The 72089-nt window shown below is 49.3% G+C and overlaps 1 protein-coding gene and 1 long non-coding RNA gene across 2 annotated transcripts; both read right to left on the bottom strand.

The window, feature by feature from the left end:
• Positions 1–40230: 40230 nt before the first annotated feature.
• On the bottom strand, positions 40231–41130 carry LOC103632217 (uncharacterized). The gene is made up of 2 exons (XM_008654038.2): positions 40639–41130; positions 40231–40504 (listed from the first exon to the last, which is right to left on the bottom strand). The coding sequence occupies exons 1-2, from the start codon at positions 40915–40917 to the stop codon at positions 40424–40426; spliced, it is 360 nt and encodes a 119-aa protein (XP_008652260.1). The 5' UTR covers positions 40918–41130; the 3' UTR covers positions 40231–40423.
• Positions 41131–62678: 21548 nt separating this feature from the next.
• On the bottom strand, positions 62679–68077 carry LOC103632216 (uncharacterized). Its single transcript, XR_002748866.1, has 11 exons — positions 67984–68077; positions 67705–67847; positions 67487–67612; positions 67089–67161; positions 66223–66353; positions 65737–65847; positions 63681–63958; positions 63556–63584; positions 63371–63455; positions 63127–63210; positions 62679–63042 (listed from the first exon to the last, which is right to left on the bottom strand). It is a non-coding gene; the product is annotated as an uncharacterized lncRNA (long non-coding RNA).
• Between the last annotated feature and the right edge of the window lie 4012 nt (positions 68078–72089).

Raw genomic sequence — 72089 nt, 5'->3', positions numbered from 1 at the left:
GATTACCCGGTAATAGCTCAATGGAAATGTCCTGCTCGTCGCCCATCGAGGGTAGCATGACGCATTCCCCCTTCCTCCTCGCGAAGAGGCAACGAAGGGGCATATAAACCAAAAGTCGAGACATCCCTCGATCGACCTCTTGTCCCGTGCAAAGGCTCGAGTGCTGTCCTCGCAAACCACCCCAAAAGTTCCAACAGATCGACTAAAGATCAAACAAGACCTATCAAAGAACAAAAGCCCCCAAAGGAGTCAACTACTCCTTCTGGGCCTCGGGGGATACACCCGACGGGTGCACTCGAACGCACCCATTGGAAAAACGAAACATCCTACTCCTCAAAAAGCAGCACGCTTGTGAGCAAGCAAAAGTGCCTCCAAACAAGTACCACAGTACTTCCTTGGAAGGCTTAGGGGCTACTGTCTGGGGTAATAATTAGGGATACCCAAATTATCCCCCGAAGAACGCACTTAGAGAGGTAAGGACGAAACCCCCGAGGGGAAACAGCCGAGGTACCTATTAAACCGAGGCCTCTCCCCGAGAATCTCCCTCCTCAGGCAAAACTCCACCTCGCCCTAGGTCGCCACCGCTCTGCCAGTCTCGCCCAAGCTAATCTCAGGCCGATGAGACAAGAGCGTTCGAAAACAAGAAGGGAACTTGCACATTTAATGCGCATAGATACCCCGCGCCACGACAGCAGAGCACAGTGACGGACAAGACAACAATTACATCTGGGCGCAGCAGCATGATTACGTTTCCACTACAGTGCACGCTCGCCGCCTGCCATCCCCCGATGGGACATCTAATACGACAAGCAGAGCAGACCAGCCCTCGGGCGCAAAATCTCTGCCTCGCCCGAAGTAGAGTCCAGACCACAGGCATAATCTCCGCCTCGCCTGACCCTGGGCCCGGCCTTCGGGCGATTTCTCCGCCTCTCCCGAGCTCAGCCTCGGCCACCCACTCCGCCGCGAATCCCGCGGTGGGCCACTCCGCCGGCTATGGCACACGTCACGGGAGGGCTCGTCCAATGCCTCGGGAAGACTTCCACCTCGCCCGAGCGGAGCTCCAACCTCGATAATCGTAGCAGGGAATCTTGACGTCATCCTGCATAGGAACGCTGACGCATCCCGTAAGTAGGCTTTAGCCCATACCCTGGCACTGTTACAACAACTACGGTATGGGATACACCACCGCTAAGGGCTCGGGTGTATGGCCACCCCCTTAGCCTCGGCCTCGGCTCTCAGCGGGAACCAACGGGCACAAGTCAACAACGCAGTGCTCCGTCACGTCGGCTTGCAAGGCGCCAAGACATCTCTCCTTTGAATACAATGACACTAGGCTTCACTGCGGACGCCCCCCTTCGTGTATAAATAGAGCAGTAGAGTTTCACCAGCTAGGAAACCTAGAGATGACCAAGAGAACACGCAGACAAACACTCAATTCCCCACTCAGCCATAGATATTTGCACTTGCCTCAATCATTTCAAGGGACTTGGGGACTTCCCCTCTCCCGCCGTGCTTGTAACCCCTATTGCAGGCACCTCAGTGCGAGTAATATAAGCCTCATCTCCCTCTACTGGAAGTAGGGCCTGGCATTGCCTGAACCAGGATAAATTGCTTGTGTCTACTCATACACCATCTAGAGTCCAGCCATGTGGCATTATTTACTAGTTGGTTAAGGACCAATAGTCCAAACACAGACAGCACCGCATGCGTGTCCCTCATGTCCTGGACATGTGTCCCGCCAATCCTCAACAGCGCCAACGACACATCCCGCTCCACCACGTCCTCGCATGAGTGCGTGTCCCTGATGTCAGCCACCACAGCTAGTCATCTAGGCATCTGGCAACTCTAGTCCACATTCATGTCCCAGCGCTAGTCCTTTTGTCACACCCGGATTTAAGGGGTAAAGCTGGGTGCGTCTCATATGTGTGCCAAAGAAGAACAACACATATAATGACCAAGTGTATAGAGATAAATGTCACAAATATTATTACATAGCGGAAGTATCTTACAAAAATAAATGATAACAATAAAACGAACTAATAATTATTCCTTGGTGCCATCAAGCTGACTGGGAGACGCCACCTAGATCAACTCGTACTCCTCGTTGTAGACCTCCTCCTATGCTACCTGCTCTTCACCTATGGGGATTTATATATCGAAAGGGTGAGCTCACAAAAGATCATAGTTCAACAAGTTGTGGGGAATAATGTGCATGAACTCACCAAAGGTGGGAGCTCATGTGAAGTGTAAGGCTGATCAACAGATAAGGGTTAAAGATGAGCATTGCTTTTAATAAGTTGGTCAAATTTTATTAGCAGTTACTAAATGTAAGTATATACCAAACCAGAGTAATAATAGATCAAAATTAATAATAAAACCACAATGTGATGTCAATGACAAATTGAGTTTAATTTCATAAGTTAATCATGCGAGAGTCCTAAGCTGCTCATGACCGCGAGCACGGCTAGTATACCGGTTTTACACTCTACAGAGGTTGTACCCTTTACCCCCAAGTCATGTAACCCATTTGCCACGGTGTTGATCAGACCCCATACACCTCTACCAAGGAATCGAGGCAGGGTACCACTACGAGGCCTTTACAAAGTTCCACCAGCTTCAGAAAACCCGCTATAGTTTCTAGGGAGCGCAATGCAGGAATCCCCCGTCTGAAAAGCCATCGCAGCAAAATCAACTCGAGAACCTCCCTACACCGACAACTCCCCCTACTGCCCTTGCCCCTTTCGGGTAAGGTAGACCTCCACTAACTTTCCTAATTAGTCAGCCAAGGGCGTCCCATTCCACCGTTGTGGTGGCACGTGTTTCTCAAGTTAAGCTCCATGTTCCAATTAACATAATAGTCTTATCATGAATAGAATAGAATAACAATAATAAATCATGACCTTGTGTAATAATTATCTTAACACCCAAACCACATATAGCATTAGAAAAGACTACCCAAAAGTTCAGGGGTAAGCAAGGTGTAAAGATGACCAATGTTGGGACTTGTTCTCAAATGCTATGAGTTAAAAACAAGGCAACACAAGATGTTAAATGTTAATGTCCTTCGTCCTTTGAAGCATTATTTCCCTTAGGACAAAATGATCTTCAAACGAAGGTCATGAAGGACATACCTTTATCAACGCGATATATGTTAATAAAAGAAGTATATGAAATATAATAGGCAAGATAAACAATCACATAACATTATTAATACATTGTAATATCCTGGAAAGATAGAAACAATAATGAATTACAAATGTACCTTCGGCTTGATAGAAGGCAAAAAGTACAAGCGTGACGCAAAAGCAAGTACAAGTTAGCGTGAACAGTACGGGGGTACTGTTCATCTATTTATATGCACAGGACGCAGCTTGTGAGAAATTACATTCATGCCCTTTACATTTATTATTAACTTATAGACAATTCTATGAGGACTATATAGCCTTTTCCCCTTTAAGTCGGTTCCTTTTTTCGCCATTTAGCCGAAGCTCCCCTGCACGTAGCTTCAGAGCAACTCCAACCTTCGTCACGATCATGCTTTTAGCCCGAGTCCGAAGGTACCTATTCACATGTCATACTTGGAAGATATTGTTAAATCACATTTTTGAGGACCTTCGGAGGATGAAGGCCCCCAACAGTAGCCCCTCGCAGTATTAATTTATTTAAGATAACGAATTCAGACTGCGACATGGATGAAGGTCTTAAGCCAAAGGTTCGAAAAAACACCTTCCCTTTGCTAGAATAGCAACAGTCAATGACGGACGGGGCCCCCCAATTTGGAGCGTGCCGAGCGTATAAATAAGAACTCGCACCAACCTCATTTGGTACGCTGCTTGTGCCACTTGCTTTATTTTGTCAATTTTCATAGCTCTTGCTCACTAACGCTTGCTAGTTTTTCAAGCTCTCTGAGCTTCGGTTAAAAAGGCGCATCTTCATCATTTCTGGAGGAGAAATGTCTCAAGACAAGAAGGCTGATGCTGAGACGAAGCTGACTAAAGAGGAAAAGCTTTTTGAGGAGAAGAAGGCTGTGAATCCTTACATTGCTGGATTTATCGAATCAATGGCAAAAATGAATACAGAGAAAATTACTAAGGAAATACTAGAGGTCCTGTCTGAAGATACTAGTGACAGTGATGATTATGATGCTGAAAGCGGGGGAGAAGATTCTGAGGATCGGCCGTGGAGACCGAGTCATACAATTTTTGGGAAATCAATGATTAAACAGAGTCATCTTGACAATATGAGAGGAAGGTACTTTCGGGATATGTCTATTGTTAGAGCTGGTGGAGACAATAATGCCCCTGCCCCCGAGGAAGACGAAGTTGTGATTTACCGAAGTTTCTTCAAAGTTGGGCTTCAGTTTCCATTGAGCAGGTTTGTAGTTGAAGTGCTGAAAATTTATCAGATTTACCTTCATCAGATAACCCCCGAAGCTATTATTAGAATGGGGATTTTTGTTTAGGCTGTGAGAAGCCAGGGATTGAAGCCAAGCGCAAAATGCTTTTGCAGTATGCACGAACTTGTATATGAGACGAAGGCCATGGGCAAAGAACAATATCATAACAATTTTGGCTGTTATGGATTTATCGCCCGCCCCAATGCAAGCCACCCGGTGCTAACATTCCGGAAAAGGTGGCCCGGAGCCTGGATGGAGGAATGGTTTTACGTGAAGAATGACTTGAAGGCAAGAGAAGATATTAAGGAAGTTATTATGTGCCCCATTTGGTCCCGCTTCGGCCTCCGAAGGCCGAAGGTTGAAATTGATGATGCTACGGAAGCTTGTCAAAAAGCGTTTGGTACTATCTGCTTCTTCATTGGTACTAGAGATTTAATTCAAGAGCATATAGCCTTGAGAGTATGGCCGCTTGTAGAGAACTGGGAAATGCCAAAGGAGACTGTCACCAAGTCTAGCGAAGGTGACCTGGTCCGGCTGAAGTATACATTCAGATATGGAGATAAATTTGATGAACCAAACGAGGACTGACTGAAATGTATCAAAGCTACAAGTGATGAACTGCTTGGATCATATTCCAAAGCAGAAGATAATGCATTATCCACAGCCTTCGGAGGTCGGGGAAAAAGAGATTGAACAGAGTTTTTGATGCCATTGGCTTTTTTACCCCGACTACCGCTATCCGCTGCGAGGTCAGGGAAAGAAGAGAAAAACTGCTACTTCGGCCACTCCAGACGAGCCTGTGCCGAAGGGCAAAAAGTTAAAGGTTCTTACCCACCGGCCTCGCTATATTGAACCGGCCGTGGTGCCTGAGTTTGGCAGGGAGGCTTCTTCAGCTGCTGAACCAAGAGAACCTGCTCCTCCCACGCAGAAGGCTGAAGAGCCGGCTAAAATGCCGAAGGCACCTTCGGTTGAGCTAGTTGAAATGAAGGTTGACGAAGATAAGGCTGAAAGGTCAAAAACTGAAGAGGTAACAAAGATGCCGGGGATTTTAAGTCCTTCAACAGAAGCAACAGCGCCGAAGGCAGAAAAGAATTCTGCCACAACTCCTAAGAGAAGGGGGATGGTAAATGTGTTAGATATTTTAGAAACAACCGACTCCATAAGTCTCGCTCCCATAGGGAAGGTTGCCGAAGCTGACAAAACGCAACCCAAAGCTGATACTAAGCAAATAGAAGTTGAGACTACAATAACCCAGGCTGAAACAGAGGCAGGGCCCACAGTGCCTGCTGAGACGAAGCCTGTGGAATTTGAAGAAAAGGCAACATAAGAAAAGGCCATAGAGCAAATTTCGTTTGAAAAGGTTGCCACTCCTGCTCCCGAAGCTTTAAAAGAGAGCATTGATTACATCATCTGCCATGCTTCGGGAAAGGGACTTTCTCAGGAACAAGAACGAGAAGCTCAACATTATGCCCAAAAATTGAAATACCCGAAGGGGGCATTAGTGTTCAATGGCAGTGGGGAAGACGATTTTTTGTACTGTCTCCCGGATAACAAAGAGATATCCGTCTGCCGGGAGATAGGTAGAAGCTTCGGATTTCCGAAGCTGGAAGATGGCCTTTCAATATTATCAAAGGATGAACTGGCTGACAGTTTAGCATATAATAGCATAAAGGTATAAAAGTCAATTTTGTATTTGAAAACGAATTATTTCATTTGTTTATACTTAATCTTGTCCTCCTCTTGCAGGGCTTAATCCTTAGCAATGCCCTTAGAGCACAGAAAACATTGAAGATGAAGGGTATACAATGGCTCTGAACAACCTTCGTTCAGAGTTGATCGAATTAAGGAATGAAGGTCTTGAAAAAGACAAAATATTAATTTCATTGGTGTCGGGGACCATAATTAGGGGTACCCTCAAGGCTCCTAAATCTCATATGGTAACCCCCATCAGCACAAAGCTGCAAAGGCCTGATGGGTGCGACTAAGTCAAGGATCGGTCCATTCGAGGGACGCGATCACGCCTCGCCCGAGCCCAGCCTCGGGCAAGGGCAGCCGACCCCGGAGGATCTACGTCTCACACGAGGCCCCCCTCCAGCAACGAGCACACCTTCGGCTCGCCCAAGGCCCAGTCTTCACCAAGAAGCAACCTTGGCCAAATCGCCATGCCAACCGACCAAATCGTAGGGGCATTTAATGCAAAGGTGACCTGACACCTTTATCCTGACGCACGCCCTCCAGTCGACAGAGCCGAAGTGACCGCAGTCACTTCGCCGCTCCACTGACCGGTCTGACAAGAGGACAGCGCCGCCTGCGCCGCTTCGACTGCTGTGCCACTCGACAGAGTGAGGCTGACAGCAGCCAGGCCCGGCCTCAGGCGCCATAGGGAACTCCGCTTCGCCCGACCCCAGGGCTTGGACTTGGGCTCAGCCCCAGAAGACGACGAACTCCGCTTCGCCCGACCCCAGGGCTCGGACTCGGGCTAAGCCCCGGAAGACGACGAACTCCACTTCGCCCGACCCCAGGGCTCGGACTCGGGCTCAGCCCCGGAAGATGACGAACTCCGCTTCGCCTGACCCCAGGGCTCGGACTCGGGCTCAGCCCCGGAAGACGACGAACTCCGCTTCGCCCGACCCCAGGGCTTGGACTCGGGCTCAGCCCCAGAAGACGACAAACTCCGCTTCGCCCGACCCCAGGGCTCGGACTCGGGCTCAGCCCCAGAAGACGACGAACTCCGCTTCGCCCGACCCTAGGGCTCGGACTCGGGCTCAGCCCCGGAAGACGACGAACTCTGCTTCGCCCGACCCCAGGGCTCGGACTTAGCCCTGGCCTCAGCTGACGGTCTCCGCCTCGCCCGACCCGGGGGCTCAGACTCGACCTCGGCCTCGGAAGACAGACTCGACCTCGACCTCGGAGGAGCCTCCACATCGCCCAACCCAGGGCACGGACCGACCACGTCAACAGGAGGTGCCATCATTACCCTACCCCAAGCTGACTCAGGCTACGGGGAACAAGACCGGTGTCCCATCTGGCTCGCTCCGCCAGACAATTAATGATGGCGCCCCGCACGCTCTATGACGACGGCGGCTCTCAGCCCCCTTACGGAAGCAAGAGGACGTCAGCAAGGACTCGACAGCCCCGACAGCTGTCCTTCCGCCAGGCTCCAGCGCTCCTCCGACGGCCACGACACCACACGAACCGGGTGCCAAAACCTCTCTGGCTACCATGATGGCATGTACTTAGGGCATTAGCTCTCCTCCGCTAGACACGTTAGCACACTGCTACACCCCCCATTGTACACCTGGATCCTCTCCTTGCGCCTATAAAAGGAAGGACCAGGGCCCTCTTACAGAGGGTTGGCCGCGCGGGGAAGGACGGGACGGCGCTCGCGTGAGGCCGCTCGCTCCCTCCCACGTGGACGCTTGTAACCCCATACTGCAAGCGCACCCGACCTGGGCGCGGGACAAACACGAAGGCCGCGGGATTTCCACCTCTCACGCTTGTCTCCCTCCGGCTTCCTCCCCCCTTCGCGCTCCATCTCGCGCCGACCCATCTGGGCTGGGGCACGCGACGACAATTTACTCGTCGGTCCAGGGACCCCCCGGTCTCGAAACGCCGACAGTTGGCGTGCCAGGTAGGGGCCTGCTGCGTGTTGACGAACAGCTACCCGTCAAGCTCCAGATGGACAGTCTCCAGCAACCTTTCTAGCCCGGGACGGTGCTCCGTTTCGGGAGTCTTGAGTTCATGTCCCTCGACGGCAACTACGACATGATACTCCTTCCCCCGCCATGCGGCGGCGACGATGGCGGCCGACAGCCCGCCCACCGGCGGCGGAATCGGTGACGTCTTCCCCGCGTGGTGGAAGAACAACATTCGAGCTCGCCCCGTCCCCTCCCCCGCCGACGGAGGAGGAGGCGGGGCAACCAAGGCCAAGCAGGAGGCGGCACCTCGTCGGCTGTCGAGCGAGTCGACGGCGCCGGCGCCCCAACGGGGGGCACGTCGGGCATCGACCGCGCGCCTGAGACGAAGACGAGTGCCATCTCCCCGCAACACCCCAATCCCAAGCAAACGGACGACGCCAGCACGCTCGCGAAAGGCTTGCTAGGCATCACCCTCGTACCTGAGACGACAGTGCAGTCAGCCCCTGACGTGACTTCGTCACCGCCCGTCGACCAAGAGGTACCGACCGATTCCCATCTCACGCCTTTTGGATTCAGCCTCGACCCGCCAAGCGACTTCGCTTTGGTGGACGCTCTTGTCGAGGGGATTCCAAACCCTCTGGGGTATCGTATGCGGTCACCCTGGGACCAACTGATGGACGTCTTGACCTACGAGCCCTCAGGGTCCGAGGAAGATGACGCGCCCGACTTCTGTTGGGATTTCTCCGGACTTGGTAACCCTAGTGCCATGCGGGACTTCATGACCGCATGCGACTACTGCCTTTCCGACTGTTCTGACGGCAGCCGCAGCCTCGGCGACGAGGACTGCGGCCCAAGTCGTGAATGTTTCCACATCGATCTAGGGGGTCCCAACGAAGGCAACCATCTTGGTATGCCGGAGAACGGTGATCTCCCTAGGCCTGTGCCTCGCGTTGACATCCTACGGGAGCTAGTTGTGGTCCCCGTTCCGGCGGGGGGTCATGACCCACAGCTCGAGCAAATCCGCGGGGTGCAGGCCAGGCTCGACGAGGGAGCAGGAACACTTGAGCCGATCCACCGGAACATCGGGCAGGAATGGGCGGGCCAACCTCCGGCCGGAGAAGTGCGTCATCTACCCCAGGGTATCCAGCACTGCATCGCCGACGATGTCAGGGTAAGGCCGCCACCCACCTCCAGCGGAGTCGGCCAGAACCTGGCTGCAGCGGCAATGCTTCTCCGCGCGATGCCGGAGCCATCAACCACCGAGGGGCGGCGAATTCAGGGAGAGCTCAAGAATCTCCTGGAGGACGCCGCGGTCCGACGGGCCGAAAGCTCCGCCTCCCGAAGGCAGGGGTACCCCTCGGAACATCGCGCCGCGACTTCCCGATTCATGAGGGAAGCCTCGATCCACACCGGGCGCACGCGCAACACGGCGCCTGCGGCCCCGGGTCGCCTCGGCAACGAGCACCATCACCACAACCGTCGGTCCCACCTCGACGAGAGGGTACGCCGAGGCTACCACCCCAGGCGTGGGGGACGCTACGACACCGGGGAGGATCGGAGTCCCTCGCCCGAACCACCCGGTCCGCAGGCTTTCAGCCGCGCCATACGACGGGCGCCGTTCCCGACCCAGTTCCGAACCCTGACTACTATCACAAAGTACTCGAGGGAGACGAGACCGGAACTGTGGCTCGCGGACTACCGGCTGGCCTGCCAGCTGGGTGGAACGGACGATGACAACCTCATCATCCGCAACCTCCCCCTGTTCCTCTCCGACACCGCTCGCGCCTGGTTGGAGCACCTGCCTCTGGGGCAGATCTCTATAGGTGTACATTCGGGCCGCCCGGCCCGGCCCGGCCCAAGCCCGAAAAGGCCCGTATTGTTTGAATTTCGGGCCGGCCCGGCCCGTTTGAATTTCGGGCCGTGCCGGGCCGGCCCATGGGCCTAGCCCTCGGCCCACGGCCCGACCCGTAATTGATTAAACGTGCCGGGCTCATTTCGGGCGGCCCGAAATTATAAAAGCCCGAAATTCACTTTTTGGCCCGAAATTCACATTAGGGCCCGAAATTCAATTTTTGGCCCGAAATTCAGTTTTTGGCCCAAAATTCACATTAGACCTCTAAATTCAAAAAAAAACAAATAAAAGATAAGACAAATAAATTTGAACAAAATTAAAATTAATATTTGTATTAATTAAAGTTACCACAGCTATGTAATGACTATCTCGTTTATAAATCATTTTGTTAGAAGGAAAAAGAGTATAACCAGCTCTATACAAAGTTCGTAAGTTCAGTTTATTGTCTAATGTTCATAACAAAAGCAAAATTACATCACACACTCTAATTCAAAGCTACAAAAAACATCTAACTAGCATTATCTCTAGCTTTGTGTTCTTTATCAAGTATATGAAAGTGTGGAATGAAGTGTGGTTTTAATAAATATATGGGCCTTTTCGTGCCTCTATATGGGCCATTTCGTGCCTGCCTTAAACGGGTCGTGCCCGTGCCCGCCCATGGGCCGTGACCTCGGCCCAAACCCGGCCCGATATAACGGGCCGTGCCGGCCCGGCACTAAATTATTTTGGGCCGTGCCGTGCCTGGGCCGTGCTTTTTTTTCCGTGCTTCGGGCCGGCCCATCTGGCCCGGCCCAAATGTACACCTATACAGATCTCCAACTGGGACGACCTGGTCCAAGCCTTCGCCGGCAATTTCCAGGGAACGTACGTGCGCCCTGGAAACTCCTGGGACCTTCGAAGCTGCCGACAGCAGCCGGGAGAGTCTCTCCGGGACTACATCCGGCGATTCTCGAAGCAGCGCACCGAGCTGCCCAACATCATCGATTCAGATGTCATCGGCGCGTTCCTCGCCGGCACCACCTGCCGCGACCTGGTGAGCAAGCTGGGTCGCAAGACCCCCACCAGGGCGAGCGAGCTGATGGACATCGCCACCAAGTTCGCCTCTGGCCAGGAGGCGGTTGAGGCTATCTTCCGGAAGGACAAGCAGCCCCAGGGCCGCCCACCGAAAGATGCCCCGAGGTGTCAACTCAGCGTGGCGCCAAGAAGAAAGGCAAGAAGAAGTCGCAAGCGAAACACGACGCCGCCAACGCGGACCTTGTCGCCGCCGCCGAACAAGAACCCTCGGAAACCCCCTGGAGGTGCCAACCACTTCGACAAGATGCTCAAGGAGTCGTGCCCCTATCATCAGGGGCCCGTCAAGCACACCCTTGAGGAGTGCGCCATGCTTCGTCGCCACTTTCACAAGGCCGGGCCACCCGCGGAGGGTGGCAGGGCTCGCGACGACGATAAGAAGGAAGATCACCAGGCAGGAGAGTTCCCCGAGGTCCGCGACTGCTTCATGATCTATGGTGGGCAAGCGGCAAACGCCTCGGCTCGGCACCGCAAGCAAGAGCGTCGGGAGGTCTGTTCGGTAAAGGTGGCGACGCTAGTCTACCTAGACTGGTCCGACAAGCCCATCACCTTCGACCAAGCCGACCACCCTGACCGCGTGCCGAGCCCGGGGAGATACCCGCTCGTTGTCGACCCCGTCATCGGCGACGTCAGGCTCACCAAGGTCCTCATGGACGGAGGCAGCAGCCTCAACATCATCTACGCCGAGACCCTCGGGCTCCTGCGTGTTGATCTGTCCTCGGTCCGGGCAGGCGCTGCGCCTTTCCACGGGATCATCCCCGGGAAGCGCGTCCAGCCTGTCACACCCGGTTTTAGAAGGCAAACCGAATGCGAACCATGTACGTGACAGGATCAGTTATTCACGTACACAGCAGTTACATAACATGGACATCATCACACAATGCTCAAATAGTATTAAAAGGGGAAATAATAGTCGATTACATCATACGTCTGAGACGTCCATATAGTCCTTACAGTAAATCAAAGTGCGAAAACGAAACGTAGATAACCGCGACCTTCACAGGCAGCCGACTGGGGGTTGCCGCTAACCCACGCCTAGAACTCGTCGTAGTCTTGGAACTCCTGAAAGTCTCCTTCCACAGCTTCATCTTCGCCTGAGCAGTGGTTGCAATGCTGACAACCTGGGGATGGGGGGGGGTTTGGTGTGTAGAGCAAGGGTGAGTACACATCAACATACTCAGCAAGTATCCTATTTGGCTGTAGTGGACAAGCTTTATGTGGGGATAAGTCAAGCAGTTGCTTTTAGTTGGTCAGATTATTATTTACTAATAGAAAGCCAGGTTTTAGCATTAACCCAAGTTATTAGCCCGATGTACCCTTTCCAAACGGAAAGAATACCACTTACCAGCACCATAGTCATAACCAAAACCATCAGTCTCATCGCCACCTGTAACCCAAAATGTCTCTGATCAAGTACCACTAATCACTGGAGCTCCCTTGGCCGCTCATAACCGCGAGCACAGCTGATATATCAGTTTTCAAACACTCTGCAGAGGTTGTGCACTTTACCCACAAGCCGTGATTCCCTTTCTGCCCGGAGAGAGCTACTCCCCATTGACCACTACCTAGGTGGCCTAGCAGGGCATCACTACGTAGCCTTTACAAAGATTCCCCGGGGCTGTAGCCACCCGTTAGGTTTCCTAAATGCACCACACTCCTCCCCAAGGGGCGAACCCAAACTTGGCAGAGCGAGCCGCATACACCGAGCCCCATTGACGGCACGACGGCTAAGTGAACTACACCCCGGATCCTCTAATTATTTAGCTAAGGGCATCCCATTCCACCCTCATGGTTGCACTGTTTTCCCGGGCGGTCATCCATAGAACAGGTCCTTACGGAGAGGCACTCGAGAAACCGCTCGAGCCCCCTTGAAGACCACAAGTATAACATCATCATAAGAGAGGGGAAAACAGCGTATCATAGATAATCTCATCATGTTCATTGATTAGAGTTAAGCAATAGCATAAAGCTAAGCAATAATAATCCAACCCAAATAGGTAAACAAGGACATGGATAACAAAAGCTAGTCAATCCTTAAGTATAAATGTGTAATGCGGGAGGTGAATTAAAGAATGAGTAGGACAGAGATAGGTCAAGGGACACTTGCCTCCACCAACCGACTGCTGCTCAGGGGCTTCTCCTGCGAGTTCTTCCGGCTCCTCGACCGAATCGTTCTCTATGTGATTGCAAACATACATACATCCACATATTTAATACAAAAGAACAGTACACCATACAATAAAATGCAGTAAGTAAACAGACGTTCCACGCGGGCTCGCAACTACGGTTAAGAGAGAAAGAGAAAAAGACAGTCGAGAAACGATCACGTTACATGATTATAAATTAACCACTCGTTTAATAGAAGGAAGCTAATGTAGACACTATGTTTAGCGTAAAGTAAAGTCATGTTTCATGTCTAATCATTATAAGCGAATGAAGATAAATAAAAAGAATCATCGCGCGGCGAGGCGCGCGACATAGCACTCCAAAACGAATTAAGAAATTAACGACTCGTCGCGCGACCGAGCACGCAACGAGGCACTTCGCATTAGTTATAAAGAGACGTTAAGCTTCGCGCGACGAAACGCACGACGGCATACGTCGACTAGACTGAGTCTAAAGTGGAACGTCGCGTGAATACACGTGCGACGTTACACCTTAAACAACCTAAAATTAAAATGGATTGTCGCGCGACGAAGCGCACGACGCAACACCTAAATAGAATCTGAAATTAGACAAATCCGTCGGTTTGCGCACGGGTTTGCGCACGCGGGAACGCGCTAGCGGTAAACGGGGAAGCGCGAGGCCACGCCAAGGCCACGCGAACCACGCCGAGGGCCGGGATGCCGCGCGCAGGGGGCTGGGCGGGGGGCGGGCGGGGGGCCGCCGCGCGCCGGCGAGCAGGGGGACGGGGCGGGGCCGCCGGACGCGAGCAGGGGGCGGGGTCGCGCGCGCGCGAGCAGGGGGCGGGAGGGGGCCGCGCCGACGAGCAGGGGGAGGGGGCGGGGTCGCCGCTGGGCGGGGAGGAGGGGGGCGAGCGCCGCCGTGGGGGGGGGGGGGCGGGGCGGGCGAGCGCCGCCGCGCGCAGGGGAGGGGCGGGGCGAGCCGCGCCGGTGAGCAGGGGAGGGGCAGGGGTGCGCGCGAGTAGGGGAAAGGGAGGGCGCGCGCGGGGGGAGGAAGAAGAGGAGGGAGAGGGAGAGAGAGAGGAGGAGGGGAGGGGAGCTCACCTCGGGGTCCAAATTCCGGTGATCGCCGTCTCCAACTCCTAGGGCACCACGGGGAGAGAGAGGTGGAAGAGGGAGAGGGAAGTTGTTGCGCGGGAGATCCAAATGAGAGAGAGAGAGGAGAGGGGGCGCATGGGGGGTGTGGGCGCCAGGGGCGCGCAGGGCCGGGCCGGTTGGACCGGGCCGGGCTGGGTTGGGTTGGGTCGGGCCACTTCGCGGATCGAAACCCACGACACGCACAACCCAAACAAAGACGCACGACACGGCTCCAATCGCGAACCGAAAACCGAGACAGAACGAGATGAACACGCGATATCAGACAAAGAAATGCGCCTCGGCATGATGCAACACCCATAACACTTAGGTTTTGGTTTATACATGACACGGACACCGTCACTATACGGGTTTGAAATTGGGAGGAAGGAGCGAAACAGGAAAGAGAAAAGAGAGTAACGCCCGAATTTGGTGAGGAAAAAGAAGAAAAAAATCTACCCCCAAATTCAGGGCGTTACAAACCTATCCCCCTTAAAAGAATCTCTCCCTCGAGATTCAGGGTTGGCTAGCAAAGAGCTCGGGGTATTTAGCCATCAGATCATCTTCACGCTCCCAGGTTGCTTCTTCCTCAGAGTGATGATTCCATTTGACTTTGCACATTCTGATGGTCTTCCTTCGGGCGACTCTGTCTGCAACCTCAAGGATTTGCGCTGGCTTCTCTGTGTAGGTCAAGTCCTCCTGGACTTCAAGACCTTCCACTAGCAACTGCTCCTCTGGCACCCGCAGACACTTCTTCAACTGAGACACATGAAAGACATCGTGCACGGCAGACAAATTCTCTGGCAGACTGAGCTGGTAAGCCACTTCTCCACGCCTGGCGAGAATTTGATACGGACCGATGTAGCGGGGTGCTAGCTTGCCTTTGACTCCGAACCTTCTGACTCCTCTGATCGGTGACACTTTCAAATAGACGAAGTCTCCGACTTCGAAACTCAGCTCTCTTCTTCTTGTATCTGCATAGCTTCGCTGCCTTGATTGCGCTATCTTCAAATTTTCTCGGACCATCTTGATGTTCTCTTCGGCTTCAAGCAGTATGTCTGGCCCAAACACTTGCTTCTCTCCAGGCTGATCCCATTGCAACGGAGTTCTACAACTCCTCCCATAGAGCGCCTGAAATGGTGACATCTTCAAACTGGCCTGGTAACTGTTGTTATAGGAAAACTCTGCATAAGGCAATCTCTTGTCCCATCCAGACTGGTCTTGCAACGCACAGGCTCTCAACATATCTTCAAGGATTTGATTGGTTCTTTCGGTCTGACCATCTGTCTGCGAATGATAAGTTGAACTGAAATTCAGATATGTGCCCAAGGCTTCATGCAACTGCTGCCAGAAATGAGAGGTGAACTGCGTTCCTCTGTCTGACACTATTTTCTTTGGCACACCATGAAGACAAACGACCCGAGACATATACAACTCTGCCAATACTGCACTGCTATAGTTGGTCTTGACAGGTATGAAGTGGGCTGACTTGGTTAAACGGTCCACTACTACCCAAATAGAATCGTAGCCGGCTCGAGTGCGAGGCAATCCGACTATGAAATCCATACCGATTTCATCCCATTTCCACTGAGGAATTTGCAACGGTTGCAACAATCCAGCTGGTCTCTGGTGCTCTGCCTTAATTCTTCGACAACTATCGCACATAGCTACATGCTCTGCAATTTCCCTCTTCATTCCGTACCACCAGAACTTCTTCTTCAGATCCTGATACATCTTCTCACTACCAGGGTGAATCGAGTAGGCTGTCTCATGAGCTTCCTTGAGAATCAACTCCCGAATAGACTGGACATTGGGAACGCACAAGCGGTCTTTGAACCATATCACACCTTCTGCATCATTTCGAAAATCTTTGCCTCTGCCATCTAGAATCAGTCGCCGGATCTCACTGATCTTCTCGTCATTCTTCTGCGCTTCTTTGATTTCTCGCTCCAAGGTAGGTTCCAACTCAACTGTGACTCCTCGCGAATTGTTCAGAAACCCAAGACTCAACCTGTCAAACTCTTTGGCCAACTCATAAGGCATCGGACGAGCGACCATCAGATTGACTTGACTCTTCCTGCTCAAAGCATCTACCACTACGTTTGCTTTGCCCGGATGGTAATGAATCTCCAACTCATAGTCTTTGATCAACTCTAACCATCTTCGCTGCCTCATATTCAACTCTGACTGAGTGAATATGTACTTCAGACTCTTGTGGTCTGTGTAAACATCACATTTCTGTCCATACAGGTAGTGGCTCCATGTCTTTAGTGCGTGAACCACTGCTGCCAACTCTAGGTCATGGATTGGGTAATTCTTCTCATGAACCTTCAACTGTCGGGACGAGTAAGCCACAACTCTTCCCTCTTGCATCAACACACATCCCAAACCTGTGTAACAAGCATCACAATACACCGAGAAGGGCTTGTGCACATCAGGCAAGACTAGGACAGGCGCTGTTGTCAACTTCTCTTTCAGCGCTTCGAATGCCTCTTGACATTTCTGGGTCCACTTGAACTCAACCTTTTTGCCTAGCAACACTGTCATTGGTTTCGCAATCTTCGAAAACCCTTCAATGAATCGCCGATAATATCCGGCCATTCCAATGAAACTCTTGATTCCTCGAGCATCTGTTGGCGCTTTCTAGTTCAGAATGTCTGCCACTTTCTTCGGATCCACAGCCAATCCTTCCTTGTTGATTATGTGACCCAAGAACAGGACTTCATTGATCCAGAATTTACACTTGCTCAACTTTGCATACAACTGGTGCTCTCGCAATCTCTGCAATACCATCTTCAAATGATCTGCATGCTCTTCTTCGCTTTGAGAATAAATCAGAACATCATCAATAAATACCACCACAAACTTATCAAGATAGTCCATGAATACACTGTTCATCAGATTCATGAAAAAGGCTGGTGCATTGGTCAAACCAAAAGACATCACAGTGAACTCATACAAACCATACTTGGTAATGAATGCTGTCTTCGGAATGTCCAAAGGTCGGATCCTGAGCTGATGATAACCTGACCTCAGATCAATCTTGGAGAACACACTGGCTCCTCTCAACTGGTCGAACAGATCTTCTATCCTGGGCAAAGGGTACTTGTTCTTGATCGTGACTTCATTCAAAGCTCGGTAATCGATGCACATCCTTTTGGTGCCATCTTTCTTTTCCACGAACAAGACAGGAGCGGCCCAAGGCGAGGTGCTTGGCCGGATGTAACCCTTCTCTGACAGCTCATCAATCTGTTCCTTAAGCTCAACCAACTCTGGTCCAGATATTCTGTAAGCTCTCTTAAAGATAGGGGCGGTTCCAGGAAGAAGCTCTATGGCAAACTCAACTTTCCGCTCTAGTGGCATACCCGGTAAGTCCTTTGGAAACACATCTGGGAACTCGGACACAACCTTGATACTCTCGATTGGGTCTGCTTCACTGCTATCAACAGCTATCTGATAACAACTTCCTTTCTTTGGCTCAGGCGGGACTAACTCAGTCACCACTTCCTCTCCTAGTGGGGACACCAACTTGATTGTCCTTTTATCACAACTGATAACTGCCTGATACTTATCTAGCCAATTCATCCCTAGGATGACATCTATTCCCTGAGTACCCATTACTATAAGGTTAGCGGGAAACGCTATCCCCCTTATTGCCACACTTATATTCAAACAAATGCTATCGGCTCGAATTCTACCACCGGCTGAGTCGATTTGAATGGGGGTTGACATGGTAGTAATCGGAAGATTATGTGCTTCTACCCATGATGCAGTAATGAAAGAATGTGTTGCTCCAGTATCAAATAACACTTCTGCAATATGGGAGTCGACTGGGAACATACCTACTATCATGCCGGGGGTCTCTTGAACTGCTTCAGCCTCCAAGTGGTTCAGTCTCCCATGATTGTAACGTGGCTGAGAGCGGTTGCCTGCTCCAGGCTGAGACACATTCTGCTTTGCTGGGGCATTGGGGCCTGACTGTTGCTGGGCTGCCTTCTTCGGACATTGCATCACCCAGTGGCCTTGCTCTCCACAGTGGAAACATGCCCTGTTTCCAACCTGAGCTGGTGCTGCTTGACTGATCTACTGGGTTGCTGGGGCAGGAAGACGAGGTGCCTGCTGATTCTGCCTCTAAAACTGACCTCCTCCTGACTGATTGCTCTGACGGTTCTGATACTGATGCTGAGGGTACTGCCTTTGGAACTGCTGATGCTGCTGAGGTGGACGCTGGTTCTGCCTGAACTATTGAGGTCGATTGCCTAAGAAACGAGGACGACTGCTACTTCCAGGCTGGGGTCCACTGATCTTGCGCTTATGATCCTCCATCTCTTTACGCTTCCTCTCTATCATGATTGTTCTGTCAATCAGGTGCTGGAATGTCGGGAAGGTATGATTCATCAGTTGGTACTGCAGAGGGTCAACCAAGCCTCTCAGGAAACGGTACTGCCGCTTGGCGTCGGTGTTGACATCTTCAGGAGCATAGCGAGACAACTGCAGAAACCTGTCCCGGTACTCACTGACAAACAATGGCCCTTGCTTGAGAGCCAGGAACTCCTCCTTCTTCACTGTCATCAGACCTGCAGGAACATGGTACTGACGAAAGCTTCCTCTGAACTCTTCCCTGGTGATGGCGTCAGGGTGGGCATGGGTGGCGAGGTAAGACTCCCACCATGACTGAGCTGCTCCTCTCAACAGACGGGGACCAAACAAGACTTTTTCCCTGTCATCACACTGAGCGGTATGCAACTCCCGCTCCACAGTGCGCAGCCAGTCTTCAGCATCCATGGGGTCAGAAGAATGAGGGAACGTTGGTGGATGACCTCTCATGAATTCAGCACGCTTGTCTCTGGGCATCTGAGGCATCTGAGGCTGAGGTGGTGCCTGCTGCTGTTGCTGCTGCTGCTGCTGAATGGCGGCCAAAGTCTGACCGATGGCTTGAACTGCCTGAGTCTGCATCAGAAACATCTGCTCGATCGACATCGGGGGCGGGGGCGGCACGTGCTGTTGCTGGGGTACCTCATCCTGCTGAGCGGCTCGCTCCTGCTGAGCACGCCTTCCTCCTCTGTGTCTGTTCTCTTACATCTACAGAATGCAACCATACATCAGAACTGATCTGGCAAATCTTGCAGCATAAGAAAAGAGTATAGAATTCTTCAACAACACTGAACAGATGAGCATCTTCACTGATCTCCAACATAGACCACACAGCTTCTCAGATAAAGAGGAAAGTGGAATAAAAGGTTTCCCAACTATATAACTAACTCCATTAACATAATAGGTAAACCAAAATGCAGGGGATACCCACACTCTGGTGACAGTCATTACAAAGATCCAAACCAAACATAGTTCATCATGACAAACATAAATGCACAGGATATATCAAACTACCCTGTCTAACTAAGACTTAACTAAGAGCGAGACTAACGCTAAGACTGAAGTTTCTACGTATATATTTTGTATTAATTACAAGATCCAACTCTAACGAGCTATGGTTCTAGATTTATCTTGGTCTTGCAGTCGGGATTGCCATAAGACTGGTGTCCACGCCGAGGTGAGCGGTACGGGTGCTGAGTCCCGACAGGAGCGGGGGAACCATCGTCTAGGTGACGACGCTCCGCGCGCTCAGCCCGCAGCAGGGCGATCTCAGCACGAGCCCTACTCAGCTCGTCTAATGCATGGTCCAGCTCCGTGTTTAGCACGACGGCTAGGTTGACTGTGCTGCTCAACCTAGGATTGTCCTCACCGACAGGTGAAGCAATCACGCCTCCTGTGCTGCCAGATGGACGACGGGGGTAATACTTCAGGTCAAGACCGTCAGCTACCCCACCGAGAACCAAGTAGTAGTGCGAAAGCGCACGTCGTGCAGCATCTTGCATGGCTGCCTCAGCTGAGTCCCGCTCAGAGATAGAATAGTGCTCTGAGCAGGCCTTCGCACCCTGGAGACTGTTCTCTGGACGGCGCACCAAGCAGGTTGCCTCCCAGCGGTCCGGGTAGACCCCGCGACTATGCTGGTAGACCACACAGCGATACTCGATGGACCAAGTACGCCAGTTAAGTGCCCGACGTAGCAGGGTGTCGAGCGCATCATGGAAGGGACACCCGCGAGCAGCGTCGCGAGTGATGGGTCGAGCAACCCATCCTTCCGGCTCCTGGTCAGCAGAAAAGTCGGTGTCGTGGCTCGAGCTGTCGTCGCCACCTCCGTCGTCTGGGTCTCCTCCAGCAGCTACTCCAGAAGCTGGGGCGCCCAGTGGTGATGCAGGGGGCGCCTCCAGAGGAAGCACGGGGGAGCAGCTCCTCACAGACTCTATCTCCTGTTGGAGCGAGAAAGAAGAGCCCTGCTGCTGCTGTCGTCGACGTTCCTGCTCCTCATGCAGGCGGTGGTGCAGTTTCTCCAAGTGGCTGGACTGTCCGGCCACGGGACGGCGAAGCGGACGCTCAGCAAGGCGGGAGGGTAAGAAGGGGATGACGGACTTTCGTGCAGTGTGTCTAAGTCGAGCCATCTACAAAAGACATCGCCAACAAAAGGGTGAGAACAGAATTAAAATGACCAGCAAATATTGAATCATAAATAAATGAAGGATTAGAATAAAACACAATTTTCAGCAAGGTATAATGTATAGTAGAACATAGGTTTGGTCGGTATGACCAACTTTTGAAGGGATATCAAAGTCAAGGCAGGGACAAAGGTCTATAGTCCTTAGAACGACCATTCTACTCTAGGTTAGCGGTCCTACAGTCAGCACGGCTTTGATACCAGCTTATGTCACACCTGGTTTTAGAAGGCAAATCGAATGCGAACCATGTACGTGCCAGGATCAGTTATTCACGTACACAGCAGTTACATAACATGGACATCATCACACAGTGCTCAAATAGTATTAAAAGGGGAAATAATAGTCGATTACATCATACGTCTGAGACGTCCATATAGTCCTTACAATAAATCAAAGTGCGAAAACGAAACGTAGATAACCGCGGCCTTCACAGGCAGCCGACTGGGGGTTGCCGCTAACCCACGCCTAGAACTCGTCGTAGTCTTGGAACTCCTGAAAGTCTCCTTCCACAGCTTCATCCTCACCTGAGCAATGGTTGCAATGCTGACAACTTGGGGATGGGGGGGGGGTTTGGTGTGTAGAGCAAGGGTGAGTACACATCAACATACTCAGCAAGTATCCTGTTTGGTTGTAGTGGACTAGCTTTATGTGGGGATAAGTCAAGCAGTTGCTTTTAGTTGGTCAGATTATTATTTACTAATAGAAAGCCAGGTTTTAGCATTAACCCAAGTTATTAGCCCGATGTACCCTTTCCAAACGGAAAGAATACCACTTACCAGCACCATAGTCATAACCAAAACCATCAGTCTCATCGCCACCTGTAACCCAAAATGTCTCTGATCAGGTACCACTAATCACTGGAGCTCCCTTGGCCGCTCATAACCGCGAGCACGGCTGATATATCAGTTTTCAAACACTCTGCAGAGGTTGTGCACTTTACCCACAAGCCGTGATTCCCTTTCTGCCCGGAGAGAGCTACTCCCCATTGACCACTACCTAGGTGGCCTAGCAGGGCATCACTACGTAGCCTTTACAAAGATTCCCCGGGGCTGTAGCCACCCGTTAGGTTTCCTAAATGCACCACACTCCTCCCCAAGGGGCGAACCCAAACTTGGCAGAGCGAGCCGCATACACCGAGCCCCATTGACGGCACGACGGCTAAGTGAACTACACCCCGGATCCTCTAATTATTTAGCTAAGGGCATCCCATTCCACCCTCATGGTTGCACTGTTTTCCCGGGCGGTCATCCATAGAACAGGTCCTTACGGAGAGGCACTCGAGAAACCGCTCGAGCCCCCTTGAAGACCACAAGTATAACATCATCATAAGAGAGGGGAAAACAGCGTATCATAGATAATCTCATCATGTTCATTGATTAGAGTTAAGCAATAGCATAAAGCTAAGCAATAATAATCCAACCCAAATAGGTAAAGAAGGACATGGATAATAAAAGCTAGTCAATCCTTAAGTATAAATGTGTAATGCGGGAGGTGAATTAAAGAATGAGTAGGACAGAGATAGGTCAAGGGACACTTGCCTCCACCAACCGACTGCTGCTCAGGGGCTTCTCCTGCGAGTTCTTCCGGCTCCTCGACCGAATCGTTCTCTATGTGATTGCAAACATACATACATCCACATATTTAATACAAAAGAACAGTACACCATACAATAGAATGCAGTAAGTAAACAGACGTTCCACGCGGGCTCGCAACTACGGTTAAGAGAGAAAGAGAAAAAGACAGTCGAGAAACGATCACGTTACATGATTATAAATTAACCACTCGTTTAATAGAAGGAAGCTAATGTAGACACTATGTTTAGCGTAAAGTAAAGTCATGTTTCATGTCTAATCATTATAAGCGAATGAAGATAAATAAAAAGAATCGTCGCGCGGCGAGGCGCGCGACATAGCACTCTAAAACGAATTAAGAAATTAACGACTCGTCGCGCGACCGAGCACGCAACGAGGCACTTCGCATTAGTTATAAAGAGACGTTAAGCTTCGCGCGACGAAACGCACGACGGCATACGTCGACTAGACTGAGTCTAAAGTGGAACGTCGCGTGAATACACGCGCGACGTTACACCTTAAACAACCTGAAATTAAAATGGATTGTCGTGCGACGAAGCGCACGACGCAACACCTAAATAGAATCTGAAATTAGACAAATTCGTCGCGCGACGAAGCGCACGACGCAACACACTAACTAACGGAGCTTGACATTGTCTACCGACCAAAAATAATCACCGCGAGCGCGGGTTTGCGCACGCGGGAACGCGCTAGCGGTAAACGGGGAAGCGCGAGGCCATGCCAAGGCCACGTGAACCACGCAGAGGGCCGAGATGCCACGCGCAGGGGGCTGGGGCTGCGCCGGGGCCAAGCCGCCGGGGCCGAGCCGCCGGGGGGGGCCGTGCCGGGGGCCGAGCCGGTCGAGCAGGGGGTGGGGCCGGGGCGCCGCCGCGCGGGCAGGGGGCGGGCGGGGGGCCGCCGCGCGCCGGCGAGCAGGGGGCGGGGGCGGGGTCGCGCGCGCGCGAGCAGGGGGCGGGCGGGGGCCGCGCCGGCGAGCAGGGGGAGGGGGCGGGGTCGCCGCCAGGCGGGGAGGAGGGGGGGCGAGCGCCGCCGCGGGGGGGGGGGAGGTGGGGCGGGGCGGGCGAGCGCCGCCGCGCGCAGGGGAGGGGCGGGGCGAGCCGCGCCGGCGAGCAGGGGAGGGGCAGGGGCGCGCGCGAGCAGGGGAAAGGGAGGGCGCGCGCGGGGGGAGGAAGAAGAGGAGGGGAGGGGAGCTCACCTCGGGGTCCAAATTCCGGTGATCGCCGTCTCCAACTCCTAGGGCACCACGGGGAGAGAGAGGTGGAAGAGGGAGAGGGAAGTTGTTGTGCGGGAGATCCAAATGAGAGAGAGAGGAGAGGGGGGGCGCATGGGGGGGTGTGGGCGCCAGGGGCGCGCAGGGCCGGGCCGGGCGGACCGGGCCGGGCTGGGTTGGGTTGGGCCGGGCCACTTCGCAGATCGAAACCCACGACACGCACAACCCAAACAAAGACGCACGACACAGCTCCAATCGCGAACCGAAAACCGAGACAGAACGAGACGGACACGCGATATCAGACAAAGAAATGTGCCTCGGCATGATGCAACACCCATAACACTTAGGTTTTGGTTTATACATGACACGGACACCGTCACTATACGGGTTTGAAATTGGGAGGAAGGAGCGAAACAGGAAAGAGAAAAGAGAGTAACGCCCGAATTTGGTGAGGGAAAAGAAGAAAAAAATCTACCCCCAAATTCAGGGCGTTACACAGCCCCTCGGACAACTCGACCTTCTCGTCTGCTTCGGGACACCCTCCAACTTCCGAAGGGAGACCCTCACGTTCGAGGTGGTCGGGTTCCGAGGAACCTACCACGCAGTACTGGGGAGGCCATGCTACGTGAAGTTCATGGTCGTCCCCAACTACACCTACCTCAAGCTCAAGATGCCGGGCCCCAAAGGGGTCATCACCGTCGGCCCTACGTACCGAGGGAGTGCGTGGAGTACGCCGAGGCCATCGCCGAATCCGAGGCCCTCATCACCGACCTGGAGAGCCTCTCTAAGGAGGTGCCAGACGTGAAGCGCCACGCCGGCAACTTCGAGCCAGCGGAGACGGTTAAATCCGTCCCCCTCGACCCCAGCAGCGATGCCTCCAAGCAGATCCGGATCGGCTCCGAGCTCGATCCCAAATAGGAAGCAGTGCTCGTCGACTTTCTCCGCGCAAACGCCGACGTTTTCGCGTGGAGTCCCTCGGACATGCCCGGCATACCGAGGGATGTCGCTGAGCACTCGCTGGATATCCGAGCTGGAGCCCGACCCGTGAAGCAACCTCTGCGCCGATTCGACGAAGAAAAGCGCAGAGCCATAGGTGAGGAGATCCACAAGCTAATGGCGGCAGGGTTCATCAAAGAGGTATTCCATCCCGAATGGCTTGCCAACCCTGTCTTGTGAGAAAGAAAGGAGGGAAATGGCGGATGTGTGTAGACTACACTGGTCTAAACAAAGCATGTCCGAAGGTTCCCTACCCTCTGCCTCGCATCGACCAAATCGTGGACTCCACTGCAGGGTGCGAAACCCTGTCTTTCCTCGATGCCTACTCAGGGTATCACCAAATCAGGATGAAAGAGTCCGACCAGCTCGCGACTTCTTTCATCACACCCTTCGGCATGTACTGCTATGTCACCATGCCGTTCGGCTTGAGGAATGCGGGTGCGACGTACCAACGGTGCATGAACCATGTGTTCGCCGAACACATTGGCCAAACGGTCGAGGCCTACGTCGACGACATCATAGTCAAGACGAGGAAAGCCTCCGACCTCCTTTCCGACCTTGAAGTGAAATTCTGATGTCTCAAGGCGAAAGGCGTGAAGCTCAATCCCGAGAAGTGCGTCTTCGGGGTTCCCCGAGGCATGCTCTTGGGGTTCATCGTCTCCGAGCGGGGCATCGAGGCCAACCCGGAGAAGATTGCGGCCGTCACCAGCATGGGGCCCATCAAGGACTTGAAAGGCGTACAGAGAGCCATGGGATGCCTTGCGGCTCTGAGCCGTTTCATCTCGCGCCTCGGCGAAAGAGGCCTGCCTCTGTACCGCCTCTTAAGGAAGGCCGAGTGCTTCACTTGGACCCCTGAGGCCGAGGAAGCCCTCGGGAACCTGAAGGCGCTCCTTACAAACGCGCCCATCTTGGTGCCCCCGCTGCCGGAGAAGCCCTCTTGATCTACGTTGTCGCAGCCACTCAGGTGGTTAGCGCCGCGATTGTGGTTGAGAGACGAGAAGAGGGGCATGCATTGCCCGTCCAGAGGCCAGTCTACTTCATCAGCGAGGTACTGTCCGAAACCAAGATCCGCTACCCCCAAATTCAGAAGCTGCTATACGCGGTGATCCTGACGCGGCGGAAGTTGCGACACTACTTCGAGTCTCATCCGGTAACTGTGGTGTCATCCTTCCCCTTGGGGGAGATCATCCAGTGCCGAGAGGCCTCGGGTAGAATTGCAAAGTGGGTGGTGGAAATCATGGGCGAAACGATCTCGTTCGCCCCTCGGAAGGCCATCAAGTCCCAGGTGTTGGCAGACTTCGTGGCTGAATGGGTCGACACCCAGCTCCCAACAGCTCCGATTCAACCGGAACTCTGGACCATGTTCTTTGATGGGTCGCTGATGAAGACAAGAGCAGGCGCAGGCCTGCTCTTCATCTCGCCCCTCGGAAAGCACCTACGATACGTGCTACGCCTCCACTTCCCGGCGTCCAACAATGTGGCTGAGTATGAGGCTCTGGTCAACGGGTTGCGCATCGCCATCGAGCTAGGGGTCCGGCGCCTCGACGCTCGCGGTGACTCGCAGCTCGTCATCGACCAAGTCATGAAGAACTCCCACTGCCGCGACCCGAAGATGGAAGCCTACTGCGATCAGGTTCGGCGCCTGGAAGACAAGTTCTACGGGCTCGAGCTCAACCACATCGCCCGACGCTACAACGAGACTGTGGACGAGCTGGCTAAAATAGCCTCGGGGCAAACAACGGTTCCCCCGGACGTCTTCTCCCGAGACCTGCATCAACCCTTCGTCAAGACCGACGACATGCCCGAGCCCAAGAAGGCCTCGGCTCAAACCGAGGTACCCTCGGCTCAGTCCGAGGTGCCCTCGGCTCAGTCCGAGGTACCCTCGGTTCAGTCCGAGGTACCCTCGGCACAGTCCGAGGTACCCTTGGCTCAACCCGAGGCACTCTCAACTCAGCTCGAGGTACCCTCGGCCCCCGAGGGTGAGGCACTGCGCATCGAGGAGGAGCGAAGCGGGGTCACGCCTAATCGAAACTGGCAGACCCCGTACCTGCAATATCTCCACCAAGGAGAGCTACCCCTCGACCGAGCCGAAGCTCGGCGGTTGGCGCGGCGCGCCAAGTCATTCGTCTTGCTGGGAGATGGGAAGGAGCTCTACCACCGTAGCCCCTCAGGCATCCTCCAGCGATGCATCCCCATCGCCGAAGGCCAGGAGCTCCTACAAGAGATGCACTCGGGGGCTTGCGGCCATCACGCAGCACCTCGAGCCCTTGTTGGAAACGCCTTCCAACAAGGTTTCTACTGGCCGACGGCGGTGGCCGACGCCACTAGAATTGTCCGCACCTGCGAAGGGTGTCAGTTCTACGCAAGGCAGACCCACCTGCTCGCTTAGGCTCTGTAGACGATACCCATCACCTGGCCTTTTGCTGTGTGGGGTCTGGACCTCGTCGGCCCCTTGCAGAAGGCACCTGGGGGCTACACGCACCTGTTGGTCACCATCGACAAATTCTCCAAATGGATCGAGGTCCGACCCCTAAACAGCATCAGGTCCGAACAGGCGGTGGCGTTCTTCACCAACATCATCCATCGCTTTGGGGTCCCAAACTCCATCATCACCGACAACGGCACCCAGTTCACCGGTAGAAAGTTCCTGGACTTCTGCAAGGATCACCACATCCGGGTGGACTGGGCCACCGTGGCTCACCCCATGACGAATGGGCAAGTAGAGCGTGCAAACGGCATGATTCTACAAGGACTCAAGCCTCGGATCTACAACGACCTCAACAAGTTCGGCAAGCGATGGATGAAGGAACTCCCCTCGGTGGTTTAGAGTCTGAGGACAACACCGAGCCGAGCCACGGGCTTCACGCCGTTCTTTCTAGTCTATGGGGCCGAGGCCATCTTGCCCACAGACTTAGAATACGGTTCCCCGAGGACGAGGGCCTACGCCGACCAAAGCAATCAAGTTAATCGAGAAGACACACTGGACCAGCTGGAGGAGGCTCGGGACATGGCCTTACTACACTCGGCGCGGTACCAGCAGTCCCTGCGACGCTACCACGCCCGAGGGGTTCGGTCCCGAGACCTCCAGGTGGGCGACCTGGTGCTTCGGCTGTGACAAGACGCCCGAGGGCGGCATAAGCTCACGCCTCCCTGGGAAGGGCCGTTCGTCATCGCCAAAGTTCTGAAGCCGGGAACGTACAAGCTGGCCAACAATCAGGGCGAGGTCTACAGCAACGCTTGGAACATCCAACAGCTACGTCACTTCTACCCTTAAGATGCTTTCAAGTTGTTCGTATACCTCGTTCCTACGCAAAGTTTAGTCATCAAGGAAGGGTCAGCCTTGCCTCGGCAAAGCCCGACCCTCCCTCGGGGGCTAAAAGGGGGGAACCCCCTCTGCGTCGAAATTTTCCTCGAAAAAAAAGAGATCTTTTCTGCCAGAATGTCTTTCGTGCTTTTCGACTACTTCGAAAGTGGATCCTGAAAATGAAGTACACGTAAGCAGCCAAGGCTGACCGAGCCGAGGGACTCCTATGCCTCCGGGATACGGATACCTCACTCATCACCTTCTGCGATAAGTAACTCGCGTTCGGATAAGTGATTCCGCGGACCGAACAAGTCTTCATGCTCGAAAGCTCCTCTGCCGAAGCGATTCTTTGGGCCTTCTCGACTGCGTCGGTGACAGAACCCTATGGACGGGCAAGAGTACCCGTAAGCGGCAAGGCCGACCGAGCCGAGGGATTCCTACGCCTCCGGGATACGGATACCTCACTCATCGCCTTCCGTGAAAAGCAACTCACGCTCGCACAGACAATTCTGTTACCGACGAAAAAGTCCAGATACTCGAAACAAGAGGAAAAGAAACGCAGCTTTACAACACGACGATGGTGTGTTTGGGCCTCGGTGGCCGCAGAAAACATACACACACTACAAGATAATCCGATCCTGTAGGCTCGGATCTTGACAGTTGAAGGGAGCAGCAGCACCCTCGGCGTCAACTACACCTTCGGCGAGGTCCGACCTAGCCCCGGACGGCGAAGCAGTCGGAGAATCTCCACTCTGAAGGACGACATCATCACCACGCCCGGGCCATCGCCGCCAGGGTCTTCTCTAGGAATCCGGATCGAGCAGACGGCTCGGCCGGTCACCCCGAGGCCTCGGCCAGCTGTCCCCCGAAGACATCAGCCTAGCCCGAGGCCTCGACAACTCAATTCCGGCGTCGGTCCCGCCTGTGGACGACCCGGCCAGGCTCTGGCCGACCAAGTCTTCTTTTCGAGCCAACTCTGCCTCTGTTCGAGCTGACCCCGCTACCCCCGGCTTCGGCTCATCGAAGAGCGGCCGAGGGGTTCCTTTAACTAAGCAAGAGAAGCCTCGGACAGCAAGGCCGACCGAGCCGAGGGACTTCTACGCCTCCGGGATACGGATACCTCACTCGTTACCTTTGCACGGGGCGACTCACGCTTGGTGAAGCGGTTCTGTTAGCCGACAGACGAGTCTTAGTGCTCGAAATGAGGAAAAAACACGGCTCCATGCCGAAAATACACACATGTTCAGGCCCCGACAGCCACAATGAACAAAAAGACCGGCATTCAAGGTGCCATTACAAACGGGACTCCGGTTCCGTCCCCGCGGGTATGAACGACCTCCACACCAGGGAGCCTGCGGGGCGACAAGTTCCGGGCGACTCGCCAGCGACCTCTGCAGCAGCAGCTATGGTCCCTGGACGGACGCGGCCACCGGAAGGCTCTCGTTCGCGTCCCCGCTCAAGGGACGCGAACCAGACATCAAAGCCAAAGAGCCGGAGGCCGGCCCGTAGGCGGCACTGACGGCCTCCACGGTGGGGAAGCTTCCCCCGGCTGCCACCACGTCAGCACCGACGACGGCGTCCGCCTCTCCACCAACGCCGCACCGGCGAACGCGGGCCGCTCCAAAGCGCACCGGCAGGTCCTCGCTCCCGTCCTCGCCACGAGAACGAGGAAGAGGGTGGAATGTTGCATCCTAGCTGGGCAGCAACAGTTTTCCTTCCCCGGCATGGCTGGAGGACGCCTCCTCCGCAGAGCTGGGGTATGGTTTCCACCACCAGAAGCTGGAAGAGGAGGTGGCCAGCCAACCCGTGCGGGAGGTAGAGCCCCGGCTCGCCTCGCTCTCCGCCCCAGCAAGGATGGTAAGCATCCTTGAAGCTGAGGGAGGGGCGGGGGCCGCAGCCCGGCTTGCTTCTCCCCATCCAGGGGGTGGTGGTCACCGTCTTAGGTGACCACCGGCGAGGGGATGCAGCCGGGCCACGTGATGAAAATCCTTGAAGCCGAACGATGGCTGAAAGGTACCAACTTCCACGAAGTTGCGTTCCTCCAACGACAAGGCGGAAGGATTGCGGGTGTTCCCCATCCGGGGGCTCGGAAGGTGGAAAGACACGACACATGAGTGAGCGCGAAGACATGGTCGCTTTCCAAGGGGGTCACCCTCCTTTTAAAGGCGACTCTCCCTACTTGCGTCCCCAGCCGTCGTGGGCTGAGTCTTCTCCAACACGCTCCAGGTTCCTCCCCCTATGGCGCGGGGGTTGGGTCCCACGCGTCATGCAAGCTGGCCTAGGGCAGAAGAAGCCAAACCACCGCGCGTGGTGCATGCAACCGCCCAACGGTTACAAGCATTCCTCCACTTTTGCCTAGACCAGCGGGTGAAAGGGCGGACAGCCGTGCAGGCGGCATGCAACCGCGCCAAGTGGGCGTGCCCCTCCGACTTCCAACGCACCCAGCATGGAGGCCCGGGCCCACGCGTCATGCAACCGGCGCGCCGGTTGCTACGTACGAGCAACTGCACCGCCACCCGCACCACTACCACGCCTCCTCGACTGCGGAACCAGTACTGCGACTCGAGGCAACCCTGCGTACGACCCAGCAGTGCCAGCCAGGCGCGACGGTCAATACGGCCAAAAATGGGCCGGCAGTAATGGTGGTGGCAGGCGGGCAGGAGCAGCGGTCACGTCGTCAGCCAAGCTTACGTCCCATCCAGGGGCAGCGAGAGAACCCTCTCTCATGGCGTGAAGACGGCGCGCCCGTGTTCCATTCCTCGAACGGCTCGCGCACGTGCAACGGCCACCTCGCGAACCACTCGCCCCGTCGCATTAACTCCGTGGTGGGACAGGCGGCGCCTCTGGCAGGGGAAGCGAGCGACGCTTCGCCTTCGCCATAATGACCGCGTCAAAAAAGGTACGCCACATCATTCGATTTCGCATCCTTTTCCTCTTTCTCTCTCTTACAACTGGGACCGGGAAAGGGAGATACCCCAAAAAGGATCCTTCTCCGTGAAGGAAACAGGCCCCGAGCCTCCCTACTGATCAGAGGTTCAAAGGCTGGCCCCTCGGAGGGGTTCAACAGCCGCCTCAGAGCGCTTGGGTTCCACGCCCACTACTGGTCAGAGGTTCTAAGGCCGGCCCCTCGGAAGGGTTCAACGGTCGCCTCAGGACATTTGGGCTCCGCGCCCACTACTGATCAGGGGTTCGTAGGCTGGCCCTCAAAGGGTTCACAGCCGCCTCAGACACAGAGCGAGGGATGACCCTGGGTACGTTCGATACATAACCAAGGCTCGGGCTACGCTCCCGAGGTACCCTAGGACATTTCTGAGACCAGCGGGAACGGTCTTATAACGGAATCCCATCAGAGGGAGGCATCGAGCCCTCGGACCCCGTCGAAAGGGGACCGGGTCCGGCAGATCACCCGCAGGTACTTTTGAGCGCGCCTCCGGGCCTCTAGCCGACCCCTAACAAATGGGGCACGGGCGTCCACTCGGATTACCCGCCAGCAACTCACCGGAGACACCATGTTCGGCGCCCTCCGAGGGCAACATGGCGCTTTCCCCCATCCTCCTTGTAGAAAGGTGACGCAGGGGCGTATGTAAAAAAGTCGAGTCTGTCCTTGACCGTCCTCTCGCCCTGTGCAGAGGCTCGGGGGCTGCTCTCGCAAACCCGGCTCCGGCCAAACCGTTGACAACGTCAACATACCAGCCCGAGAACTTGGGACCCGACCGTACACCCGGGCTACGGCCAGCTCGCATGAGGGAATGACCAGACCAGCCGAAGCATTGCGCGAGGCATTGAGACCTCGGAGGAGTCAAACCACTCCTCTGAGGCCTCGGGGGCTACACCCGGCGGGTGCGCTCGCGCGCACCCACCAGAACAAAACGCAACCGAGAAAGGCTGGTCCCCTTGCAAAAAAGTGCGACAAAAGCCTCCAAGCGAGTATTAACACTCCCTTCGAGGCTCGGGGGCTACTGTCGGGGACCATAATTAGGGGTACCCTCAAGGCTCCTAAATCTCAGCTGGTAACCCCCATCAGCACAAAGCTGCAAAGGCCTGATGGGTGCGACTAAGTCAAGGATCGGTCCATTCGAGGGACGCGATCACGCCTTGCACGAGCCCAGCCTCGGGCAAGTGCAGCCGACCCCGGAGGATCTACGTCTCGCCCGAGGCCCCCCTCCAGCAACGGGCACACCTTCGGCTCGCCCAAGGCCCAGTCTTCACCAAGAAGCAACCTTGGCCAAATCGCCACGCCAACCAACCAAATCGCAGGGGCATTTAATGCAAAGGTGGCCTGACACCTTTATCCTGACGCACGCCCTCCAGTCGACAGAGCCAAAGTGACCGCAGTCACTTCGCCGCTCCACTGACCGGTCTGACAAGAGGACAGCGCCGCCTGCGCCGCTCCGACTGATGTGCCACTCGATAGAGTGAGGCTGACAGCAGTTAGGCCCGGCCTCAGGCACCATAGGGAACTCCGCTTCGCCCGACCCCAGGGCTCGGACTCGGGCTCAGCCCCGGAAGACGACGACCTCCGCTTCGCCCGACCCCAGGGCTCGGACTCGGGCTCAGCCCCGGAAGACGACGAACTCCGCTTCGCCCGACCCCAGGGCTCGGACTCGGGCTCAGCCCCGGAAGACGACGAACTCCGCTTCGCCCGACCCCAGGGCTCGGACTCAGCCCTGGCCTCAGTTGACGGTCTCCGCCTCGCCCGACCCGGGGGCTCGGACTCGACCTCGGCCTCGGAAGACAGACTCGACCTCGACCTCGGAGGAGCCTCCACATCGCCCAACCCAGGGCACGGACCAACCACGTCAACAGGAGGCGCCATCATTACCCTACCCCAAGCTGACTCAGGCTACGGGGAACAAGACCGGCGTCCCATCTGGCTCGCTCCGCCAGACAAGTAATGATGGCGCCCCGCACGCTCTATGACGACGGCGGCTCTCAGCCCCCTTATGGAAGCAAGAGGACGTCAGCAAGGACTCGACAGCCCCGGCAGCTGTCCTTCCGCCAGGCTCCAGCGCTCCTCCGACGGCCACGACACCACACGAACCGGGTGCCAAAACCTCTCTGGCTGCCACGATGGCATGTACTTAGGGCGCTAGCTCTCCTCCACTAGACACGTTAGCACACTGCTACACCCCCATTGTACACCTGGATCCTCTCCTTGCGCCTATAAAAGGAAGGACCAGGGCCCTCTTATAGAGGGTTGGCCGCGCGGGGAAGGACGGGACGGCGCTCGCGTGAGGCCGCTCGCTCCCTCCCGCGTGGACGCTTGTAACCCCCTACTGCAAGCGCACCCGACCTGGGCGTGGGACAAACACGAAGGCCGCGGGATTTCCACCTCTCACGCCCGTCTCCCTTCGGCTGCCTCCCCCCTTCGCGCTCCGTCTCGCGTCGACCCATCTGGGCTGGGGCACGCGGCGACAATTTACTCGTCGGTCCAAGGACACCCCAGTCTCGAAACGCCGACAATTGGTAAACAAAGTAAAAGAAGATGAAGCTAGTTCCAAAGCTCAAGCTGAGATTCAAAAGAATGAGATCGAAGACCTTCGGAAACAATTGGCAGAGGCCAAAGAAAAATGTGCTCTCGTTGAAGCTAACCGATAGGCCAGCAAATATTGGAAAAACTATTTAAAAAAACAATTGAAGAACTTCGCGCATCCAAGGAAAGATGTTTTGAAAAATCTTTGGGCTGCGTGGAGAAGATAAAGGCTAGCTTCGCCAATGTGGGTGCCTATTAAAACGAAGATAACTTCATACGAGGCGACCCTGAGGGTGTTATCGAGTGGATAAGCGGAGAAGCCGAAGCTTTTGAAGAAATCTTAAGTGACTGAGGAGATGTATGTGCATTTTCTGGTGCACGCAGGATTTCAGCAATCCTGGAGAATGCGGGGTGCAATCACATCAAAACCATGGCCCATGCCGAAGCTGCCTTCTCTGCGGACGTCACGAAGGACCCTTCAGCTGAAGCAACCTTAATGGGCGGAAAATTTTATAATGATGTGTGGGAGAATGGTGGTCGAGAAATGGCTCATGAAATTATGAAGAAAAGTGAAAAAGACATTCATGAGGCCCGAGCTGAAGAAGCTGCTGAGCGTGAAAAACGCATAGGTATTGTTTCGCGACATCTAACTTCGGCATTTGTTTTCGTGACTTCGAACTGATTGATTTTTTCTACCATAGCTGAATTACCTCCTCCATCGGAGCCGTTCGACCCCCTGGCCGACCCAGAAACGAAGAAAGCAATAGAAATCATCAATATAGCCGAATCTATTGTTGATGAAGTTGTTAACAAGCTATTGAATGAAATTGCGGAAAAGGTCCTGAAAGAGGACTGATATTGTAAAAAAATTTTTAGACGATCAATGTAGCTTCGCTATATCAATACTGTAATATTCGATGTGCATATTTTCGAATCTAATGTGTAAATTATTTATAATTCAGTTCTTTGCGATGCATGAAACTTTATATACATACCGTTTTTAGCCTTCGGCGAAAAAACACCTTTCCTTCTTTTCATGCTTCACAAAGGAAAAATCTGTGCTTCATGAAAATATCCATGCTTCGTAAAAAGCTCCCAGCTTCGTAAACAAAGGATCCCTTCTTTTGCAATAGAGCTGATGAAGCTGTATTTCTCAGCTTACTTTGTGCCTTAGCACCTTTTCATTTTTGTAAAGCATTATCCGAAGACCGACTTCGTTTTCAATTCGTGTCGTTGGTGCGATATGATGTATGATGTAATGCTATGCGAGATGATGCGATGACATGATGCAAAGAATGATGCTAGTGCCGAAGACACACAATCTCTGCGTCCCCTTAGGAATGATCAAAATCTCTTTGCCGTTTATTTTTCGGCTTCACCGCTTATTTTTCGATGTAAGTTCTGCATCCCCTTAGTAACGTCTTTTGAACTTCTTCGCCTTTTATTTCGGTGGTATTTTTCCTGTTGACTTTTCGTGCTTCGCCTTATATTTCGGCGGTATTTGGCTCTGCATTCCCTTTGGAACGACTTTTGAGCAGAAAACTTACACTGCGCTCCCTTAGGAACGACTTTTTGTAGCTTCGGTGAAACTTACGCTGCGCTCCTTAGGAACAACTTTTTGTAGCTTCTGCGAAACTTACACTGTGATTTTTAGCTCTGCATTCCCTTAGGAATGACTTTTGAGCTTCAGCAATTTTTGAGCTTCGTAAATATTTGAAGAAGATATATTTCATTCTGATAAAAGTGAAACTATTACAAGAAATTAAAACTAGTCTTGCATTGTTTGTTCCTTATTGAAAAACAAAAATGACACAGAACACAAAAGTACTTCAGGGGTAGGATATCGCTCAATAAATGTGCTTTGATTCTGGCACAGTACTATTGACTGTGCGAGCTTCGGATTCCTCCCTGACTTCACGTTGCTGCTGAGGGTACTAGCGCCCTTCTGGCTGGCCTCGAGAATAGGTCGGCTGTAGTGGTGGCGGGGGTGGGAGTTGCGGCCAAGAAGCCTGTGAGTGACTAGCCGAAGCCACAGAAGCTGTGGGATGATTGCCCACATACTCTGGTATGTAGGGAGAGTAGCACGAAGCAGTGTGCAAGACCTGCTTCGGCTGGTTCTATTGAGCTTCGGCTTCTGCTATCTCCTTTTGCTTCTGAATGGTGACGTGGCACATTCTTGTAGTATGGCCCTTGTCCTCACCACAGAATAAGCAGTAGATCTTTCTAGGCTAATCCCCAAATCTTCCTCCGAAGCCCCTGGCGCCTCTACCCCTTGGAGCTGGTGGCCTGAAAGAGCTTTGTTGTTGCCCCGAAGATTGTGAGGTATACTGTGACCTCTGAGGCTGACTTCCTTTTTCGTCACTCTGAGTGGAATTATGGATTGACCTAATGTGCCTCGGGTGGATTCTTCCTCCGAAGCCCCTGGTCATTTCCGAGAATTTGTAAGCTTCCTCCCTTCTTTGGCGGAAGTCGTTGTCAGCCCGGATGTACTCATCCATCTTCTGAAGCAGCTTCTCCAGAGTTTGTGGGGGCTTCCTGGCGAAATATTGGGCAGTAGGTCCTGGGCGAAGACCCTTGATCATGGCCTCAATGACAATCTCATTGGGCACCGTAGGCGCTTGTGCCCTCAATCGCAAGAACCTTCGTACATATGCCTGAAGGTATTCTTCGTGGTCTTGCGTGCATTGGAACAGAGCCTGAGCTGTGACCGGCTTCATTTGAAAGCCTTGGAAGCTGGTAACCAACATGTCCTTAAGCTTCTGCTACGACATGATAGTCCCTGGCCGAAGAGAAGAATACCATGTTTGGGCTACATTCTGGACTGCCATGACAAAGAAATTCGCCATAACTGCAGTATTGCCCCCATACGAAGATATAGTTGCTTCGTAGCTCATCAAAAACTGCTTTGGATCTGAATTCCCATCATACATGGGAAGCTGAGGTGGCTTGTATGACGGGGGCCATGGGGTAGCCTGCAGTTCTGCTGCCAAGGGAGAAGCATCCTCAAAAGTAAAGGCATCTTGATTAAAATCATCATACCATCCATCCTTTGAATAAGCCTTCTTGACGAAGCTCCCTGTGTTGGGCCTTCGATCTTGTTCATCTTGAGCAAGATGACGCACTTCCTCAGTGGCTTCGTCGATCTTCCTTTGAATATCAGCCAGTCACGCCATCTTCTCCTTCTTTATTTATACTTGCTTATGGATCATCTCCATGTCCCTGATCTCTTGGTCCAACTCCTCCTCCTGGAGTGTTGGACTGGTGGCCTTCCTTTTCTGGCTCCGAGCTTCTCGAAGAGAAAGAGTTTCCTGGTTTGGGTCCAGTGGTTGCAGTGCAGTAGCCCCTGTCGCTAAAGTTTTCTTCGGCAGCATGACGAAGGGTCAGTGCTTGCCGAAGGTGGTCGAAAAGGGTTCACCGGAGGTGGGCGCCAATGTTGGGACTTGTTCTCAAATGCTATGAGTTAAAAACAAGGCAACACAAGATGTTAAATGTTAATGTCCTTCGTCCTTTGAAGCATTATTTCCCTTAGGACATAATGATCTTCAGACGAAGGTCATGAAGGACATACCTTTATCAACGCGATATATGTTAATAAAAGAAGAAGTATATGAAATATAATAGGCAAGATAAACAATCACATAACATTATTAATACATTGTAATATCCTGGAAAGACAGAAACAATAATGAATTACAAATGTACCTTCGGCTTGGTAGAAGGCAAAAAGTACAAGCTTGACGCAAAAGCAAGTACAAGTTAGCGTGAACAGTACGGGGGTATTGTTCATCTATTTATAGGCACAGGACGCAGCTTGTGAGAAATTATATTCATGCCCTTTATATTTATTAACTTATAGACAATTCTATGAGGACTAGATAGCCTTTTCCCCTTTAAGTCGGTTCCTTTTTTCGCCATTTAGCCGAAGCTCCCCTGCACGTAGCTTCGGAGCAACTCCAACCTTCATCACGATCATGCTTTTAGCCCGAGTCCGAAGGTACCTATTCACATGTCATACTTGGAAGATATTGTTAAATCACGTTTTTGAGGACCTTCGGAGGACGAATGCCCCCAACAACCAAACTAGGGTGACCTATTGGGTCCCATTAAAATTAAGCCTAAGCATGCCAAAGTGATTATAGACAACATTATTGGGTAACTAAAAGTGGGCAAGGGCACAAATTGCCTTCAACGAGCTCATGCTCAGAATTATCCACCTGCTGAGTACTGGGGTCCCCGGTTGCTTGCTCGTCTACTCGCAGCAATACAAACAAACATGGTACATGAGAAATTAACATTGCACCAAACAGAGGAATTTAATGCATCATAATATTCTACGCATCGTAACGAGATCGTAGGTTCGAGAATCACTAAATTCAGAGTCACGGATAACAAGTTATAATTTTCTGAAATTTTATGTGTTTGATACAGAATAAACTAAGTGATTAATTTTATTCTATGTTTCATGATACAACTGAGTTACCTGGTGATAAACAATATTAATACAAAATTAATGCAACTGGAATGGATCAAAAAGGAGTTAAAATGGATTAATTAGGAATTTTACATGTCCTTAGATTTATTTTAATATTTATTAATCTATTTTTCGGCTGTATTCAGACTGTTGGACTTCGGCTACTAATATTGGGAAAGTGGGGGTCCCATTTGTGAATTATGGATCTATGTGCTCTGATCTCTGAACAATCGTGGACGGTGGGTTGATTCTGCGATTTCCCGGGGACTCATATGCAAAAATGTCTGAGTGAAGGGAGTACGGGGTCAGTTCGGCCGTTCGATCTACACCGGACGCCTTAGATTAGATTACTAGGGCAACAAAACGGTACACATTCTGGGTCATCGGATCGCCAATCAGTGGTCCACATCAAATGCTAACATGTAAGCGATCAGGGTTGTTCATCATTAGATTAACGCCCGAACCGATTAAGCCAAACGGTTCATGAGTCGGGGGAAGCACAAGGAGGGAACCGTACCAATCTGAGGGCCGATTTGATGACCGGGGATCCCGAGGGGAAGAAATCCTCTTGCTATTCAAAATTGAATTGCAAGGGGATTCCTCCCCATGGATCCCCTAGGGATCCCTAATCACCAAATCAACCCTGGATGTGGTTCTTGCCGTGTCCACGGTGAGGTGTGCCTCCACGGCACCCGAGAGTCACTAGAGGATTAGTCTCGATTCCTTTGATCGATGTTTCTACATGGTGAGCGCGATCACTTTCCTCACGGAGACGTAGAACCCAGAGAATAACCCACGATTCAATTAATTCAGAAGGGGGTCAGCAATGGCGGTGGTCTCTTCCCTAGCGGCTCGCGGCAGCAGGCAAATTAGCGATGGTTACAACCCAACGTGTCGCGGGACTAGGCTTATATGGTCAATGCAGGTGAGGCCAGCATGAGCGAAGGTTGTTACGCCCGATCGACCTGGGCCCATCGACGCGCACACAGAGTCGTTGCGGCCATGGTGAGTGGGAGCTGCGACCTGCGTGTAGGCCCCACGACTCAGCGAATGCGGAGAACTCAGGTGGTGAAGCTGGTGCGCGGGACCTGTGGAGCAGCGGTACAACGCGCGTGACGGATCTGTCACCGGGGCCCGTAGGTCGGCCAGCGAGCGCCAATACACAAAGAGGGAAGAGTGGCTGTCCCAGCGAGTCGACCTGTCGGCGCCGATTATCCGTGTTGGGCCGAGCGGATCCGAGGTGTTTGCGGGCCGAAAGCAAGGTGAAGGCCCAGCGCGAGTTTTTTTTCTATTTTCCTTTCTTTTCTTTTTCTTCTCTTTTATGTTTTCTTGTTCTATTTCAATTCTTCCACTTTCAAATTTGAATCCCACTAAGTTCAAATTCCAAAATTAATTCCTCCAATCAGTGCACAATATAATAAACTCCAACATAATGCATTATTTCTTTATTTAATATAATTGTTAGTAGTCAACTTGACCCCATGATTTGAATATGCAAAAAGGAGAAAACTGTAGGAAACGGGTGACGCCTAAGAGGGGGTGATTAGGACTTCTAAAACTTTTAGTAAACTAGGCCACAAATAAATCCATATGCAAATAATCAAATTAGAATATGCAAACTAGGTTTTGTCTAAGTGTTGCTATCTCTACCGCAATGGCTAAGTTTCAATCTACACTATATAAGCATAAAGACAAGATTGAAACTTGAATGGTTAATATAAATGCGGAAGTTAAAGAGCGAGGTAAAGATGCAAACTCTCGTGGATGACGTGGGTATTTTTACCGAGGTATCCGGAACCGTGCAAGGTCCCGACCAATCCTCGTTAGTGCCCCTACGCAAAGGGAAGCCCACGCGAGGACCAAGTAACTTTAGCATCCTGTGAACTACAAACACTAGCAAACACATTAGTCCACAGGTTATGTTGATCATCAAACACCAAAATCTATTAAGCCAAATGGGTCGTTGTCCATTTTCCTTACAGAAACAAAATAAGTACTCACATAAACCTTTTATAATTCCCTATACTTATACATTTTATAAATCTAAATATTTGGGTATTACACCTTCACCGTTCGCGGTCCATCGGTACGAACCCGCATGACGTTCATCTTCGTCGTCGACCACCGTATATGTGCTCTACACCTGCACACCACAAGCTGATCGATATGGTTGCACATATAAAATCTCACGCCCCGATCAGTCCACGACTCGACCCAAGACACTATCCGTTGACAATCATACATCATCAACCCAAATTACAATGGACAAATCTACCTTGTGTTCACAAAACTTGTACCTCCTGTCAACCTCTCGAGTCTTGAGCCCTCCTACTAAGCATCAGATCTTTGTCACTATTCTACGGCACGTCCACAAGTAAATGTGTCTATATAGTCGACATATTAAATCTAATCACCATGATTATATAACGGGATTTTTATACTGGTACCTCAGTTTCGCTACAATACTCATTTCTACCCTTAGTTTAAGTTCATACTCAGTATTGCCCATTCATTGTCTCCTTTGGTCAGCAATACACCCGCACGCCGTTTCCGTCAGCACAGACCCACTCAAATCTTTCCACATTCTTCTACAGCTTCCTCCACGTCGTCTAGCACGTGTTGCTAGGCCGCATTCCTTCTCCCTCCCCGAAGCACCTCTTCTCCTCCAGCTCCACGGCACGGGAGAGATTCTGAGCAAAAAACAGGTTTGTATAATTACCATTAGAACCACATTTCATAGACTCAGCTGAACTCACAATTTATAGACAGTGATAATTATAACAGGAAGACAATATTGTAAGCGGCAAAAATCCAATTATCTCACGGCACGGTGGCCTGCTGGCTCTCTCCGAGCGGGCTGATCTCCAGCGGACGCGGGCTGCTTGTTCTCTGGCGTGGCGTGCGCGGCCTGCTGCGCCTCCGACGAATGCATGAGCTGGAGCAGCCTTCGTGCGCCCCCACCACCATTGGCGGACCGTGTGCTCGCCTGATTCATCCGGCCCCGCCGCCGTGAGGCTCCTCTCCGTCGGCACCGTGCAGCCTCATCTCCCCGCCCGTCTCTGCGTTGCCCGTGCCCCGGCAGCGTGCCCCTCCCTGCCACCATGGGGCTCCTATCCGCTGGCACCGCGTGGCCTCGTCTCCGCGCCTGTCTCTGTGTTGCTCGTGCGGTCCTGCCCTGGCAGCGTGCTCCTCTCTGCTCCACGCCCACGTTCCTGCACCTGACCTCCAGCTATGTGACGTGGATCTACGCCATGCTGATCCTGACGAGACTTGAGCCGCACGTTCCTCTACGTGTCGTTCTGGTGCTTCTTGTGGCTCTGGCTCTGTCTTTTTGCCAGGACTCTGGCTTCGTCTAGCTCCTCTCCTCATGCCGCACACTCAGGGGCGGAGCCAAAGGTGGCCCGCAGGGGCCAAGGCTCCTCCACTCCACGAGGCTGAGACACGGATAAGAGAATTATATATAGTCTAAATTTTGTATATCTAAATATATATACTCAATTTTATGCAGCGCAATTAATTAAATGTTTAATATAGTGGTTGGTAATATATGATCTATAACTCTGTTGTAGTATACCAACCAAAGTCTAAAACAGATAGAGTATAAGATAAAATATTCGTTGATTGACCAATCGATGCATGAAACGTTAAACCTAATTCGCTTGCAGACGCTGATATCTGAACCTCACTCCTTTATGTTCATCCTATCGTCGGGCTAGACAGCTGCCGATTGCCGCTGGCCACTTGACTTGTGAAAGGGAATTAGGCTTACACCTATTTCCTAATTGATTTTGGTGGTTGAATTGCCCAACACAAATAATTGGACTACCTAGTTTTGCTCTAGTGTATAAGTTATACAGGTGCCAAAGGTTCACACTTAGCCAATAAAAAGACCAAGAATTGGGTTCAACAAAGAGAGCAAGGGATAACCGAAGTGTGCCCTGGTCTGGCGCACCGGACTGTCCGGTGTGCCACCGGACAGTGTCCGGTGCACCAGGGGACTTCATGCTAAACTCTTCACCTTCGGGAAAATCCAGAGGCGCTCCGCTATAATTCACCAGACTGTCCGGTGTACACCGGACAGTGTCCGGTGCCCCAGAGGAGAGCGACTCTGGAACTCGCCAGCTTCGGGAATTTGCTTCGCTATAATTCACAGGACGTGTCCGGTGTACACCGGACTGTCCGGTGAGCCAGCGGAGCAACGACTACTTCGCGCCAATGGTCACCTGCAGAAGCATTAAATGCGCGCCAGAGCGCGCAGAAGTCAGGCACGCGCGAAGTGGCACACCGGACACCCTACAGTGCATGTCCGGTGTGCCACCGGACATCCAGGCGGGCCCAGCAGTCAGAGCTCCAACGGTCGAACCCCAACGGTCTGCTGACGTGGCTGGCGCACCGGACACTGTCCGGTGGCGCACCGGACTGTCCGGTGCGCCATGCGACTGCAGCCTTCCAACGGCCACTTTGTGGTGGTTGGGGCTATAAATACCCTAACTACCCCACATTTATTGGCATCCAAGTTTTCATACTTCAACCACTTACAAGAGCTCTAGCATTTAATTCTAGACACACCCAAGTGATCAAATCCTCTGCAAATTCCACACAACGCCTTAGTGATTAGTGAGAGAGATTTGCTTGTGTTCTTTCGAGCTCTTGCGCTTGGATTGCTTTCTTCTTTGATTCTTTCTTGCGATCAACTCAATTGTAACCAAGGCAAGAGGCACCAATTGTGTGGTGGCCCTTGCGGGGAAGTTTTGTTCCCGTTTGATTGAGAAGAAGAAGCTCACTCGGTCCGAGGGACCGTTTGAGAGAGGGAAAGGGTTGAAAGAGACCCGGTCTTTGTGACCACCTCAACGGGGAGTAGGTTTGCGAGAACCGAACCTCGGTAAAACAAATCCGCGTGTCACACTCCTTATTCGCTTACGATTTGTTTTCCACCCTCTCTCGCGGACTCGATTATATTTCTAACGCTAACCCGGCTTGTAGTTGTGATTAACTTTGTAAATTTCAGTTTTGCCCTATTCACCCCCCTCTAGGCGACTTTCAATTGGCATCAAAGCCCGGTGCTTCATTAGAGCCTAACCGCTCGAAGTGATGTCGGGAGATCACGCCAAGAAGGAGATGGAGACCGGCGAAAAGCCCACTACAAGCCACGGGAAGGCTTCATCGGAAGAGTCCCGCAAAAAGGGAAAGGGGAAGGAGAAGAAAGCTTCTTCCCACAAGTCGCATCGGAGTGGCGACAAGATAAAGAAGATGAGGAAGGTGGTCTACTACGAGACCGACACTTCATCACCTTCCACCTCCGGCTCCGACGCGCCCTCCGTAACTTCTAATCGCCATGAGCGCAAGAAGTTTAGTAAGATCCCCTTACATTACCCTCGTACTTCTAGACATACTCCATTACTTTCCGTTCCATTAGGCAAACCGCCAACCTTTGATGGTGAAGATTATGCTAGGTGGAGTGATTTAATGAAATTTCATCTAACCTCACTCCACAAAAGTATATGGAATGTTGTTGAGTTTGGAGCACAGGTACCGTCCGTAGGGGATGAGGATTATGATGAGGACGAGGTGGCCCAAATCGAGCACTTCAACTCTCAAGCCACAACCATACTCCTCGCCTCTCTAAGTAGGGAGGAGTACAACAAGGTGCAAGGATTAAAGAGCGCCAAGGAAGTTTGGGACGTGCTCAAGACCGCGCACGAGGGTGATGAACTCATCAAGATCACCAAGAGGGAAACGATCGAGGGGGAGCTTGGTCGCTTCCGTCTACGCCAAGGGGAGGAGCCACAAGACATGTACAACTGGCTCAAAACCTTGGTGAATCAAGTGCGCAACCTCGGGAGCAAAAAATGGGATGACCACGAGGTGGTTAAGGTTATTCTAAGATCTCTTATTTTCCTTAACCCTACTCAAGTACAATTACAACAACAACAACAACAAAGCCTTTTGTCCCAAGCACGTTGGGGTAGGCTAGAGATGAAACCCCGTATGAAAACCTCAAAGCTCAACCCTCAAAGAAAACAGGGGAAACAAAGGCAAAGGAGAACCGAAAACGACGAAACGGGGGAACACATAAAAGAGATAAAACCCACAAGAACCAGCAAGGTCTAAATGGGCACAAGAAAAGGTCAAACGATTAAGGAGGAAAAGCGGAACTATAAATCAAGGTTCTGGCACGTGAATTGCACACTTCCACCCCTTCCTATCCACGGCGAGCTCTTTATCAATATTCCACTCCTTCAGGTCCCTCTTCACTGCCTCTGTCCACGTCAAGGTTGGTCGACCTCTACCTCTCTTCACATTCTCGGGACGCCTAATTATTCCGATATGCACTGGTGCCTCTTCAGGTCTTCGTTGGATATGTCCAAACCATCTCAAACGATGTTGCATAAGCTTCTCCTCAATTGGCGCCACTCCTACTCTCTCTCGTATGTCATCATTCCGGACTCGGTCTCTCCTTGTGTGGCCACATATCCAGCGCAACATACGCATCTCTGCCACACACAGTTGTTGGACATGTCGTCTTTTAGTGGGCCAACATTCTGCTCCATACAACATAGCCGGCCGGATTGCTGTCCTGTAGAATTTGCCTTTTAGTTTGTGTGGCACCCGGGGGTCGCATAAGACACCCGCCGCTTGCCGCCACTTCAACCATCCAGCTTTAATTCTATGACTGACATCCTCATCGATGTCTCCATCCTTCTGAAGCATTGATCCTAAGTAACGAAAAGTGTCTTTCTTGGGTACCACTTGCCCATCAAGACTAACATCGCCATCTTCATACCCCATGGCACTGAAATCACACTTCATATACTCCGTTTTAGACCTACTAAGCCTAAAACCTTTTGCTTCCAGCGTCTGTCTCCACAATTCCAACTTTTGCGAAACACCACTCCTACTCTCCTCAATAAGTACCACATCATCGGCAAAAAGCATACACCACGGTATATCTCCTTGTATGTCCCTTGTGACCTCATCTATCACCAAAGCGAAAAGATAAGGGCTCAAAGCCGACCCTTGATGTAGTCCTATGTTAATTGGAAAGTCATCGGTGTCCCCATCACTTGTTCGGACACTTGTCACAACATTAGTGTACATATCTTTAATAAGATTAATGTACTTTGTTGCTACTTTGTGTTTTTCCAAGGCCCACCACATTACACTCCTGGGTACTTTGTCATAAGCCTTCTCCAAGTCTATGAAGACCATATGCAGGTCTTTCTTTTGTTCTCTGAATCTCTCCATAAGTTGTCTTAGTAAGAAAATGGCCTCCATAGTTGATCTCCCGGGCATGAAACCAAACTGATTTTGGGTCACGCTCGTCAGCTTTCGCAGGCGGTGTTCAATGACTCTCTCCCATAGCTTCATTGTATGGCTCATGAGTTTAATTCCACGGTAATTAGTACAACTTTGAACATCTCCTTTGTTCTTGAATATTGGTACTAATGTACTCCGCCGCCACTCGTCGGGCATTCTGTTTGTCCGAAAGATGGTGTTGAAAAGCTTAGTCAGCCATACTATCGCTATGTCTCCAAGGCATCTCCATACCTCGATAGGGATACCATCAGGGCCCATCGCCTTTCCTACCTTCATCCTTTTTAGCGCCTCCTTAACTTCATATTCTTGTATCCTTCGCACAAAACCCCTGTTGTTGTCATCGAATGGTTCGTCCAATTCTATTGTAGAACTCTCATTCCCTCCATTGAACAATTTGTTGAAGTACTCCTTCCATCTATTCTTGATCTCTTCATTCTTCACTAATAGTTGGTTTGCTTCATCCTTGATGCATTTGACTTGGTTGACATCCCTTGTCTTCCTTTCACGAATCTTGGCCATCCTATAGATATCCTTTTCTCCCTGCTTTGTGTCCAACCGTTGATAAAGGTTGTCAAAGGCTTGACCCCGGGCTCTACTAACCGCTCGCTTTGCAGACTTCTTCGCTATCCTATACTTCTCTATGTTTTCTGCACACTTGTCATGATGTAAGCGTTTGTAGCAATCTTTCTTCTCCTTGATAGCCTTTTGGACATCTTCGTTCCACCACCAAGTGTCTTTAACTTCCCTTCTGTTTCCTTGACTCAGCCCAAACTCTTCTGAAGCTATCTTTCGGATGCACATCGCCATCTTCCTCCACATGATATTTGAGTCTCCCTCTTCTGCCCAAGGGCCCTCCTCGATAACTCTCTCCTTGAAAGTTTGGGCCACATCCCCTTTAAGCTTCCACCACTTTGTTCTAGTGACCTTGTTATGCTTATTCCGTTGTAAACGAATCTTAAAACGGAAGTCAGCTACGACAAGCTTATGTTGGGTTACCACACACTCTCCAGGTATAACCTTGCAATCTAAGCAGGCATGTCTGTCCTCTTTTCTCAAGAGGACGAAATCAATCTGGCTAGTGTGTTGGCCACTACTGAAGGTCACCAGGTGGGATGTCCTCTTCCTAAAGAAAGTGTTTGCTATAAACATGTCATAGGCTAGGGCAAAGTTCAGGATTTCCTCTCCTTCTTGATTCCTAGTCCCAAAGCCGAAGCCTCCATGCACACCCTCGAAACTGGTGCTAGATGTACCCACATGGCCATTGAGATCTCCTCCTATGAAGAGCTTCTCGCCAACTGGCACACTACTAACCATGTCCTCCAGGCCTTCCCAGAACTCCCTCTTTGAGTTCTCATTAAGGCCTACTTGAGGAGCATACGCGCTGATAACATTGAGAACCAAGTCCCCAATGACCAGCTTGACTAGGATGATTCTATCTCCTACCCTCTTAACATCTACTACTCCATCTTTAAGGCTCTTATCGATCAAGACGCCTACTCCATTCTTGTTTGTTGCAGTCCCCGTGTACCACAACTTGAAGCCTGTACCTTCCACTTCCTTCGCCTTCTGTCCTTTCCACTTGGTCTCTTGAACGCATAAAATATTTACTCGTCTCCTCACCGCAACGTCAACTATTTCTCGTAACTTACCTGTTAAGGAACCTACGTTCCAACTACCTACACGGACCCTAGTTGGCTCGACTAACTTCCTTACCCTTCGCACCCGCCGAGGAAGATGCAAAGACCCTTGCTCATTTTCCACTACACCCGGGCGTCGATGTAGCGCGCCACTAAGGATGCGACGACCCGATCCTTGCTCATTTATCACCGGCTCCAGATCAAGAGACGGCGCGTCACTTAAGGGGTGACGGCCCGGCCCTTGCTCATTTAACACCATACCCGGGTTCCGATATGGCGCGTCGCTAAGAGGGTTACGCCCCAACGATTTTCTTTGTGGTTTCATCTCCATAAGATTTGGCTGGTTTTTACGTTGGTTTGCCGGACCTAACACAACCCTCCTCCTTTACCGGGCTTGGGACCGGCTATGTTGAAACGACTTAAGGAAGTCTTCCAATCAACATAGGCGGAGGAAGTAATCAGGAATTTTGTGAGCTTTGAGTTTATGATCAAGGGCTCACGAAAGATCAACGAGCTTGACGGCCCCTCCACATCCGAAGCACAACCGGTCGCATTTAAGGCAACGGAGGAGAAAAAGGAGGAGTCTACACCGAGTAGAACACCCATCGACGCCTCCAAGCTCGACAACGAGGAAATGGCGCTTGTCATCAAAAGCTTCCGCCAAATCCTCAAACTAAGGAGGGGGAAGGACTACAAACCCCGCTCCAAGAAGGTTTGCTACAAGTGTGGTAAGCCCGGTCACTTTATAGCAAAATGTCCTATTTCTAGTGATAGTGACAGGGGCGACGACAAGAGGGGGAGAAGAAAGGAGAAGAAGAAGTACTACAAGAAGAAGGGCGGCGATGCCCATGTTTGTCGCGAGTGGGACTCCGACGAAAGCTCTAGCGACTCCTCCGACGACGAGGACGCCGCCAACATCGCCGTCACCAAGGGACTTCTCTTCCCCAACGTCGGCCACAAGTGCCTCATGGCAAAGCACGACAAAAAGAAGAAGGTTAAATCCAAATCCTCCACTAGATATGAGTCCTCTAGTGATGATAATGCTAGTGATGAGGAAGATAATTTGCGTACCCTTTTTGCCAACTTAAACATGCAACAAAAAGAGAAATTAAATGAATTAATTAGTGCCATCCATGAGAAGGATGACCTCTTGGACTCCCAAGAAGACTTCCTAATCAAGGAAAACAAAAAGCATGTTAAAGTTAAAAATGCTTATTCTCTAGAAGTTGAAAAATGTGAAAAATTATCTAGTGAACTAAGCACTTGCCATGAGACTATAGACAACCTTAGAAATGAGAATGCTAATTTGTTAGCTAAGGTTGATTCCATTGCTTGTAACGTTTCAATTCCCAATCTTAGAAATGATAATGATGATTTGCTTGCTAAGATTGAAGAATTGAACATTTCTCTTGCTAGCCTTAGAGATGAAAATGAAAAATTGCTTGCTAAGGCTAAAGATTTTGATGTTTGCAATACTACCATCTCCGACCTTAGAAGTAAAAATGATATATTGCATGCTAAGGTTGTAGAATTAAAATCTTGCAAACCCTCTACATCTACCGTTGAACATACTTCTATTTGCACTAGATGTAGAGATGTTGATATTAATGCTATACATGATCACATGGCTCTAATTAAACAACAAAATGATCATATAGCAAAATTAGATGCTAAAATTACCGAGCATGAACTTGAAAATGAAAAATTTAAATTTTCTCGTAGTATGCTTTATAGTGGGAGACGCCCTAGCATTAAGGATGGCATTGGCTTCCAACAGGGAGGCAATGTCAAACTTAACGCCCCTCCTAAGAAATTGTCTAATTTTGTTAAGGGCAAGGCTCCCATGCCTCAGGATAACGAGGGTTACATTTTGTACCCTACCGGTTACCCTGAGAGCAAAATTAGGAGAATTCATTCTAGGAAGTCTCACTCTGGCCCTAACCATGCATTTATGTATAAGGGTGAGACATCTAGTTCTAGGCAACCAACCCGTGCTAAGTTGCCTAAGAAGAAAACTCCTAGTGCATCAAATGATCATGACATTTCATTTAAAACTTTTGATGCATCATATGTTTTAACTAACAAATTCGGCAAGGTAGTTGCCAAGTATGTTGGGGGCAAGCACAAGGGATCAAAGACTTGTGTTTGGATACCCAAAGTTCTTGTATCTAATGCCAAAGGACCCAAAACCATTTGGGTACCTAAAGTCAAGAACTAAAAATGCTTTGTAGGTTTATGCATCCGGGGGCTCAAGTTGGATCATCGACAGCGGGTGCACAAACCACATGACAGGGGAGAAGAAAATGTTCTCCTCCTATGAGAAAAACCAAGATCCCCAACGAGCTATCACATTGGGGGATGGAAACCAAGGTTTGGTCAAAGGATTGGGTAAAATTGCTATATCTCCTGACCATTCAATTTCCAATGTTTTTCTTGTAGATTCTTTATATTACAATTTGCTTTCTGTATCTCAATTATGTAAAATGGGCTACAACTGTTTATTCACTGATGTAGGTGTCACTGTCTTTAGAAGAAGTGATGATTCAATAGCATTTAAGGGAGTGTTAGAGGGTCAGCTATATTTGGTAGACTTTGATAGAGCTGAACTCGACACTTGCTTAATTGCTAAGACTAACATGGGTTGGCTCTGGCACAGCCAACTAGCCCATGTTGGGATGAAGAATCTTCACAAGCTTCTAAAGGGAGAGCACATTTTAGGATTAACAAATGTTCATTTTGAGAAAGACAGGATTTGTAGCGCATGCCAAGTAGGAAAGCAAGTTGGTGCTCATCATCCACACAAGAACATCATGACAACTGACAGGCCACTGGAGCTCCTACACATGGACCTATTCGGCCCGATAGCTTACATAAGCATCGGCGGGAGTAAGTACTGTCTAGTTATTGTGGATGATTATTGTTGGGGACTTGTTCTCAAATGCTATGAATCAAGAACAAGGCAACATAAAATGTTAAGTATCAAAAGCCCTTCGTCCTTCAAATCATTATTCCCCTTCGGATATAACGAATTTAGGACGAAGGTCATGAAGGACGTACCTTTATGACCATGATAAAAAGTGGAGAACATTCAAACAAAATACAGAAAGTAACATAATTTCTGTAAACATTATTCTTAATCTATTTCTATTTGTATTACTTGTGTAAATAGAGATAAATTACAAATGTACCTTCGGCTTGAAGGAAAGAAAATACAGGCGTGGCGCAAAAGTGAATGCCAAGTCAGCGTGAACAGTACGGGAATACTGTTCACCTATTTATAGGCACGGGTCGTAGCCCATGCAAGATTACATTAATGCCCTTTACATTTATCAATAACTCTATAGTAATTCTTCGAGGTATAATCTGGCTTTTCATCTTTAAATCGGTTTCCCTTTCCGCCGTTATGCCGAAGCTCTTCTGCGCATAGCTTCGTGATCGTCTTATCCTTCGTCGTGATTGTCGACTCAGTTAAGCTTCGTCTTAACCATGCCTTTGTATACTCGCAACTTGACTTCGAAGGTACCTGTTCACATATTTCTTTTGGAGAACATAGTCAATTACGTTTTTGAGGACCTTCGGAAGCCGAAGGCCCCCAACAGTAGCCCCTCGCAATATTAATTTGCTGTAAAGATAAATTTATATTGCGAAATGGACGAAGGCTATGAGCCGAAGGTCCGAAAAAACACCTTCCTTTTGCTAGAATAGCAACAGTCATTGACAAGCGGGACCCTCCAGTTTCCGACATAATGGGTGTATAAATAGGGGCTCGCCACAATTTATTTGGCACGCTCTCTTGCCACCTGTTTTGCCTGCTCAAATAGCTTTCTGCCCACAAATATTTGGTTGCCTCCCTAGTTTTAAGCTTCAGAAGCGAGAGGCAGGAATTCCGAAGGGATGTCTGAGGATAAGAAGGTTGCTGCCGAAATGAAGCTGAGCCTTTCTGAGGAGAAGAATCTGGGCTTCATTGAATCAATAGCAAAAACAAATACAGAGAAAATTACTAGGGAGATTTTGGAAGGCTTATCTGAAGATACTGGTGAAAGTGATAGTTATGATGCAGACAGTGGGGGTGAGGATTCCGAAGATCGACCATGGCGACCAAGCCATTCAGTCTTCGGAAAATCAACTATTGGGCAAAGTCACCTTGAAAACTTGAGGGGGAGATATTTTCGAGATATGTCCATCGTGAGGGCAGATGACGGAGAGAAGACTGTGCCGACTCCCGAAGATAATGAAGTCGTTATCTTCCGAAGCTTTTTTAAAGCTGGGCTACAATTCCCTATAAGCAGGTTTGTGGTAGAAGTTCTGAAAATATATCAGGTTTACCTTCATCAACTTACCCCTGAAGCAATAATAAGAATGGGAATCTTCGTCTGGGCTGTGAAGAGCCAGGGCCTAGAGCCAAGTGCGAAAAGCTTTTGCAATATACATGAATTATTATACGAAACGAAGCCCTGGGGTAAAGAGCAATATCATAACAACTTTGGTTGCTACAGCTTTGGTGCTCGCTCTAGATCAAGCTGTCCCGTGCCAACCTTTCGGAAGAGATGGCCCAGAGAATGGATGAAAGAATGGTTCTATGTAAAAAATGATTTGAAGGTTTGAGAAGATATTAAGGATGTCATCATGTGCCCCATTTGGTAGCGCTTCGGACTCCGGAAACCGAAGGTAGAAATGGATGAAGTAGCCGAAGAATGCCAACGGGCCTTCGGCGTAGTCTGCTCTTTTATTGGGACAAGGGATTTGATACAAGAACACATTGCCTTCAGAGTGTGGCCTCTTGCAGACAATTGGGAAATGCCGAAAGAAACTGTTAAAGAAACTGACGAAGGTGGGCTAGTCAGGCTGAAGTATACATTCAAGTACGGAGACAAGTTCGTTGAACCAGATGATGATTGGTTAAAGAGCATTGAGACTGTAAGTGATGAATTGCTTGGGGTATATTCGAAGGCCGAAGACACTGCATTGTCAGCGGCCTTCGGAGGCCGAAAAAAGAAAAGACTCAACCGAGTGTTTGATGCAATCGGTTTTGTCTACCCCGACTATCGCTATCCAATGCGGGGGCAAAAAAGAAAAGGCACAACTTCTGCGAAAGAAATTGCTGCGACTGCTCCTAGCGAGCCAGCGCCGAAGAGAAAAAGGGTAAAGGTTCTCACACACCGGCCACACTATATTGAACCAGCCACTGTGCCTGAGTTCGCCGGTGAGACCTCTTCGGCCACCGAAGCTAAAGAGCCAACCCTGCTGCCAGAAGTCAAAGAAATGGCCGAAGTGCCAGCGACAGAAAAGATGGAAGAACCAAAGACAGAAGAAGCGAAAGCATCGGCTGAGAGAGTGAAAATATCAGAAATTTTAAGTCCTTCAGAGGAAATTGAAGCAGCAAAAATTAAAAAGGGGCCAACAGTGACCCCAAAAAGAAAAAGAATGGTTAATGTGTTAGATATTTTGGAAACAATTAAACTTCCAAGCACAACCCCAAAGAAGACTGCTGAAACTTCTGAGGCGCTTGCTGAAGTATCCGTTGCTGAAGCTCCGAAGCAACAGACTGGAGTTGAAACCGGGCCTTCAGAACCAACCAAGGTAATACCTTTGGAAGCAGAAGAAACAAAATTTGCAAAGGCAACCGAAAAAATGAAAATGTCAGAGCCAACTTTGGTTGAAGAAATTGATACCGCTGCCCCCGAAGCATCTTCCAAAATATACGATTATATCGTGCGACATGCTTCGGGGAAAAAGTTATCGGAAGAAGAAGTTTTTGAAGCTAATCACTATGCCAAAGAATTGAAATATCCGAAGGGGGCACTAGTGTTCAATGGGACGAACGAAGAAGATTTTCTATACTGCCTCCCAGACAACAAAGAATTATTCGTCTGTCGGGAGATGGCTAGAAGTATGGGGTTTCCGAAGCTTGAAGCTGGATTATGCGCTATGACGAAGGACGATCTTGCGGATAGTCTTGCGTACAATAGCCTGAAGGTACGAGAACTTCGCGTTTGGAAATTTTATGATTTGCAACCCATTCTTTTATTCTTATACCAACTCTTTTACATATAGGGTTTAATACTAAGCAACGTGTTGAGAGCGCAAAAGAATGCCGAAGACGAGAGCTATGAAATTGCTTTCAACAACCTACGATCAGGGGTTATTAAACTGAGAAACGAAGCTCTGGAAAAGGATAAAATTCTGCTTACATTGGTGGACAAGGTAAAAAAGGACGAAGCTGCCTCAAAGGCCCAGGCCGAAGCCCAAAAACGCGAAATTGAAGATCTTCAGAAACAGCTAGCTAGAGCCAAAGAAGAACGTATACTTGAAGAGACAAAACGAGAGCTTAGTGATCAATGGGCCAATCATTTAGAGATAAGTGTTAAGGAGCTTCGTGCATCCCAGAGAAAATGCTATGTTAAATCCATAGAGTGCGTTAAGAAGATAAAATCCAGCTTCGCCAACGTTGGCGCATTCTCTAGTGAAGAGAATTTCTCAAGAGGCAATCCTGAAGGTCCAATGGAATGAATCAGTCACGAAGCAGAGGCCTTCGAGGAAATCCTGAATAGCCGCGGTGACATCTGCGCTTTTTCGGGTGCTAGAGGGATTGCTGCTATTTTGGAGAGGAAAGGTTGCGAGCATGTAAAATCTTTAGCGCAGTCCGAAGCTACCTTGTCCTCTGAAGACATTAAAGACCCCTCAGCTGAAGCAAGCATGGTCGGCGGAAAATTCTTCACCGATATCTGGGACAACGGCGGCCGAGAAATGGCGCAAGAAATTATTCAAAAGAGTGAAAAAGGTATCCACGATGCTAGAAAAGTAGCAGAAACTGCCGAGAAAAGTACAGAGCCCGAAGGGCAAACAGGTATTAATTAGTGGTTTTTATTATGCTGTAATTTTTAATTCCAGACTTTGTTCGCGGTTTGTAATAGTAATATAGCCGTATCTTCTCTTCCCTCAGAACCTGCTGAGGCATCTCCGGGCCCCCACCCGAAGGGGGATGATGAAATTAGAAAAATGGCCGAAGCCATTATGGACAAGGTTGTCGACCAGCTACTGAACGAAGCTGCGAAAATAGTTCTTAAGGAGGATTGAACGCTATTGTAGAAACATTTGGAACGTAACATGTGTAATACATTGTAACTTTGAATGTAATATATAATCTATTTATAGTTTTAATTCTTTACGATGCATGAAATTTTGCATACATACCATTTTTTGAGCCTTCGGCGAAAAAACACCTTCCCTTCTTTTTATGCTTCGTGAAGAAAATCTTTTCTATATCACAAGAATTTGCTTACTTCTCTGATGAAGAATATCCAAGCTTCGTGAAATATTCTCCGAGGCTATAAAAAAGTTTTGTGTTGCCTCTCTAATGAGGCTACACTTCATCTCGATTTCTCTTTTCCAAAATATTCTCCGAAGATCAACACTGTATCCCCTTCTTGTTCCACATGCAATATGCTGTATGATGCTTATGTTATGCAAAAATGATGTGATGATGTTATGTTATGCAAAATGATATTTGTGCCACAGATATAAGTCCCTGTAATAGAGCACACATACTTTTTATATCAGCGCTGACTTTTCGCTGTAAGCCTCCCTTAGGAGCTCCTTCGCCTTTTACTTTCAGCGGAATCAGCGTTTATTTTTCGCTGTAAGCCTCCCTTAAGAGCTTCTTCGCCTTTTACTTTCAGCGGAATCAGCGTTTATTTTTCACTGTAAGCCTCCCTTAGGAGCTTCTTCGCCTTTTACTTTCAGCGGAATCAGCGTTTATTTTTCGCTGTAGGTTCAGAAAACTTACACTGCGCTCCCTTAGGAACGACTTTTCACTGTTTTGCAGAATTTGCACTGTGTCTGTTAGAACAAATTTTTGATAATACAAAGGTCCTTCATGCCACCATAAATTCGTATGCTTCGGCAACTCAAGCCTATGGAAAGGACATATTTTTATTATGGTAAAAGACGAAAGTGTTACAAGAAATTGAAAAACGATAAAAGACACTTAAACTTCTCATAATTGTTCCTTATTAACAAAAAGGTAATACTGAATGTAAAAATGCGAAAAAATTGCTGTTGAGGTAGGATATTTATCAATAAATGTGCTTTGACTCTGGCACAGTGCTATTGACTGTGCGAGCTTCGGATTCCTCTCTGAAGTCTCTCTGAAGGTGATTGTTCTGACTCCCTTCTGGCTGCTATCCTCGCTGCGTCGGCGGTGGTGGTGGAGGGTGCTGCCAGGATGCTTGGGGTTGGCTTGCCGAAGCAACAGAAGCTGCGGGGTGGTTGCCTACATATTCTGGAATATAATGAGAATGATACGAAGCAGTATGCATGACCTGCTTCGGCTGACTTTGCTGCGCAGCTGCTTCTGCTATCTCCTTCTGCTTCTGGATGGTAACGTGACACATCCTGGTGGTATGGCCCATGTCTTCACCACAGAATAGGCAATAAATTTTTCTTTGCTGATCTCCAAACCTTCCCCCGAAGCCCCTGGCACCTCTGCCCCTTGGCGCTGGCGGCCGAAAAGAACTTTGCTGCTGGCCCGAAGCTTGTGAAGAGTATTGTGGCCTTTGCTGCTGACTCCCTCGATCATCAATTTGAGTAGAGTTATGAATTGACCTAACGTGCCTTGGGTGAAATCTTCCTCCAAAGCCCCTGGTCATTTCAGAGAACCTGAATGCTTCCTCCCTTCTTTGGCGGAAGTCATTGTCGGCTCGAATGTATTCGTCCATCTTCTGGAGCAGCTTCTCCAACGTTTGTGGTGGCTTCCTGGCAAAGTACTGCGCTGAAGGTCCCGGCCGAAGCCCCTTAATCATGGCCTCAATGACAATTTCATTAGGCACTGTTGGCGCTTGTGCCCTCAGACGCAGAAACCTTCGGACGTACGCCTGGAGGTATTCTTCGTGGTCCTGGGTACACTGAAATAAAGCTTGAGCAGTGACTGGCTTCGTCTGAAACCCTTGGAAGCTAGTTATCAGTATATCCTTCAACTTCTGCCAAGAAGTGATTGTCCCTGGCCGAAGAGAAGAGTACCAGGTCTAAGCAACGCTCTTGACGGCCATGACAAAAGATTTTGCCATGACTGCAGTATTGCCACCATACGAAGATATGGTTGCTTCATAGCTCATCAAGAATTGCTTCGGGTCTGTATGACCGTCATACATGGGGAGCTGGGGTGGCTTGTAAGACTGGGGCCATGGTGTAGCCTGCAATTCTGTTGAGAGAGGAGAAGCATCATCGAAAGCAAAGTTTCCATGATGGAAATCTTCATACCAGTCGTCCTCATTGTGGAAGCCTTCCTGATGGAGCTCTCTGCGTGGAGGCCTTCGGCTCTGATCATCTTGAACAAGATGACGAACCTCTTCAGAAGCTTCGTCTATCTGTCTTTGAAGGTCAGCTAGACGAGCCATCTTCTCCTTCTTGCGCTGCACCTGTTGCTGAAGGATCTCCAGGTTTTGGATCTCCTGATCCAAGTCATCCTCCGGAGGTGTTGGACTAACAGCCTTCCTCTTCTGGCTTCGGGCCTCTCTAAGAGAAAGGACGTCCTAATTGGGATCCAGCGGCTGTAAAGTACCAGCCCCTGTTGCTGAAGCCTTTTTCGGCGGCATGACGAAGGTGATGCTTGCCGAAAGTGTTCAAGACTCAAAAGATGGAAGTGAGTTCACCGGAGGTGGGCGCCAATGTTGGGGACTTGTTCTCAAATGCTATGAATCAAGAACAAGGCAACATAAAATGTTAAGTATCAAAAGCCCTTCATCCTTCAAATCATTATTCCCCTTCGGATATAACGAATTTAGGACGAAGGTCATGAAGGACGTACCTTTATGACCATGATAAAAAGTGGAGAACATTCAAACAAAATACAGAAAGTAACATAATTTCTGTAAACATTATTCTTAATCTATTTCTATTTGTATTACTTGTGTAAATAGAGATAAATTACAAATGTACCTTCGGCTTGAAGGAAAGAAAATACAGGTGTGGCGCAAAAGTGAATGCCAAGTCAGCGTGAACAGTACGGGAATACTGTTCACCTATTTATAGGCACGGGTCGTAGCCCATGCAAGATTACATTAATGCCCTTTACATTTATCAATAACTCTATAGTAATTCTTCGAGGTCTAATCTGGCTTTTCATCTTTAAATCGGTTTCCCTTTCCGCCGTTATGCCGAAGCTCTTCTGCGCATAGCTTCGTGATCGTCTTATCCTTCGTCGTGATTGCCGGCTCAGTTAAGCTTCGTCTTAACCATGCCTTTGTATACTCGCAACTTGACTTCGAAGGTACCTGTTCACATATTTCTTTTGGAGAACATAGTCAATTACGTTTTTGAGAACCTTCGGAAGCCGAAGGCCCCCAACAATTATTCTCGCTTCACTTGGGTATTCTTTTTGCAGGAAAAATCTCATACCCAAGAAACATTAAAGGGATTCTTGAGACGGGCTCAAAACGAGTTCGGCTTAAGGATCAGGAAAATTAGAAGCGACAACGGGACGGAGTTCAAGAACTCTCAAATTGAAGGCTTCCTTGAGGAGGAGGGCATCAAGCATGAGTTCTCCTCTCCCTACGCGCCACAACAAAATGGTGTAGTGGAGAGGAAGAATAGAACTCTATTGGACATGGCAAGAACCATGCTTGATGAGTACAAGACTTCAGATCGGTTTTGGGCCGAGGCGGTCAACACCGCCTGCTACGCCATCAACCGGTTATATCTACACCGAATCCTCAAGAAGACATCATATGAACTCCTAACCGGTAAAAAGCCCAATATTTCATATTTTAGAGTCTTTGGTAGCAAATGCTTTATTCTTGTTAAAAGAGGTAGAAAATCTAAGTTTGCTCCTAAGACTGTAGAAGGCTTTTTACTAGGATATGATTCAAACACAAGGGCATATAGAGTCTTTAACAAGTCCTCCGGACAAGTTGAAGTTTCTTGTGACGTTGTGTTTGATGAGACTAACGACTCTCAAGTAGAGCAAGTTGATCTTGATGAGATAGGTGATGAAGAGGCTCCGTGCATCGCGCTAAGGAACATGTCCATTGGGGATATGTGTCCTAAGGAATCCGAAGAGCCTACAAATGCACAAGATCAACCATCCTCCTCCACGCAAGCATCTCCACCAACTCAAAATAATGATGAGGCTCAAGTTGATGAAGGAGAAGATCAAGCAAATGAGCCACCTCAAGATGACGACAATGATCAAGGGGGAGATGCAAATGATCAAGACAAGGAGGATGAAGAACCGAGGCCGCCACACCCACGAGTCCACCAAGCAATCCAACGAGATCACCCCGTCGACACCATCCTCGGTGACATTCATAAGGGGGTAACCACTAGATCTCGTGTTGCACATTTTTGTGAGCATTACTCTTTTGTTTCCTCTATTGAGCCACACAGGGTAGAGGAAGCACTACAAGATTCGGATTAGGTGGTGGCGATGCAAGAGGAGCTCAACAACTTCACTAGGAATGAGGTATGGCATTTAGTTCCATGTCCTAATCAAAATGTTGTAGGAACCAAATGGGTCTTCTGCAACAAGCAAGACGAGCATGGTGTGGTGACAAGGAACAAAGCTCGACTTGTGGCCAAGGGATACTCCCAAGTCGAAGGTTTGGATTTCGGAGAAACCTATGCACCCGTAGCTAGGCTTGAGTCAATTTGAATATTATTGGCCTATGCTACTTACCATGGCTTCAAGCTTTATCAAATGGACGTGAAGAGTGCCTTCCTCAATGGACCAATCAAGGAAGAGGTCTATGTTGAGCAACCTCCCGGCTTTGAAGATAGTGAGTACCCTAATCATGTGTATAAACTCTCTAAGGCGCTTTATGGGCTCAAGCAAGCCCCAAGATCATGGTATGAATGCCTTAGAGATTTTCTTATCACTAATGGATTCAAAGTCGGAAAGGCCGATCCTACACTCTTTACCAAAACACTTGAAAATGATTTGTTTGTATGCCAAATTTATGTTGATGATATTATATTTGGGTCTACTAACGAATCTACATGTGAAGAGTTTAGTAGGATCATGACACAAAAATTCAAGATGTCTATGATGGGGGAGTTGAAGTATTTCTTAGGATTTCAAGTAAAGCAACTCCAAGAGGGCACCTTCCTAAGCCAAATGAAGTATACTCAAGATATTCTAAGCAAGTTTGGGATGAAGGATGCCAAACCCATCAAGACACCCATGGGAACCAATGGGCATCTCGACCTCGACGAGGGAGGTAAATCCGTCGATCAAAAGGTATACCGGTCAATGATAGGCTCTTTGCTATATTTATGTGCATCTCGACCGGATATTATGCTTTCCGTATGCATGTGTGCAAGATTCCAAACCGACCCTAAGGAAGCTCACCTTACGGCCGTAAAACGAATCTTGAGATATTTAGTTTATACTCCTAAGTTTGGCCTTTGGTATCCTAGGGGATCCACATTTGATTTGATTGGTTATTCAGATGGCGATTGGGCGGGGTGCAAAATCAATAGAAAGAGCACATCGGGGACTTGCCAGTTCTTGGGAAGATCCTTGGTGTCTTGGGCTTCAAAGAAGCAAAATTCCGTAGCTCTTTCTACCGCTGAAGCCGAGTACATTGCCTCAGGCCATTGTTGCGCGCAACTATTTTGGATGAGGCAAACCCTTAGGGACTATGGTTACAAATTAACCAAAGTTCCTCTTCTATGTGATAATGAGAGTGCAATCCGCATGACGGATAATCCCGTTGAACATAGCCGCACTAAACACATAGCCATTCGGTATCACTTTTTAAGGGATCACCAACAAAAGGGAGATATCGAGATTTCATATATTAACACTAAAGATCAATTAGCCGATATCTTTACCAAGCCACTTGATGAACAAACTTTTAACAAACTTAGGCATGAGCTCAATATCCTTGATTCTAGAAATTTCTTTTGTTGATTTGCACACATAGCTCATTCACATACCTTTGATCATGTCTCTTTCATGTGCTATGACTAATGTGTTTTCAAGTGAATTTCAAACCAAGTCATAGGTATATTGAAAGGGAAATGGAGTCTTCGGCGAAGACAAAGGCTTCCACTCCGTAACTCATCCTTCGCCGTCGCTCCGGGCAACTCTCCATCTTTGGGGGAGAGAGCCTACGCAAAAGGACTCCATCTTTGGTATAATCTTCACTCATTCATTTATGACCAAAGGAGGAGAAAAGTAATTCGAAGGGCTCTAATGACTCCGTTTTTGGCGATTCATGCCAAAGGGGGAGAGAGTATTAGCCCAAAGCAAAAGGACCGCACCACCACCTAATTTTAAAAAAGAGTTTTTCAATTGGTATGATTTTTCAATTTGGTATCTCCTTGTGTTCAAAAAGGGGGAGAGAATAGTATTTTCAAAATCAATATCTCAAAACCCTCTTGAACACTATGAGGAGGATTTCATTTAGGGGGAGTTTTGTTTAGTCAAAGGAAAAGCATTTGAAACAGGGGGAGAAAATTTCAAATCTTGAAAATGCTTCGCGAAATCTTATTCATTTACCTTTGAATATTTGCAAAAGAACTTTGAAAAAGGATTTACAAAAGAATTTGCAAAAACAAAACATGTGGTGCAAGCGTGGTCCAAAATATCAAAAATTGAATAAACAATCCATGCGTATCTTATAAGTATTTATATTGGCTCAATTCCAAGCAACCTTTGCACTTACATTATGCAAACTAGTTCAACTATGAATTTCTATACTTGCTTTGGTTTGTGTTGGCATCAATCACCAAAAAGGGGGAGATTGAAAGGGAATTAGGCTTACACCTATTTCCTAATTGATTTTGGTGGTTGAATTGCCCAACACAAATAATTGGACTAACTAGTTTTGCTCTAGTGTATAAGTTATACAGGTGTCAAAGGTTCACACTTAGCCAATAAAAAGACCAAGAATTGGGTTCAATAAAGAGAGCAAGGGATAACCGAAGTGTGCCCTGGTCTGGCGCACCGGACTGTCCGGTGTGCCACCGGACAGTGTCCGGTGCACCAGGGGACTTCATGCTAAACTCTTCACCTTCGGGAAAATCCAGAGGCGCTCCGCTATAATTCACCGGACTGTCCGGTGCCCCAGAGGAGAGCGACTCTGGAACTCGCCAGCTTCGGGAATTTGCTCCGCTATAATTCACCGGACTGTCCGGTGAGCCAGCGGAGCAACGGCTACTTCGCGCCAACGGTCACCTGCAGAAGCATTAAATGCGCGCCAGAGCGTGCAGAAGTCAGGCACGCGCGAAGTGGCGCACCAAACACCCTACAGTGCATGTCCGGTGTGCCACCGGACATCCAGGCGGGCCCAGCAGTCAGAGCTCCAACGGTCGAACCCCAACGGTCTGCTGACGTGGCTGGCGCACCGGACACTTTCCGGTGGCGCACCGGACTGTCCGGTGCGCCATGCGACTGCAGCCTTCCAACGGCCACTTTGTGGTGGTTGGGGCTATAAATACCCCAACCACCCCACATTTATTGGCATCCAAGTTTTCATACTTCAACCACTTACAAGAGCTCTAGCATTTAATTCTAGACACACCCAAGTGATCAAATCCTCTCCAAATTCCACACAACGCCTTAGTGATTAGTGAGAGAGATTTGCTTGTGTTCTTTCGAGCTCTTGCGCTTGGATTGCTTTCTTCTTTGATTCTTTCTTGCGATCAACTCAATTGTAACCAAGGCAAGAGGCACCAATTGTGTGGTGGCCCTTGCGGGGAAGTTTTGTTCCCGTTTGATTGAGAAGAAGAAGCTCACTCGGTCCGAGGGACCGTTTGAGAGAGGGAAAGGGTTGAAAGAGACCCGGTCTTTGTGACCACTTCAACGGGGAGTAGGTTTGCGAGAACCGAACCTCGGTAAAATAAATCCGCATGTCACACTCCTTATTCGCTTACGATTTGTTTTCCACCCTCTCTCGCGGACTTGATTATATTTCTAATGCTAACCCGGCTTGTAGTTATGATTAACTTTGTAAATTTCAGTTTCGCCCTATTCACCCCCCTCTAGGCGACTTTCAACTTGTCTGTGCCATAACCCCACAACTGAAGTCCAAAAAAGGTGATCACACGAAGCAGCAGAATGAGCGTCAGCAACTTATATACATACTACATTAGATCTTATGGATAATAAAATCTACAAATTTCAACTAAAGTTGTAACCTGATAGTTGGTGTGTACATGACAAATTTGACATGTATCTATATAGGTTGACGAATTTTCATGAATCCTCGAGGCTAGTTGAATTTTTGAATTCTCTCAAAAAATTGTTAGCTGCCTCATAAATACTAGAGTCATTATATAAAAGTTAAATTTCATCAGTCGGATGAATTGGATATTCATCGTTATATCATCTTTATTATTTTAATATTGTTTTTGCATCACAACTTTAGTTTAATATATCAATTAGCTACAAAATGGATTCATGAACTAAGATAATTTATAAAGATTTAGAATACTTATTACATATCGAGTGTTGAAACTTGATAACATTATACAATATTTTTTATCATATAGTATTGATGAATTAATCGACCCCTTATATCGTAACTAGGTGAGTGCCCGTGCGTTGCAACGGAAACATATAATACCACGATAATGTTATAATGCTATAAGAAAAATGTTTCGTAATCTATTTAGGATCCTAGTCATACATAAATTTTGTTATTGTAATCAAGCTATTTCACCATTATAATGTAACCATTAGTAGCATGCTGTTGTTTAGGTGGGTTTGAAACCAATAATCATGTTTGAATCTTCATTTATGTATAATTTTAGTTTTTTACCATTTAAATATGAGGAGCAGGGACAACCATGAAAAACCGGGTGTCTCTTGCACATGAATCACCAACAAGCTACAAAATGTAGGACACACAACAAAATTTTGATCATGCAAAGTTATCATATAGATAGTGCAGGCAAGCATCAACATTCCTAAAACAAATCAATTTTTCCATTAGATAGAAGGATTGAGATGCAAGAACCAACAAATTCTAAAGTATTTCTTTTTTTCCACCTTGCAAATCCAATCCATGGTGTCTCTCCTACATGATGACTTTGGGACACTCATAGCTAACCAGGCCAGAGATGTTGTTTGTATCTTCCCTCATGCCAACTGATATTTTTGGGGCAGCTAGAACAGTCGTGGGCTACTGCTAATGCCGAATCTGGCTGACAACACCCTGAACAATGTTGATTGAGGCTTCGCACCACTGGATCGAGAAGTTGAGCCACCTGCCTCTTTACAGTTCACACCATCGTCATCCCACCATGAATTAGTTGGTTGACAGAGGGTGGTGCTGTGTTAGGCAGTGTGTCAATAAAATTTCTAAAATAAACAATAGTGTGCCAGGGATCTAGGAATATCAGAAGAATCTTCTTACAAATTTGGTAGGCATGACAGAACTTCCTCACACACCCTTGATGCTTGCTTCCATTGTTTGTTCCTTGTGAATGTAGACATCAATCTAGCATTGTGTGGGGCCGTAGAACCAACGAATGAAAAACAACAAAGATTTTTATCCCAACCAAGCTAGCATTGGAAGGCTGTATAAATAACTACTATTGAGAGAAAACACAAATTGATAATCAAATTTTACGAGACCTATGGTTCGGGAAAGAATATACCTCTTGATTGCGATTTACAACACTTACATAACCAAACTTGACTGGAATCACATTTCCTAGGAACAAGTTACGAGCATGAGTGCCCCTGCCCATGATAAACTAAAGACATTGAAATGAGGTTATCAAAATGACCATACAGTGATCACAGGACTATACAACTTTGGTTGTGTACAGTAAATAAATACCTTAGTGATAGGAAGGATTGTACGAGACCCTGCCAGTAAAACAAGGAGTTAAATGTTTACACATAGCTAGCAATCTACTACAAAGAAAATAGTAATAAAACACATTATTTAAGTTGATTAAGTACCATTAGGATCAGCAAGCCTTGCTAGTTGGAGAGCATCAGAATGAGCTAAGTCAGCATTTGCAGGAGAAACAACGAAGATAATACAACTTAGATGCCTAATGTATTGTATGGTCATTGCTCTTATTCTTGACTCAATATCACTGGGCTGATCTCCAAGTGGCACAGGTACATGTTATTCCAGGGAGGTCAACCATGGTGATGTCTAGGACATTTGGTGAAAAGATTTTCAGATAGAAATTCTTTCTTAGAGACCCCTTTATTATCTCTAGCTTCTTTGTCTGTTTCAGGTTGTAAGCAATTAACTTCTTTCATCACATGAGACATAAGAAGGAATAGAAGATTTTTTTCAAAAAATGGTACCAACGTAAGAATAGAATAAGAAAGAGTGGCATTGGAGTTTAGCAAAAGTGTCCACTAACTGTAAGAATAGATAAACAAAAGTGTGAAGTAAAATGTTAATTATTTAAGTTTTTATTGTAGCAGCTCTGAAAATACAAAGGAAGGAAGCACATTCAGAACTAATTCAAAATGCAATGGACAATATGGATACTAAGCAAGTAGATTATTCACCGGAGAGCATATTTGTGTTAACTTTGAGTGTATCATGTAGTATTCCTCATGGAATGAACAATCAGTAACAGTGTGTGGCTATCTCACATGGCAAAGCACATCTCCTAAGTATTTAAAACAAAATGTGCACTCTTGCCAAACATTAGCAGCACATGATAGGTTCTAGGTAAGCAAGTGCATGAGATACTGTTGGGATCGTTCCACATAAAGGGTGGCATGGCAAAATTCTCAATGTTATATACGAATTAAGCAAATCCACAATAATGCAAATGTATGCAAAATGGCTCATGTTTGATCCTAGGACAAAAACAAAACAACGTGTCAGTCTTTAAATGGTCATAATCTTTCCCACTATTCAGCCTTGACCATTACTATGCTAAAAGTTCGCAAAATCTTCATATTGAGGTTGTACTGGAAAAAACATCATCAGCAAGATTTAACTCTTGTTAACTTTTGCCGATAATATTGGCTATATCGATATGCTATCGCACAACATCTCCAAAAGTTCCTTAAAAATTAATTGATAAGCCAATGACTCTGTCGAGTCAACAAAATAAACAGGGAGTGACTGAGAAGAGAAAAACCTCTCTGTGGCGTGTGTTGGCGTTGCGAAGGGCGGTGACAGGTGCGTGTGGACGGTTAAACAGATGTGGGGAGGGAATGGGTGAGCCGGACGGAGGCGGACGCACAAACAACCCCGCTTTAAGGGGTGAATGGAGGTGGGTAGAGATAGAAGTGGATAGATATAGACTAAAAACAGATGTGCTTTATGCGTGACGGTAGAAAGTGTGTGATGCACAACGGTGAAAATTGGTGCTTTAAAGAAGTAGAGATTAGGTGGTAAACATGTTAGGCCTACATGGAATCAAATGGTGAAAGGCAAAGGTAGCAGAAAGAAGTGAAGACTAAAAAAAGAAAACAACCCCGCTTTGATCGTTTGGGGAGGAATGCATGGACTATGATCAAATTCTCGCTCTAACAAATCAATTGTCAATGAAATGAAATATAATTCTAAGAAAGAAATTAATTTCATCACAAGTCATACCACCAGACAAGACAAACAATATTGAACTGATAGGATTTTCTTATACATATACACTAAACTGAATTACATTTTTTAAATAAATAAACAATATATATATAGTCTTTTAAGCATTTTGGGTATAGTCGTATAGTTGCTGGATTTCAAAGTGCAATACTTGGCATAGTGGTCTGCTCAAATATGGCTTAATTAATCTAAGACAATAGCAAGCAGCAAAGCTGCAAGATAAGTTGATTTATCTTTATTGAAAATAGAACAGATAAGTTTCAGTAGTTTCCTAAACTGATCCGTGTGTACATTCATCATGTTATAGTAGGATGCTAAGCTCATCGATGAAGCTTTACCTAATCTAGTCATTGTGGATTCAATAGAAAACATATAGGTGGGGAGGAAAGGACCTTTATAACAGAGGCGTGGAGGTTGAGCTCTTGGAGGATGGCCTACCTGAGGGCGGCGATGGTGGCCACGTTGTCATCATCGTCAGCAGTTCTTGGCCATTTCGTATTTGATTGATCCCACCACGGGAGGAAAGGAAGAATCAAATTAGATCTACAGCTGCGAAAATAACATGAACAAACTTATATTTTATATAGTGCATGACCAAAATTTATAGGCTCATTCCATTCTACCACTCATAATAATTCTGAACTAAATGCTATAAACTCTAATTAGAGCAGCCACTTACAAACACTTTTTTTTCTAAAAACGCCAAATTGTAGACCAATTAACAATCTGATTCATAGTAACTAAGCATCTCGCCCGGTTCAATGTTAATTTTCTAAATGGTTGGTCTCCGACAAACATGCCACTGAATTTAGCAATACAATATCTAAGACATGCTACACCTGTCAATTTTGTATCTAAACACTGAGAAAACAAATAATACAACTATCTACTATAGAAAAAAGTCAAGGTAATAGAAATATTTACCTTTTTCAATTGGGCTTCCTAAAGAAGAAGTGATATTTGAGGAGGAAACATGCTCCAAAATTCATCTGAAACCAATGTATGCAGCTAGCCTCCCTATGGAACAGTTACAGCTAGGATCCTACCCCCTGCCCCTGAATTTGTAACAAGGCATGATGTAGAAGCCAAAAGCAATTACTATTCATAAAATATTTGATGTAGAAGCCAAAATCAATTAGTACTCATAAAATACCTATCATTTTTAATTTGATTTTTGAGGAAGTGGCCCTAGGCCCCAAGCTCAACTGGTTAGGTGGCCTCGATGCGGTTGTGGAGGTCGACGACAAGTTGCCTAGAGTATTTTTAATTTATAATTTTTTAAGACCCAGCAACTTTCATTTTAGTGTTATTTAAGAGAACCACCACATTTCATCATGACCCTAGAGTATTTGATTTCTGATCAACTTTTGAGGCTTTTAAGTCATAACATGTCCATCCCTCTTTTATTCTAAAAAAAACTCAGAACTATTGTCATTGCACCATTTCCCCCTCCTTCATTCAAATTCCAGAAACTGGCAGTATTTCATGCACTGGGTTTCCATCAGACTGTTAAAAACCTCAATGACGTCCCATCAAACACTATTTTGGAGTGTGAAACGAAAGAATTCGACCCATCGTCCGAGGTTTATAAAAATGCCTTGCATAGCAACCCTGGATATCATATAAATTAAAATTGAAAACAATAAAGATTCCAACAGGAGACATGACGGGTGGGTGTCTGTTGGTGTTGTTTTGGGGGTCGCAATGTTAGGGAAAGTTAACATGAATAAAATGCAAGAACTACTATTTGTCTGCCATTAAAATTTTGTGCTCAGACAAAATATAATTACCTGTGGAGATTTCTAAGCAGCCTCTTTTAGATCCTCCTTCCCAACCTTCTGAGAGAAGTTTAGCCTGACCTCTCTGCAGCAAGGATTATGAAAATGATGCAAAATATCCCAATAAATAGATAAGAATGTCGTCATGACTGCAAACCAAACCTATGCATCCCAAAATTCACGTATAGTGCTTTCACGTAACCTCCTCATACAACATTTTGTGGAAAAATATACATTACAGTACCCATGTACTTTATCCTTTACATGTACATATGCTATAAACTCTAGTAGTCATAAGCCATTCCTATTTTTTTTTAAATTGTGCCAAATATTTACAGGTCTTAGAAATGTTGAGTTTGCATTCTGGATTTTATATTGATGCTCTACGTTATTCCAGGCAAGCAAGTTACCTGTAAGTGCATTAACAAATTCACTGTCTATGGTCAGTGCTTCTGTACAACTGCAGAACTGTTGCTTGCCCCCAACAGCTTGTAGATGTTGTGCTCTGACCTATCGTCCACCTCAACGTGTTCCACCTAGGTCACACAAATCTCATGATCTAAATCATCAGGTATTGTACTGAGAACGTGCGAAAACTGAAGATCTAAATCATGGACAAACAACAGACCTTTGAGTAGCCATTAGGCTTTTCCTAGATGAGACATCCTGACAGCTGGCGCTGGCAATTGAGGACTGAGCCTGGAAGCAGGCTATTCAGCGAGACGTCGACCCATGTTTCATCGGCGTTCTGCTTGTAGTACCGCACGACATCTGCAAAATTTCCAACACACTACTTCAGCAACCAACAGATGACATGAAACTACCTTTGCATGCATGCATCCCAGATGATTCAATGATTCAGAAATTAAAGCATAGTAAATACTAAAACTCATTTAAAAAAACATACTTTGGCAAGCAATTGAATAAGGAATTTCCCAATTCCTCATCGTAATGAACTGGAGAGATTTTCCCATGCGTCACTCTAGAAGGTGCACGAATAACCTTTCCTGCATATTCATGTCATAAATGTTTGAGAAACAAAAGCAGAGGCAATTAAAAACTACTGACCTGGTATACAGATAAATGCTACCTCCAAATGCCTCCGTAATGCATTGCAGGCCCATGCAAACTCGAAAAATTGGGATAGTTGGCCTAATTCAAAAACATTCTACAATGATATTCCTGAATCTTGTGGCTCACCTTAAGAACAAATGTGAACATATTTTATTACAGTCATAATGCATCCCAATGTACTAATAACAGAATATAAAGGGTTCAAAATAAAGGACAAAGTCCCCTTTTTTGGATGTTTCAGCAATTAGATATCCTCCTCCCCCACATCAATTCAACAAGATTATACTGACAATCTCCTACACTTGAGCACGCTGCATCTGTAGTACGCCTCATCTGTAGCTTTCAGAACATTGAATCAAGAACCACATCAATGGAAGGCAACAAAGAAAGCCACGAGCGTGGACAGATCCAGTTGAACCATGTGGGGTTGACGAGGAGGAGGAGCCTCATGTTTGTGCAGCGCGCATGTACAGAAGGGTTTGGAGGAATAGATTGGTGGTGGCATGGCTCGGGTGTTAGTGTTTTCCTGTCCTCCATCTCTACCTTGCCTATGAAGAGGATCTTCCGCCGGTAATGGAACTGGAGGGGGTCATGACAAAGGATGGGCAGCAGAGCATGGTGGAGGTGGCCAACATCAAGGTGCGGATGGGCCCTTCACCCTTGAGCGACGCCAGAGGGGGGTTACGCCCCGCGCGCTATGGACAGAGGAGTGGTGAGGGGCCGGCGACACCTCACGGCGGAGGGGCAGACAAGAGGCAGGGTGGCGGCGGTGGCGAGGGTTGCTGGCACGGGCGAGGGGCGAGCGATAGGGTCCGGCGATTGCTCGCGCCGAGGGGGGTGAGTAGGCAGGGCGGCAGTGGCTGCAGGGGTTGCTCGCTCGCACGGATGTGAGGGGCTGACGACCAGGGGGATGCACGTGGGAGTGGGCAGCATCCGACGGACGACGAAAACAGAGGCGTGGACAGACGGTTGAGATTGTTGGGTGGCAGAACGGCTGGGAGGGAGGCTACCCTTTCTGCATTAATAAGTAGTATAGATAAGTCACGACTGTCTTCCTGCATGGAAAAGGTTTGTTTGGTCAATGAAATAACCAACATGCAAATTAACTGGAACCTTGAAATTGTTAAAGTTTTCCAACTATTATTACAAAAGAAAATAACAGAGCAGGAAGCAAGACATCTATTAGTCAAACAACATGTCATATCTAGAAAACCAAGAGTACATTACTTTGCTTTTATAATGCATTTGAGCATTTCTACATAAAAACAAAAGAGATGGTCATTGTGTCTAACAAATTTATCACTACGCCTCAGATTATAAATTTCTAAATTTACTAGTAAGCAGCTATGGTTATTTGTAGTTAGTAGTCTGATGGCTGATTTTTTTTCAAAGCATCAAAATTGCAGTGCTAGCATTCTAGGGCAAAGGGAAGCATTAATTGTTTCCTCTGTACCTAACATGGTGAAAGATGCCTATACCTAACATGGTGAAAAATGTCTATTGGTACCATTCAGTAGCTCCATAATGCAGTAACTAATTTGTTGTGATAAGAAGAAAGTAGAAGTCACTCTGCATGACACGAGATTTTAACACTAAGTGTCGGCGTTTCGAGACCAGGGGGTCCCTGGGCCGACGAGTGAAATGTCGCCGCGTGCCCTAGCCCAGATGGGTCGGCGCGAGACAGAGCACGAAGGGCGGAACCAAAGGAGGGAGACAGGCAAAAAGGGGAAACTCGCGGCCTTCGTGTTGTCCTGCGCCCAGGTCGGGTGCGCTTGCAGTAGGGGGTTACAAGCGTCCGTGTGGGAGAGAGCGAGGGACTCTACGCGCCGTCCCGTCTTCCCGCGCGGCCAACCCTCTGTAAGAGGGCCCTGGTCCTTCCTTTTATAGGCGTGAGGAGAGGATCCAGGTGTACAACGGGGGGTGTAGCAGAGTGCTACGTGTCTAGCGGAGGAGAGCTAGCGCCCTAAGTACACGCCATCGTGGCGGCCGGAGAGGTTTTGGCACCCGGTTCGTGTGGTGTCGTGGCCATCGGAGGAGCGCTGGAGCCTGGCGGAAGGAAAGCTGTCGGAGCTGTCGAGTCCTTGCTGATGTCCTCTTGCTTCCGTAAGGGGGTTGAGAGCCGTCGTTGTCATAGAGCGTGCGGGGCGCCATCATTACTTGTCTGGCGGAGCGAGCCAGATGGGACGCCGGTCTTGTTCCCGGTAGCCTGAGTCAGCTTGGGGTAGTGTAATGATGGCGCCTCCTGTTGACGTGGTCGGTCCGCGCCCTAGGTTGGGCGATGTGGAGGCTCCTCTGAGGTCGAGGTCGAATCTGTCTTCCGTGGCCGAGGTCGAGTCCGAGCCCCTGGGTCAGGCGAGGCGGAGACCGTCGGCTGAGGCTAGGGCTGAGTCCGAGCCCTAGGGTTGGGCGAAGCAGAGTTCGTCGTCTTCCGGGGCTGAGCCCGAGTCCGAGCCCTGGGTCGGGCGGAGCGGAGTTCGCCGTCTTCCGGGGCTGAGCCCGAGTCCGAGCCTTGGGTCGGGCGAAGCGGAGTTTCCTATGGTGCCTGAGGCCGGGCCTGACTGCCTGTCAGCCTCACTCTGTCGAGTGGCACAGCAGTCGGAGCGGCGCAGGCGACGCTGTCCTTCTGTCAGGCCGGTCAGTGGAGCGGCGAAGTGACTGCGGTCACTTCGGCTCTGTCGACTGGAGGACGTGCGTCAGGATAAAGGTGTCAGGCCGCCTTTGCATTAAATGCCCCTGCGACTTGGTCGGTTGGCGTGGCGATCTGGCCAGGGTTGCTTCTTGGCGAAGACTGGGCCTCGGGCGAGCCGGAAGTATGTTCGTCGCTGGAGGGGGGCCTCGGGCGAGACGGAGATCCTCCAGGGTCGGCTGCCCTTGTCCGAGGATGAGCTCGGGCGAGGCGTGATCGAGTCCCTCGAATGGACCGATCCCTGACTTAGTTGCACCCATCAGGCCTTTGCAGCTTTGTGCTGATGGGGGTTACCAGCTGAGAATTAGGAGCCTTGAGGGTACCCCTAATTATGGTCCCCGACAGTAGCCCCCGAGCCTCAAAGGGAGTGTTAACACTCGCTTGTAGGCTTTTGTCGCACTTTTTTGCAAGGGGACTAGCCTTTCTCGGTTGCGTTTTGTTCTGGTGGGTGCGCGCGAGCGCACCTGCCGGGTGTAGCCCCCGAGGCCTCGGAGGAGTGGTTTGGCTCCTCCGAGGTCTTAATGCCTCGCGCAATGCTTCGGCTGGTCTGGTCGTTCCCTCATGTGAGCTGGCCGTAGCCTGGGTGCACGGTCGGGTCCCAAGTTCTCGGGCTGGTATGTTGACGCTGTCAACGGTTTGGCCGGAGCCGGGTTTGCGAGAGCAGCCCCCGAGCCTCCGCACAGGGCAAGAGGATGGTCAGGGACAAACTCGACTTTTTTACATACGCCCCTGCGTCGCCTTTTCGCAAGGAGGAGGGGGAAAGCGCCATGTTGCCCTCGGAGGGCGCCGAACATGGTGTCTCCGGTGAGCTGCTGGCGAGTAATCCGAGCGGACGTCCATGCCCCATTTGTTAGGGGTCGGCTAGAGGCCCAGAGGCGCGCCCAAAAGTACCTGTGGGTGATCTGCCGGACCCGGTCCCCTGTCGACGGGGTCCGAGGGCTCGGTGCCTCCCTCTGATGGGATTCCGTTACAAGATCGTTCCTGCTGGTCTCGGAAATGTCCTAGGGTACCTCGGGAGCGTAGCCAGAGCCTCGGTTATGTATCGAACGTACCCAGGGTCATCCCTCGCTCTATGCCTGAGGCGGCTATGAACCCTTCGAGGGCCAGCCTTCGAACCCCTGATCAGTAGTGGGTGCGGAGCCCGAGTGGCCTGAGGCGGCCGTTGAACCCTTCCGAGGGGCCGGCCTTCGAACCTCTGACCAGTAGTGGGTGTGGAGCCCACGCGCTCTGAGGCGGCTGTTAAACCCCTCCGA

Source organism: Zea mays, chromosome 7 (genome assembly GCF_902167145.1).
Source record: "Zea mays cultivar B73 chromosome 7, Zm-B73-REFERENCE-NAM-5.0, whole genome shotgun sequence".
In the NCBI taxonomy this organism is placed as follows: domain Eukaryota; kingdom Viridiplantae; phylum Streptophyta; class Magnoliopsida; order Poales; family Poaceae; genus Zea; species Zea mays.
This window is presented reverse-complemented; position numbering and strand designations above follow the sequence as displayed.

What these genes read in the sequence shown, in the direction of transcription:
- LOC103632217 (XM_008654038.2), bottom strand. Translation starts at nt 40,917, where the DNA reads ATGGTGGCAGGGAGGGGCACGCTGCCGGGGCACGGGCAACGCAGAGAC. An exon ending in AGCCAGCAGGCCACCGTGCC is followed by an intron (nt 40,505 to 40,638) that starts GTGAGATAATTG and finishes TTTTTTGCTCAG; the next exon opens with AATCTCTCCCGTGCCGTGGA.